This window comes from Fistularia commersonii, chromosome 26, assembly GCF_037954325.1.
Source record: "Fistularia commersonii isolate RoL2024-O1a breed Wild chromosome 26, RoL_Fcom_v1.0, whole genome shotgun sequence".
Classification (NCBI taxonomy): Eukaryota; Metazoa; Chordata; class Actinopteri; order Syngnathiformes; family Fistulariidae; genus Fistularia; species Fistularia commersonii.
In genome coordinates this window covers 9,151,234-9,223,322 of record NC_141309.1, presented here as the reverse complement: position 1 = coordinate 9,223,322, position 72,089 = coordinate 9,151,234, and positions in this window count along the sequence as shown.

The window sequence follows — 72,089 nt, the reverse complement described above, 5'->3', positions numbered from 1 at the left end:
CAGGGTCAGGAAATGGTCACTGTGTACCCTCTAAACATTTTTGTCAAAATAACAATGGTCTTTATGATCCTAATTAATGTGATTAACACATTTTTGGAAGCTGGAGTTTAAATAGGAGCTCTTGGTGAAACACACTATGGGTTGAGAGTTTACACTGTGGCATTCCCATCACTTTAGCCACACACAACCTGACTTTGAAAAATAAAGTCCAACTATGGCACAGAGAAAAAATACCTATTGTTGTCCTGTGTGGTTCTGGCATTCTTGCATCACCTGTGGTTACAAATTAGTTATGCAAAGTATATTGCACTTGAATATAGATACAACTCTATTGATGTTTCTCGGAATGCATAAAAGCCAATTGATTCATTGTGGAACTTCCAACATTCATTGGTAATTCATTATTTTAATGGCAGAAAATTTAAAGTGAAAGAAAACAAAAAAAAAAAAAGAGGTTTTAAATCAAAACCCACCAACGCATATTGAGAAAAGCAATTTAATTATGACAAAAACCCCATCCAAATCCAGAACAACATAGACAAAATAAGCCAGACATTTTAACTATAGAGATTTTTTTTAATGCAGGCAAGTAATTGTAGATTTTAAAGGGTTACCTATTGATTTTCAAAATACATGGCTTGTTAGAAGTACAATCGTTTTGGAAAAATAAAAAATAAAAAAATGTATGGCTGTTAATAGTATTCTGTTTTTCAAAACTTTGCATGTTCAATGTTTCATAAAAATAAATATGTATTAGGTCCGTCATATTCTTAATCTATTGAAGTAGGTTTTTTGTAACTTACTGACTGGTAACTATTCTTTTCAAATTTTAAGGATAAATCAACCCAGAGTACATTTCTGTGTACTGCAGTCCAGCAACACTAAATATTTCACAAGTCCACATGTAAAATAGTCAGAGCTGGATCTACTGCTTCTAAGATCAGCTAAACATAAAAGGAAAGGAAACAAATTATTATGGAAAACCACAAAAAAGGAGTCACCGTTTCATGTAAAAAACTGTTTTATAATCTGCCTGCACAACTTTAAATTGTTAGAATTTAAATTCAATTCAATTCAAATTCTAATTTTAAATTCAATTTCAAATCTCAATTCCATTCATTTAAATAGCTGACTATATGAGTTCCTCTGGCATGTCTCATCACCGCCATGTAGTGTAAATGGATCTGACATTGTATTTATTTCTTTTGTTATTATTTATTTTATTCTTTTTCTTTAAGAGAGGCGCCATTAGCTTGTTTCAATGTTAACATAGTTGCCAACATTTGGACACAAGGAAGCAGGATAGTTGACCGAAACATCCTATAATCCTTATGCCAAAGTCTCTCCAGATAGCATCTTCATGTCCGCTGTGGACAGCTCTCACCTATTACCTGGGCTATAATCATCTCGCATCTCTTTTGCCTCTCCCTCTGGCTACACACAGGAGCATCTGTCAATCAAAGTGGTCACTAATGCGCTCCATATGAGACCCAACGAGGAGGGAATTCTGGAAATCCCATATTCTGCCCTTTTATTTACCCTCCTGATAGGTAGACAAATTCCTTTATTGACATGAGTAATGTGGTGATCGCAGCCAGAGGAAGCATACTTTTCTCTTTTTTTTTTCAGACTATATATTGCTTATTTTTAGAAGCAGTGATTCAGCCGTAGATAGGGAAACATGATGTCATAGATCTGTGAGGTCTGGTTAAGATCTTTTGTTTTGAAATAATTAAATGTGATCTCTTGTGCCCTTGATCTTGGGGGGTAACGGAACACAAGCAGGTGAAATGAACCACATAATTGAAAAATCCAGAGTGCAATCCAAAACTAAGTGGTCTTCTGAAACCATACCACAATGGGCACAACAAATTTAATAAATATCTGCTGGACACGCCGGGGGGGTGGGGGTCGAGGAGTGTCGGGGGGGTCTCTGCTGTCCTATCAATGGGGCCCAATGTTTGCAGGGGTCGCAGAGCGTCCACCGGGAGAGGAGGTGACACCAAGTGTGTTGTCATGCGTAAATCCCGATGCAGAAGGGCCTTGCAAGATGGGTGTCCATATATCAAAGGTCTCACTGACTTGCTCTGCCATTTGATCTCTGCTCAGGAAATTCAAAATTCCAGGCAGATGAGGGGTGAAACTGAGAGGCCCTTAAGCCCAGCTTGTGCTAGTGATTAGGGGCAGCTGTTTCGATTCACATTTCGAAGGACTTGAACTCTGCAACCAGCCACATTTGTACATGGTTGGTTAGGGGCTTGGGCAGACCAATGAGGAAAGTGATGACCATGGCTCTGGTCAGAGAGGTGAATGGAGGAAAACAATAGACTAGAAGTGTGATAACAACTTGTGAATGACATTTCCCCCAGATGCAATTAAACATAGTATTTCCTTTTCATGACCCATCATTTCTAATCATTAATAAGTTGCTTTAATGTTAAGAATTGCTTAATTATGTAGATTATTCAAAAACAGAAAAACAGACATTCTTGCCCTTTATTATAACTGCCAAAAACATGAAGTCCTCAAATGTCTATCTGTTGCTCACTGAGTAACAAGTACCAGTAATGACTTTGGAGCCATCATTTGCGAAAGGACACAGACATTGAAGGTGAAATTTGCAAAGGAGAAATGGAGGAAAACATAGATATACAAAGATCAGATAGTTAGTTAAAAAGGTGTAAGAGGTGTGTGAAGGCCAGAGAGTGAGGGTGTGGGTGTTTAGTGGTGCAGGCACATAAACGATTAGTCCCAAACATGAGCTGACAGCTGGATGCCTGACCTTGGCTGGATTTAAGTACAACAACCCCCAGTGTTCATTTACATCTTTTCCATGCCAAGTCATTCAGATACAATTCTCATTTCAGAGAAAAGGAGGGGGAAGAGAAGCGAATCTCAGGTTGACCATTTCTAAAAATTATTTGCCAAGTTTAGAGGTGGGGCTGAAATTAGGTGCCACTGGCATTAAAGACAACCTTCACACCACTTCACGTCCTTTTGGAGAGACTAACACATTCACATTCAGCATCATATTACTAAGTGTCAATGATGGGGTGCTTAAAGGAGTTAGTGTGAAGACTCTAGGCCCCCTATTTTTACTGCTTTGTAAGTTGGGGACATGCTCTGCTTATTAGACAATGATCCATCTGCTCTTAAACAGGTTTTGAGGTCATTGGAGTTGTTGTGATCCTGGTCGTAGGGTTAGAGGCTGTGTGTCAAATGTTGGATGCCCAAACTAAGTGACAAAGGTATAACATCAATACTGAAGACCTCTCAACATTCACATGGTCACAGTTTCTTTTCATTACTATGGATAATAAAGCCAATGCTAGAAGCATCACATCATTTTGTTCTTGGGTTATCCATCCATCCATCCATCCATCCATCCATCCATCCATCCATCCATCCATCCATCCATCCATCCATCCATCCATCCACCCACTATGGCTTGTAAAATTATTCATACCCCTTGAACTTTTTCACATTTTGGCATATTATGACCAACAACATAAATATTTGTATTTGAAATTTTATGTGAAATACCAACACATTGTGGTACACAAGTGTGAAGGGGAAAAAAGAAGTAATATATGATTTTATTATTATTTTTTTTTTATAAATAAAAAAGTGAAAAGTGCATTGTGCAAGAGTATTCAGGTTTCCTTTTTCCCTAAGTACAACTGATAGCCTTCAGAGGTTGCCTGATGATTCCTGAATGATCAAACATTGATCTGATGACTAAGTAGAGTCCACCTGTATGAAATGTAATCTCAGTACAAATAGAGCTGTCCTGTCATGCCCCAGAAGTTTGTTAGGAGAATGTTAGGGTGCAAACAGCATCATTAAGTCCAAGGACACACCAGACAGGTCAGGGATAAAGTTGTTGGGAAGTTTCTAGCAGGGTTAAGCTATAAAAAGATTTCCCAAGCTTTGAACAGGCCATGGAGTACTGTTCAATCCATCATCCGGAAACGGAAAGAGCATGGCACAATTGCAAACCTGCCAAGACACAGCCGTCCACCTAAACTTACAGGCTGAACAAAGAGAGCACTCATCAGAGATGCAGCCAAGATGCCCACGGTGACTCTGGATGACTTGCAGAGATCCACAGCTCAGCCCCAAATCTGGCCTTTCTGGAAGAGTAGCAAGAAGAAAGCCATAAATTGTTGAAAGAAAACCATCAGAAATCTGCTCTGCAGTTTGCTGGAATACATGTGGGAAATACAGCATTCATGTGGAAGGAGGTGCTCCAATCAGATTGCACCAATATTGAGCTTTTCGCCGTAAATGCAAAATGCTACGTGTGGTGGAAAACCAACACTGCATATCAACCTAAACACACCATCCCAAGTGTAAAATGTAGTGGTGTCAGCATCATGCTCTGGGGTGTTTCTCCTCAGCAGGAACAGGGAAGATGACCATTGTTGATGGAAAGATGAACAGAACCAAATACAAGGTGGTTTTGGAAGAAAACTGGTTGGAGGCTGCAAAAGACTTCAGACTGCAGCATAGGTTCACCTTCCAGCAGGACAAAACCCCTCAACATAAAGCTAGGGGTAGAATGGAATTGTTTAAAACAAATTTGTGTGTTAGAATGTCCAAGTCCAGACCTACATCAAATCTAGAATCTGTGGCAAGATCTGAAAACTATCATTCACAAATGCTCTCCATCTAATCTAACTGATCTTAGGGTGTATTGCAAAGAGGAACAAAAATTTCAGTTTCTAGATATGCAAAGCTATTAGAGACATACCCCAGAGACTTGCAGCTATAATTGCATCAAAAGGAATGTTCCACAAAGTAGTGATTCAGGGGGGCTGATCTCTTTTGGACACCACACTTTTCAGTTTTTCATTTGTAAAAAAAGAAATAAAATCCTTTATAATTTTTTTTGTACTTCATGATTGTGTGCCACTCAATTCGATTTAATTCAGTTCAAAAGGTATGATCACTTTTGCAAGCCACTGTATCTATCGATCGATCGATCTATCTATCTATCTATCTATCTATCTATCTATCTATCTATCTATCTATCTATCTATCTATCTATCTATCTATCTATCTATCTATCTATCTATCTATCTATCTATCTATCTATCTATCTATCTATCGTTAAGCAAGAGACATTTCCCACATTTTGAGGTTTTCAGTATAGATAAATCTACACTTCTGATTTTAATGATTAAAATCAATAACAGGGACCAGTGACTCCTGAGCTGCCCAAGATACCGAGTACATGTTTGTGTGTGGACACTTGTCTCAGAATACATAAATGGACTGAACAGTCATCACCCACATCAGATGACACTGGGGCATACCAGTTGGAGTCAGATGATATTGTGTTTGCAGCACCTAAAAGTTACTACATTCTGCAATGACCGACCTGTGATACTCTAAATCTATGGCACCTTTCTCACTAACCCAAAGTGCCGAGAGCCAGTGATATGGGCCTACCACTGGGGCATTAATTGGTCAAGCACTGGGTGGGCGTGGGGGATACATACCACTGATCAGCACATAAGAGATTATTTAGGTACTATCACTGCCATATATCAATCATTTAAGCTAAATTAGGCTCAAATCAAAGATGCAAGCAATCAACAGTGTGTTGGTCAGCCTGTTGGTCAGCACCTTTGCTCCACATGGAGATGCACATGTATTGAACATGTTTGTCTGCAGAAAGGAAAATAGAATGTTGTTTTTAAAGGTCAACAGTGAGGGGATGAGTTTGTCAGAGCATAAAGAGAGGTACATAGTGAAACAATATTTCGTTCACTCAGGAGTTACATACACTGTAATAAACAGCGACTTGTTTCTGGAAAGTTGCTTTCCCCTCGCCACTATTTCTTTGCCTCTGCTGTGTCCATGTGTGTCATATTAAAATTGACATAGAACATTTCTTACTGCAGTGAAGGAAAATTGGTCTCACCACTGATTTAATCTTACTTACTTATTGCCCGGATAACAAGTGTGTGAGTAGGCAGAACACACTAACCCAGAATCACTTAATTACATTTATAAATCCTCTTCCAGTTAAACATTGGTAATGGGCTTTATTGTCCAATAGTACCTTAACTCTGGCCATTGGGGCTCCACAATACTTATAACCTGGACCTCTAGCAGTATGGTGTCAGTACTGGCTCCTTTCATGCTGGCAATGAGCTAAGCTGAGAATTTTAGTACAAGCTCAACTTGCTTGCAACTTTTCCTCAGCTGACACAGCAAATCCTAGCAACAGCAGCTGCTACACTTCACTAAGCTTATACCTTGCATGAAAAAAATACCTTTATTTCAAAAAATGGTTCCTTTAAAAATCTCTTACATTTTACTACATCAGGTCTTATCATATCTGTATATAATGATGGATGCCGTGCTATTTTGTTAACTAACATTCCAGAATCATTCCTAAATGTTGTCAGCTCTCTGTTTTGAGCAGTTTTTTAGGGGGAGGTGCTTTTGAGGGAGGGAGGTCCACATGTGAATGTGGATTTGCAAATGAGCAGAGGACCTGAGGTGGGTTACCTCTGAAGATGGTTATCACAAAACATATTACAAACAAAAATGAAAAATCAGTTTTATAATGAAAACAATGTCATGTGTGCAACTCTGTCAGTCTACTGAATGTAGATGCATGGAAGTGTTGGTGCGGAGTTGTGTGTGTGTGTGTGGTGTGTGTGTGTGTGTGTGTGTGTGTGTGTGTGTGTGTGTGTGCATTTTTGGAGTGTACTGAGAAACAGGATAACCCAAAAGTGAATCTAAAAATGTATCCTTTGTCTCATTTTGGCAGGCTTGCTGCTTCTCCATTGACACCAGTGTAGTGGTGACAAAAAGAGCCATTGATATAATCTTCGACCATGACAGGCATTAAAGGGCCTAATTCTGCCCGCTTCTGTATTAAGCAACTCTAAAGCTGATTTCAATTGCCAGCTCCTCAGTGGGGGGGCACTGAGGAAGCAGACAGACAAGGGAGGAAGGAAAGAAGCAAGCAGATTCTGGCTGGCAGGCAGAGTAGAGCATCAACCCTCAGTCCATACCCTGTAAACTCAGATTAGGGGGTGGATCAAAGCCTGGATTTAATCTGGGCCACTGGGCAAGGGCGGGGATTATGGCACTGTGGCACTGCGTGGTACTGAGGTTTGCCCTCACCACACACGCTGGATGTGTGCGCACATTGAACCAATTCGTGGGAAAGTAACCTAAATGTTTGCACAGCAACACATCTAAGACCCTTTCACACATCCACTACAACCTCAAATTATCTAGGTATTACCCACATGGGGTAAATGTGTAAAAGTAAATGGAAGAATAAGTCAGATTGGACATTAAATGGTCTATCACAAACCCGCTCCCAGGTTAAACACCATGTAATGTACATCATGGCATGGCTGGGCTCTCCAGTGTGGTTACATAGGGCATTTATATTGAAACCTGGACAGGAAAAATGAATTACTTAGGAAACAATTTTCTTCTTTGTTAGTGTACACTTGTGCCTGAACAAACACTGTGATTTAGGAACTTTGGGGGCATTTGTTGTAAAAAAGGAACAACCCCCATAAAAAACAAATGTGTAGAAATATCCCTTTGCTGATATTCATATCATGTCCTCCGTCCATGCGACAGTATGTCCAACTCTCTTGTGGTTAAATTTGTCATTTAAAAAAAAATATAATAGTATAATATATATATAAAAAATTTAAATATATGATATATATATATATATATATATATATATATATATATATATATATAATATACATACTACTCAAAAAAATAAAGGGAACACTTGAACAACATAATATAACTCCAAGTCAATCACACTTCTGTGAAATCAAACTGTCCACTTGGGAAGCAACACTGATTCATTTTGACTTGTTTTAAGGACACTATATTAAAGTTGGATCAGCTTGTACTATGTTTCCACTTTAATTTTGAGTGTGACTCCTAATCCAGACCTCCATGGGTTAATACATTTGATTTCTGTTGATAATTTTTGTTTGATTTTGTTGTCAGCACATTCAATTATGTAAAGAACAAAGTATTTACTAAGAATATTTCATTTGTTCAGATCTAGGATGTATTATTTTAGTGTTCCCTTTATTTTTTTGAGCAGTGTATATTTTTCAAATATCATAGTACACTGTGAAAAAAAAAAAATTCTTCAAGTTGGTATCTGGAGCAAATTTGTGTGCATTAATATGACATAAAAATCCAGACCTCACTTTGTTTGAGGTGAACCCCACAAGTTGTTTTGATCACTTAGTCAGTTTGTAATGTGCCTTTAGGGTGCCTGAATTCAGCCTTTCCCAAATTTCTACCCACGTACCCCCAAGGCAAAGCTCTGAATGCCTTTTAAGTAATAGGGAGATGTGCCAGAATAATGTAGAGTGCTGACTTTTCTTCTGTTCTCCCTGAACCCCGATCTCTTGTCTCTCTATGTCTCTTTTAACATGCACAATACTTACATAGTGCATATAAACACATTCACACATTCCCACATGTTTGCACGTGCATGCATACACATAGTGATTGACTCACACATTAGAATGGACCCTGGCTTTGCTGGCCCAGGCAAAGTATTTGAGTCTTGGCTATGCTCTTTCTTGGATAAAGAACAATATTTGAGGGGTCCGCTCTCACTCAAAGACTCTCTTGTCAGTGGAGGCCTAGAGAGAGTGTTAGGGGAGCATGGACCAGCTAAAGGCCAGGCCATTTATCATAGTCTACGAAATGAATGAACCCAAACATCTCTTTCTTCTTCTGATCTCTTCCCATCTTTTTTTTGGCCTACTCTTTTTACCCCATTCTCCTTCTCCTCATCGTCTTTCCTCCTCTTTGTGCAGTTCCAGTGGGAGTAGGGTAAGAGAAATTTTGCTTGCGTTCCTTGCAGCAGCATAGAGATTCAAGGATCTGTTTGGAACTGGGCCCCTGTCACACTGGGGCCCTGGCGCTTTTTTGTGTCTTGTGGGGTGATTTGTCAGGCTGAGGTGGCAGAAGTCGAGCCCCTGAGGTTGAAAGGCTATGACCCCAGGAGTGCTGGATGTGTGTTTGTGTGTGAGTGCTTGCATGGGGTGCAAGAGACCCGCCCCTTGCTGTGGCCATAATAGACCTGAGCCCAAAAGAATGGACATCCATGGGACAGGAACCACAAAGGCCTCATCTGAATACTTCAGGTAGACACACTGTGATAGGAACTGACAGGGGCACATTAGGGCCACTCTCAATAGTGGTGGGGAACTCTGAAGGGTAAAAAAAAAGTGTGTGTGTGTGTGTGTGTGTGTGTGTGTGTGTGTGTGTGTGTGTGTGTATGTTTTTCTGACCAAGTTTGCAATGTGGGTATCACAATACTTAATGGAACATTGGGTTTTTAAAAACAAAAAAAAACCCAAATCAAAAAATAACGACAAGAGTAAAAACAATAACGAACATTTCTGAACAAAATGTAGATAAAAACTGTAAAAGGTGGCTTTATTTATACATCTATATGGCAGCTTCCTCTGTATTTTTGTGCGGGTGGCTTGCCTGCATATGAACAGGGCAGAGGGGTGGCGTGCGCAAAAACCTACCCCCATACACAACCATACAAACACATGCACACACACACATGCACGCACGCATGCACACACGCATGCACGCAAGCCCCCCCCCAACACACACACAGAAAGGCTGACAGCTGACACATTAGGCCACTTCTGAGCTGTGCCTCCCTCCAACCCTGCCTTTCTCCCTGTCTCTCCCTTTGTCATTAAAGTCAGAAACACTTTCTCACTTGGTTTGTTTTTTTTTCCGGGTTGCCACCTTTCTTTTGGGAGTTAAGAGCAGAAGCAGAATTCGTTCTCAGCTGGCCGTCTGCCTTGTCCCTGAACACATCCCAGTTCTACTTCTGCCTCTCCTCCTCTGTCTCTCAGCCTCTTCCCAGCATGGATGACTAGATTACATATGCTTCCTTTCTGAATGAGTTCACTTGTAAATAGTGGATTGATTTATTGTGTTTGTATAACTCTCAAGAATATTTTTGCTTTGTCAGAGAGTAGCGGGGGATTATAGTTTGTCTCATATTGACAGCTAAGGTGAGGATGGGTGAACAGACAGGCAACGGAAAACACAGGAGAAAGGTGTTTGAACGGCTTCAGCTGTGTGCTGTTGCAACAACAGCCCATATCGTGACGAAACCTGAAACAAGTTGATTCATAGATTCTTGCTCACAAAGTATAATAATTTAACCATCATGTAAATGGCTGGTTGAGTTGTTAAAGTGGTTTCTCCATATCCCAAAAATCAGACGCATTGGAAGCAGATGCTGCTTTCAAATACGACAGGAGGGTGAAGGCCTCCCTGCGCTGTCCTTCAGAACGCTATCTGGAAACATTTATGATCCACTAAAACAAGATATAAAGCAGTGAGAGAGGAAAAATCAAGATGAAATGAAATGGCAGTGAGCAGAATGAGAAAATTAGAGGAAAATATGAAAACCAGGAAGCTGCAAGTTGCGTTAAACAGAGGTAGAAATGGAGACAGTATTTTTTTTTCTACAATATGGAACTGGAGTTTGGCTGCAGAGTTAGTCAAAGGGGAAATGACACTAACCCTCCCAAGTACTGCTCTCGAGTCAGATACTACTGTGCTGCACAGAATGTGCGACAAGCTTAGATGTACCCGAAGAATGGGCTGCAGCCAAGGCTTAAGTCGATGCAATTATGAGGCTATTACTGTAATGATGTTCAATGAAACCTGCTTTGTCATTGTTAAGGTAGGAACAAAAGGATGGGCACATTCAATTGTTCAACAAAATGTTCCTCTTTTAGATAACACATGAAAAGAACAGAAGGGCAAAAGGAAGAGAAGATGAAGTGTGTTTGTATGTGTGTGTATGTGCCTGTGTGTGTTGGAAAGAATGTGCCATCGTGCTAGCGTAAGTGCACAGGACGGAACTGTGACCTGTTCCTTAATGTCGTCCATCGTAGCCATCGTGTAACTAGGCAGAGGACGACTTCAATACAGTGAGATTGAAGGACACAAAGATCTAAAAAAGAGGAGGCGTTGTCGGGGTTATTGGAAGATGAATGGCCACTGAGATAAATGTATGCAGGCCATAGCAAGCCGACCCCCACTCTATATCCCCCCACTACCATGACATCAGAACAGAAGGGGAAAACATCTCCCCTTTGTGGAAGAGCCTAATTTAATTTGTACCTTCCAAAGAGGGTAAATATGTTTGAACTGTCTCACTGAGCCCACGGTGGCCCGATCAGGTTCTCACGGGAAACTGCTCTGAGCAGGATATCAAGCCTGCTGCATCACAACTTCACTTTCAAAACTAATCTAATTTCTGGGCTCTTCTTTTCTTTCACTCCCCTCCCTTGCTCCATCTGTTCCTACGCTCCCTTCCTCTCGCGAGGCTGTCACTCCCTGCTGTCCATGCTTCGTGTCATTCCAGCTCCTGGTGTTCCCCGGGGATGATCCCTGTGACCTTCTCCCTGTCTTACTGGAATTTGACGTCAAAGGTCTTGTAGCTAAGAATGGAGTTTTGTTTAGTAACAAGAATGACCCTTTTCCTTTGCTCATATCAGTATCTCACTCAATCTTTCTCCAACTCTGACTTTATAACTTGCTTTTTCAGTCTCGCATTCCTTTCCTTCCCTTTTTCTCCCTCCCTCCCTTTCTTTTCTCTATCCATCACTTTCTATCTGTTCTTCCTTCGCATCATTGGATCTTCCTTTTCTCTGCCTTTCTGCCCCTTGGTCTCGCCTCTCGTTTCTCCCTGGCTATCTCATGTATTATTTCAGTCTACAGGGTCTCAGGGTGGAAATGAAATATGGCAGCAAAGCCTCAATGGGCATGCTCATATTCTGTGTAATTACCTTGGGCCGAGGACCGGGGCTCAGCTCAGTATCTATAAATCTGTGCCTCTCACTGGCCCCAGCCGCCTTTTGAAACTCTACCCTGCCGATGCATCGTGGTGAGACTCTGACCCATGACCTTTCACACCAACAGGGCTGCTGGGAGTGACCTATGACCCTGAGTTGGGCTCTCTCAGAGTCTGCTCAGTCTGACCCCTCTGAGCCTCGTGACCTCCTAAGTCACAGCTGTGCCTGATCTGTCCTTAGGGGGTAGAAAGGAACATGTCAGATGGGGGTTTCTTTGGTGTTCATGAGTGGGGTGTGCATGTGTGTTGATGTGTGTGTAAAGGAGTGGTGCGTGTGTGTTTGACTATGCTAGTGTCCATGTATATCTTCTCATATCTTTGGCTCTTTCCTCTGAACACACTCACAGGGGAGCCTATACATAGATAGGTGTGTCGCTTAAACACGTCTCTTATAGCTACAACTTGTGACATATAGACAAGGTCAGACAATCTATCAATCATGCACATAAAGGTCATGGACCCCTAATGATAGTGTGTCTGCAAGCAATGCTAATGTCATCTGTTAAAAACCATATATAGATGATTTATTAAAATATATTGATCTTTAAGATACACTCAGCTCTCAAATTTGGTAAGTTTATGGAAATGTAGATGTCTGATTATATGGAAATTTAACAAGACGCAAGGGCACATGGAGTCTGTTGTTCTTAAATTTGGAATGATTGAATTTGGACATCTACATTGCAGAACGCTTCATAATGTTTTCTGCTTTCCTGCTGGCCCTTTGTACCTGGCAATTTCCAAATTTCTACTCACTTTCTCACTGCCAATTCTTTCTAACTTTCTTTCTTCTGATGTCCTCATTTGTTCCGGTTCCATTTGTAAATTTGCATTTTGATCTCGTTTTTGTAACCAGGGGCGAAACATAACTGTACATTTTGCCCCCTTTCCCTTTACAAGAGGAAAAAACCATGACAGGCACCAAAGGGAATATCCTCTCTTTTGTAACCTGTTTACCTCTGCCTGGACAAAAACAATTTTCTTTCTTATTCTACTTTCCTTTTTCTGTATTCATTCTCTCTGTATGATCCCTGTACTCTCCCCCATTGGCCTCCAGATCCCCATGTCCGACCAGAGCGAGGCCCCTGTGACCTGCAGCTGTGTTTACTGTCAACACAGACTAGTGTTAGGACAGCTGGGAGAACAAGAGAAGGCCAGACAGTAGAAAGCATGAATGCAGTAGAAAGCATGAGTGGGCAACACATACCAAATATGAACTTGCACATGCGAAAAAAAAACAACAACAAAAAACAAAAACAAGAACAGATATAAACATGTCCCCACAAAATTAATTAACACACATACTAAATAAATAAGCGGTGACAATTTTATGACCACTCAATGTCACCCAAAGGTGAAAAGGGTGTATGTCCTCATGACAGGGTAAGACGTCAGTGGCACCTTTTCCTGTTTCTGTTTTGGAGTAGTGTTGAAGGCATTGAGGCTCTAGTGACACACCTTAGGAAGGTTATGGCCTGCTCCATTACACCCAACTCAGCAGAATGAAGGTGGGCTGCTTCTCATATAAGTTTGTATGGGGACAGCCAATAGGTTTGTGAAGAAAAGTGATTACCTGTCATCGGTCATTTATGCCCACATAAAGCACATACATACAAAGAAAAAAAAATAAGATTCACAGAACATTATCAAAATGCATCCTGAAATTTCCTCTCATACTATTATGCCCCCCCCCCCCCCCCTCTTCCGGCACTGCAGCTAACTCAGTGAGACAGGCCCTGGTTCACATACTCAGCATCTTGTTCTGCGATGACACACACACACTCACTTCATACCAGTACTTTAATACGATTCCTTGGGATTTGAGCTTTCATGGGAGCCTGCAAAACCCACCATAGTTGTGGTATGACTCTCTCCATGTGTCATGTCAGGCCTGTGAGAGAGGAAGCCCCACTGGTTTCCATCATAGGGGAAATTCCCCTTCGCCACTGAATGCCATATTACTGCTATTATTGCAAAACATCTAAACATCTTTCCACATTGTTACTAACTTTCAAGGAGCCTACTACTGCTAGAAGAAGACAGAAACAAAGCAAATTATCAATAGGTTATTGCTTTCTTTCCCAATATATATTGAATCAGTCATATTGTCTTTTAAGCCATAAAACTCAATATCTATATAGATAATGAACATGCAGACACACAGGGACAGTGGACCGCCACTGTGGGGCGCCCCACAGAACATTTGGGCTTTAGCTGCTTTGCTTACGCTCACCTTAGCTGTGAATGCCAAGAAGAAATCAGTGTTCCTTTACTACCCCCGCTGACAATTTGCTATAGGCCACAGCTGTCTAGTATTACTGAGTTAAAGAATTTCTCCTGACAGTATTGAGACCATTCATCCATGTAACCAACTCTATCAAGCAAGATCTGTCACTTCACAAAAGGTATTGACACTTCCTCATTGCTACTGACACAACTTATCATGCATCTGTGAAAACATAGTGGGAGGATATTGACATCCTGTTTTTCAGTCCAACTGATGCATATATGAATATATGCTGACAACACCTCTGCTCTTTTTCTTGTGGAAAGTATATGAACAGAACTATTATTTTTTGTAATAGCATGGGCATTCTAAATTTGAAAGGTCTTCAAGTGAAAAAATTCAAGTCCGGTTGCCAAGACAAGAAGATTTTGACAGGAATTCACCATGACCTGGATAAATGAGAACCCCCACACCATTCTAAATTTGGTGTCTGCATTATCTTCCAGAAACTTGGGGGAAAAGGTATGTTTACCACCGTTAAATCACACTTTTCCTAAAGGACATAAATTGTTGGCAGGCCAGTCTTGTACATTTCTTTCATTCTTTTATTATTATTGTATTATAAATCATAAATAAATGGCTGGCATTGTCTCTTTGGAATAAACAGGGGGGATCCAAAAAACAGACACTACCCTGACTACTGGAAAGACCATTCCAAATCTATATTTACTTTTCAGAATTAATGGTGCTTTCAAATACCTGCCACTTGCCCCAAGTACTGACATCCACCAAAAACCAAAACAAAACAGAAGCTATATTTAGACTCTGGAGTGCGGGCAACTACATTACAAGACTCAGCTGTACAATTGCGAAGACCTCATTTAGATAAAAATAATCAAATCATTTGCAGTTTCAGGTCAGAAACCACAAATAGTAATTCAGTATGTGGCCTCAGTCAAACTGAAATCTCCATGAATGGAAGACGTGTAGAGACAATTAAAAGTTAAAGTTGTTTTCAATGTATTACCAATGAAGAAAGAGCTGCTCACTCGCTCTTCAAACATCAGACATGCAATCTGTACCTGCTTTAAGGGCGCACAGACTTTTTTCCCTCATAAAACTGATATGCTTTCAATTTTCCTACATAGTTTTCCAACACAGTATAGTGGAATACCTAATGAGTTTCTCTTTGCATATCCCCTCCCTTGCTTAGTCCAGGAACTTTCAATTTTCCCTCAAACTATCAAGGATAGATATGCATGATCGAAGAGAGCAGAGCTGTACTCTGTAAACTGCATCCTGCCCATTTCACCCCTCGTTTTAGGTTTATATTGCCAGGAAATCAAACTTACGATGGGTACTAATTAATGACTATCTGCCAGTGTCTCGATTGATGAAACTTTTTGACAATACTGACAATGCAATGAAATAGAGTCCAAAAGTGTCCTTCCCCCCCCCCGCCCCTCCTTAAAACACACACAGACACAAATCACTAACTGAGACGGGTAAACTTCATGCCTCTTCATTACCTGTGAGGTAAGATTTTATATTCTGTACGGTTCCAAATAATTTCTATGCATACTCTTTCCATCATCTTCCCTATGGTATGGTTTCCATAGAAACTGAGCTTGTGAAATAACATACTGTAACAAAGTGAGTTACTCGTTTTCTTCAAATATCTCTCTCCCGCTATGGGTTTCTGTTTCTCTCCCTCCCTCCTTTACTGAAAGTCAAGCAGTGTGTGAAGCAATCAATATCATTAATCAACACAACTCAACAACACTCAGCTCTGCGGGGAGAGATGAAGAGGCGCGGGGGAATGTCAACATGCCGACCTGGAGTAGTCTTAACCAATGATACATATCACACATCACATGGATGAGAGCCGGGGCGAAGAATGAGAGACAGAGGGAGAGTGGAGAGGGAGACAGAAAAAGACAGATAACTGAGGGATAGAAGTATGTTTTCTGGGTAGAGGTGGAAGGGAGCGCACAAGAGAGTGCAAAAAAGAGAGGTGGAGAGATAGAGGAGTTATTACTTGGTTGTCACCTACAGTCTAAAATCCCATAAGACATAAACTGTGAAGTAGTGATGGAGATGGAACATTCATTTATCTGACTGACTCTGAGTGTAGTCAATAGATAGAGTCAGTGTTACACCATCTACTGGAGTTACCTCAAGCTGCCCCAAACAGAGTTGTTTTATCAATATCCACTGATCAACCCACATGCATAATAGTTGTAGGAAAACAAAGTGATGTGGCCTCACTGAATCGCAGCACCGCAGTGAGGTCATGACAAATCTATTAAAAATCACGAAAGCTTGACATCTAATCAAAATATGCACTTTGTTTGATTGCTGTGGGATATTTTTCAGAGTTTACAGTGACTGGTAAGAGCGGCAGTTAAATAATCAACTTGACTGCAGCCTTGCTGTCAAAATAGGCCTTCTCACATATAAACCACTAATATCCAACTCTACTTACTAATGGCTTGGTCTACAAAACTCTCATTATAAGAGGAAAGAAAATTCAATATGACTCTTAACTTAATTTTTAAGAGTGACAGGACTTTTTTTTGTGTGTGATTTTGGATAATAATGGGATTTTTTGATTATTTATTGTTTCACCCTCATCAAATGTTGCTGAAGGTTTAAAGCATGGGTGATAAAATTGTTTGAATATGTACATACCAGAGACTGTCACAAATATCCTTTCCAGTTACTGAGGTTGAATTCAAGTTGAACTTGAATTGTCTGAATCCTCTTCCTCTAAAAAGGTTGAAGACAAAATGTGAAAACTTGTGTTTATTTCCATCACTGTATGCAAATGAATATTCCATAATGTGCTGGGTTCTTAACTGAGTTTCACAGCCGGGACTTGTTACATCATGATTCGGTAAACTTAATTTGGAGACTATGCTGCTACTTTGAATGCATTTGATGAGGTGTTTTGGGTTCAAGGACGTTTACATTTTGTTTTAAGCAGATATTGTAACAATTGGCTGAGTATTTTTAAATTTCTAACACAAGGACAAATTATTGGTAATAGCAGACTCTTCTGTCATACATATATATTTTTTGTCAGTTCTTATAAAAAAAGGGGAAAACACAATGTTTTACTACATATCTTCAAAGCTTGATACAGTTATAGCATTTTTCTTTAATTTATTCTTACTTTAAAATACCAAACAGATTAAAGGAATATGAAAATTGTTGCAGCTGTCGTACACAACACTACTTACACTCTAAGGTTTCTCATCCCAACGACTTGACAAAAGCAGCACCTGAAAAGACACAAAGATAACAATTTTGCATAAGACCAAAACATGACAGAAGACAAATGGACAGATTTTACTGGATGTGATTCAATCAGAGGGGACTATGAATGCTTTCATACAGTCAATCTTACCCAACCCCCCAACTTCACTGGCAAGTTTCAAGAATAAACCCACTGAGAAGGAAGGAAGCAATATGAGCAAAATTGGTTGACTAAAACAGGATAAAGTAGCAAATGGACACATTCACCGGTATGCAAGCCATTTCCATTCATAAAATACAAAAATAGAACACACTCTTTATTGTTATTATCTCTCTGTAATCCATTTCCCTTCTACAATGCTGTACATCATTTCTAAATAAATCCCCTTATTTTGCATCACTACGTCTCAAAATGTTGAGAAGAAATCTACTAGAAAGTTGACAATGGTAGTAGTCCTGTGCTGTGGACCTGTGGTGGGAGGCGAGTGGGAGGCTCAGTTTAGCATGTCAGCCAAACTGTTGGCAGCAGGACACAAAGCTTAAGTTAGTGCTGCCCCAAGTTCTTTCTTAACAAGTCAAACAACTTTGAGGTAAAAGTTGATTTCCTCTCCTCAGTTGTGTAATAGCTCCAAGCTATAAATGACCCCATGTAGTTTCACTTTTTCTTATTGTGGTTTACAGTTTTATATTTGCATTATTCAAAATAGCTGATTGAATGTACTGTGAATTATTTCTAATAAAAGCAGAAGCACTCTTCTTCTAAATGAAAAAAAATGGTGGAAGCTACTGTTCAAATATGTTCAGCAAATAATTTAAAATAATTATTTTTAAATAGTTTACTTGCATTTGTTTGTAACCTCTCAGAGGCAAGGCTCACTAACAATATGACGGCTCTTTAGTTCAAATCCAAGCACTCAGATCAGTAGGATTGAGTTGTACACAGTACATATGCTCTTAGGGAGCACAGCACACCCAGGCAGCTTTAGAGACTTGTTTGTTTATTTCCTCTAACTGTGCAAGACAGAATGCTTTCCTGCATTAATATTCAGCATCAGCTCATACACAACAAGGGGAGAAAGCGATAGAGAGCAGAAGAGTGAGAGAGAGAGACAGTGAAGAGACATATATAGAGAGAGAGAGATGGAGGTGTAGAGACAGACCTCCTTGCACTGCTGCTCCACGAGGAGGCAGATTATTTAAAGACTGATTGAGATGCCAACGTCAGACGGATTGGGAGCGTGAAGGCAATCAGTGAAAAGATAAGGAGCTGTTACCTGAAGACGCAGCACTGTGCTGGCTGTTTGGGTAGTCCTCCCTGCACTGTCTGATAACAGCTTACTTTTAATGACCAGTGAAAGCTGGCAGGAGATGGACACTAAACAGATCAACCTCTCCTCCCCTCCGGCTGCGCCTGCCTCTGCTCACTAGATATACTAACCCCCCGTCTCTGACTCTATCCATCCATTTCTCTTGTAGTCTATCCATTTTGCCATTCCACTATCCACCTATCCTTCAAGCAAGGCTATAAGCAATATGGTGGGCATACACCGCAGCCAAGTGCCATAGCGCATGTAAATACACGCAACAAGGCATGATATCATGCACATACTTCATTTCCAGAAGCAGGATTAATTCAAATTCAAATGAAAACAATACTATTTTCCCCAATGCTGCTTCTTGTTCAGTCATTCACCATTAGACACATAGTCAAAGTCAAGAAACAAGAAAGGCACATACATACTTAATACGCACTATAATTCACACAAAAGCATTCTCTTAAACCTCTTCACTTTAAAAGGTAGGTACTTATTGCACTCGCCTCGTCTTGGTGGATTACAATTATACAAGGATTCTCCTGCGGGGCATAAATGTGTTGCTTTCAGATACTGGGATCCATTTGACTCTAATGTAATTATTGTGTGGAGGCTCCTGGTGCCCTCGTCAGCCACAGATTAAGGGCGCTCTCGCCCACCACTTGCTCTCACCTTTGGCTTCTTGGCAAAAACAATGCAAAACAGTCTTACTCATTTTCAAATCTCTCTCATTCCATTATTTACCATCCCTTCCAATACCGCAACCCACCCTGACGCCTCTGCCTTTGTCCATTTGCTCTCAGGCTCCAGGCCAAGTAAGCTGATAGGCTGTTAGGGGTCAGCTGGCTGTGAGTGATTGGCGTAATGGGTGAGGCCAGACCCTCTATCTGAGAGCCAATGAGGAAAAGCAGCCTTGCCTGTACCCCCTTGTTGACCTCTGCTAGTCCACAGCATTGGTGACACGCCTCTGCAAACACCAGCTGGTTTAGGAGGACTGTGTAACCTCCAACAGATTTTGCCCCCCTACCAAACACACATGCATACTCACTCTCTCTCTATCTCGCTCTCTCTCTCACACACACACACACACACACACACACACACACACACACACACACACACACACACAACGAATTGCATGCAAAATTACAAACACACATCATAAGATTATACATCTGGCTGCCAAGTGAGGATCCCTCATATCTCTGCCACCATTTCAGTTTCCTTTTCTCTGTCTTTATCCCTTTCTTTTTTCATTCATTCTGTCTTATTCTTTCCATCGCCCCCTCATCCTAACTCTGCCTTTGTGAAACACAGTTCTGACATCAAAGTGGCAGAAATATTAATCCTACAAGAGGTATCTGCTCCCAGTGTAGGGATCAAGAACCAGGTCGCAGATAGGTGGAGGGAGGAAAGCCAAGGGGGAGGAAAACAGGCAGAAAAAAGAGGGAAATGGATGGGGGGATGTAAAGTAGAACACTTTGCAGCCTGAGTAGGAAGCCCCTGCGGTTCACTAATCTCTAACTATAAACCAGGTCTCATGCACTATGGCCCTCTGCCGTACAGTTAGCATAATTGTACTTAGTTCCACCATAGAGATGTGTTTGAGACAAACCAATTCAAGGAGCAGATCCAGACAGAGGAAAAGACATCATTTACATCTCAAGATACTGGTACTACTGTAGTCTTTGAAAAACAGTATAAATTTCACTGTTGTTCGCCATAATGAGAAAGAAAGACAGCTGGATAATGACAGTGGGAGCACCTCTGTATTGAACTCTACAATCACATACTGTAGAGGTTAGCCAATGACTATTTTCTTCTAACATGACATACTCTGTCAACCATTCCATATGCAAAGACAAGGTGTAGGTGTTAATTAGCACATGAACATATGGAATGACATAGAGACCCATTCAAGGAAGCATCTTGATGTTGTGCAGGATATTATCTCTGCATCGGGCCTGTAGTTTCATGAGCCATTCCTAGTTTATGTCAAATACAAAACCATACTCAAACCAACTCCCCCCCATGTGTAACTTACAATAACTGTTTGCTTGCGCTGGCAAACATCAACGGTAGTATGCCACTTCCATGCTAAACTGATTCTATAGCAAAACCATTGTAGTAAATGTGTCAATAACACCTGAACCTTCCACTGTGTTCTGTTGAGAATAAATGGTTACAAACACAAAGGTTAAAGGTTCAATTGAAGTCTAATTGCAGTCTTTGTTGCAATGTCTGCTAATCTCCTTCCTTGTTGAGTTGATAATCATATACATTCTAGATTGTATGATTCTCTGCGATTCCTAAAATCATTTGATTGAAATGAACAATAAAGTGTGGAATGTCACCTCTGATGGGGAAGAAGCCCAAGCTGGTGCGCGAGGCTGAGAGACTCCCACTAGTTATCGTCAAACTCAACTTGAAGCACAGCATGGGGTCTGGAACCAGAGGGGCTGGACTCTTTTTTTAATCTGGAGTTGCCCCCGGTGAGGGTTGCTGGGCAGCTGTGGGCATATTGATTGTGCCCTGGCTTGGTGCCTGCACATTAGGGTTCAACTCGGTGGACAAGAGGGTAGACTCCCTCCGCTTTAAGGTGGGAGGACGGGTTCTGACTGTTGTTTGTGGCTATGCACCCAACAACAGTTCAGTTTACCCACTCTTCATTAGGTCACTTGAGGGGCTGCTAAAGAGTGCTCATACTGGGGACTCCCTCTGGGACAGTACGACTTGGAAGGGCGTGATTGAAAAGAATGGTCCCCCTGATCTGAAACAGAGCAGCGTTTTGTTATTGGACTTCTGTGCTTGTCACAGATTGTCCATTACAAACACCATGTTCAGGCATAAAGGGTGGGGATCGGATGGTGTGCGCCAATTACAGGGGGATCACACTCCTCAGCCTCCTTGGTAAGGTCTATTCAGCAGTGCTGGAGAAGAGGGTCTGCCAGGTCATTGAACTCGGATCCAGGAGGAGCAGTTTGTTTTCGCTCTGGCCGTGGAACAGTGGAATAGCTCTAAACACTCAGCAGGGTTGTTGAGGGGGCATGGGAGTTTTCCCCACCAGTCTACAGTACATGTGTTTTGTGGTTATAGAGAGGGTATTTGACTGTGTACCGTAGGCAATCCTGTGGGGGTGCTCCAGGAGTCTGCAACGATGTGGACTCTGTACCGGTCTGTCTTGGTGAAGAGGGTGATGAGCCAAAAGAACGAGATTGCGGATGCAAGTGGCCAAAATGAGTTTCTTCCGCAGAGTGGCCGGACTCTCCCTTAGAGATAGGGTGAAAAGTTCGATCATCTTGAGGAGCTCGGAGTAGAGCCACTGGTCCTCTGCATTGAGAGGAGTCAGATGAGGTGGCTTAGGCATCTGGTCAGGATGCCGACTGGACGAGGAGGTATGGGCATGTCCACCTAGGTGGAGACCATGGGGACAATTCAGGACATACTGAAGGGACTATGTCTCCAGGCTGGCCTGAGAACGCCTTCGTGTCACGCCAGAGGAGCTGGACTGTGTGGCGGAGGAGAGGGAGGTCTGGGCCTCACTGCTCCAGCTGCTGCCCCAACAACCCGACTCCGGATAAGCGTGGGAAGATGGATGGATGAATGGATGAATGGATGGAACGATGGATGGATGGATGAAATGTAGTATGATCTTTAAAATTGTAGTATAAATAACATGAAATATATAAAGATGCAGGGTACAGAGCAAGAGATTTCAAGTTGATGAGGATATTCATCAGATATTCGATAAATTGCTTCTATTATGATATCAGTACAGTGCCCTTGAGACTAGTCAAATATTTTAACTAGACCTAACTGTCTGCTAATTGGAATAGACCACCATGTCTTTTGCAAAGTTTCCTTTTTGTTTGATCAGACTATCTTCCTACCCGACCACTCATCACTGATTTTTTTCCTTTTTCTTATTAGCTGTTGGTACATCTTTAGATTTACACCCCTTTTTATTGACAATAATCACTTGAGGGCAGGTATACAACAAAATACAGTGGGAGGTGTGCAGCCTCTGTCTTGGCCCTAAATCTGAACAAAACTTCAGACACCAAAAGCTCACCATGGTGAATTTGACAAAATTGATTCATCTGTTCTTATTCTGATCTGTAAACTGTTCATTGTTACTGGTGGTTAACAGTGGTGGTTGAAAGTCTCTCAGGAACATTACCGCCAACACAGAAACAAATTGCAATACTTCAATGGTAAGTTAGCCACTTGACAGGGGGCACTTGAGTGCTTGGCCCCCTGTGTGTTTTTGGCCTTCACAGTGATGGAGAAACCATCAACTATGACTTATATATTTCACAAATAACCTGTGGAGCCCTTAATGATTTCTGCATGTAAGTTGCTATCAATAGCAGGATGTGTCATCTCAACTCTAAACAACAACATGTGTGTGTGATGGATATCTAAAGCTTAAAGGAGTTCATGTGGAAGGCTGAAAGTAACTAACAAAATAATATTTTATGTTTTCAGTACATCTCAGAGCAGTACTTTTTTGTTTAATTTTGGTACATATTTCCCACACTGATGTACGACCATGATTCATCTCACCCTCCAATCCAAACAGGACCTCTCATCAACATAAGCATACTTAATAAAACAGAGGCAGCTCAGTCAGAGTCTAAACACAATTAACTGTTTGTGTTGAAATTGCTGCACGAAATTAGTCTGATCTAGAACAGGGTTATACCTCATCGTGCCAGGGAAGGCACCATGCATTTAGACAGAAAAACAAAGTCAAAAGAGCAAATAAATCCTGAATGTGATAACAAACAGTCTAAATACTGAACAGTTCATACAATGATTAAGGATGTTTGAGGAAGATTTACATGTTTTATTGTGATGTACGTTTTTGTTAATTTAGTTTTTAATATGATTTTGATGTTGATGATCTGGAGTAAGGCTAAATCTTTCTGTGAACAACAGGACATTTGTTTATTATTGTCTAGTCTCTGTGTTCTGGAATTTGTGTCTTTGTTTTTCTTGCTCTACATATACACAGCATATATGCCGTATGTTGTACAAATACACTACACATACACAAACCCCTTTGTGGTCTCTTGTCTTTCCTGCCGATTGTATCCATGTCTGACAGATTATTCATTTGGCCCTAGATATTTTAACCCAAAAAATACAGTATAATGACATCCTTGATGTCATTCGGACAGATCTCGGTTGCTGATTGGGCTGTTTGTTCATATAAATATCAAAGTGTGCTTGAAAAGACAATAATTCATCCTTTATTAATCCCCATGGGGAAATTCGTTCTCTGCAATTAACCCATCATGGATGAACCATGAGCAGTAGGCTGCCGTCGACCAGCACCAGGGGAGCAGTTAGGGGTTCAGTATCTTGCTCAACAACATTTCAACACACTAGGAGGTGTTGGGAATCAAACCAGGAATGTTCGGTTCCAGAAACGATTGCTCTACGTCCTGAGCCACGTGCCCTCAATAATTCTGGATCAAGGAGGTAGATTGTTGCAATAAGGGAAAAACACAGTTCAAGGTCAATGGGGAACAGTAGATCTGTAGAGACAGAGGGGTCAGCTAAAAAAAGGAATATAGTGAACTGTGACCAGATAAGGACAAGGACAATATGTTTAATGCTTCCTATGAGTCTAACCAGGCATCACAACCAATCTTACTGGAAACACACACCAAACAATTTCTACCACAACTCATCTTCATCATTCCTAACACACATCTCAAATCTCAAAGTATTTTCACTTTGATCAGATTTTGTTTCTGAGACATACTTTACCAGTCATAAAAAAATCAGAGAAAGCATAGATATTTTATTAATTGACTGTACAAAGAAGCCAGTCCACAAACAACATAAGGGCCATTTCTTTACGGTTCATTTTAAAGTGTAAGAAAATCACTGAGGCTTGTATAATACACAAGTACCTTGAAATGTAACTATTCTATATAAATATATTGTATACAGTAAAGTTAAGGATTGGGCTCACAAGTCCAGAGCTACATGTTGGCATATCAAACACATGGGAACTCCCACCAAGAAATGTGACACAATAGAAAATGCCCTGACAATTTTTTCTTGGGGGCTAGAGGGGCCAATAAATGTCACTTTAGTTTAGGCCCACAGATTCTCACCTCCTAGTGTATGGCCCCTATGAAGAGGTGGACCTCTGCATGAAGTACTCTCCCAAGCCCCGGTCTCCCACTCAAATTGCCTGTCTACAAACTAAGCACAAGGTCTCTGGGAATGGTGAAGAGTTGAGAAGTGTGCAAAGTTGTGACTATGAGGTATCACAGAAATTGCTCTAAATATATTTGTTGGTCTGTAGTTGGCTGAAAATCTTTTGAGCTCTCTTTAGTGATTTTAGCATTTGTGTTATTTTATGCTTTGCACTTGGTCTTTAACGAGCTTCCAGAACACTCTGATCCAGACTGAATACCAGCCCATGAAAGCAAAATATTAGCCCCCTGCTCTTCAGTGTGACTACTTAATATTCGTTTACTTAGTGAAAGTAAAAAGATAAATATCGGGGTACAATAACATCCTGAAAATATATTAATCACATTCAATGAGGAAAAAAAATACAACAATTTCAAAAAATGTCTTTCACCTTTACTCGCAATATACAAGTGCACTACTTCCCACTCATAGCACTGTACTTGGTTTCGAAATTGAAACCCAAGAATGAGTGGGAAAATTAAAAGATAAGCTTATTAAAAGACAAGCTTATCCATTAAAGAATAAGCATGGAAATGTTCTTGCACAGTTTTAGGACTCCTAAACAAATGTTATAATATGTAACCGAGTCACTCTACCCTTGATTTGTAACCAGTTCATAAAGTACATAATGTATTTTGTAATAGCATTATTGAATCTCACAATCATTCTCATTTTGTTTCCATTTTATCATAAACTCATCCACAAATGTGTACAAAAAAAAAAGCCATGATATGAAACAAAAGTAAAGTGAAACAAAAACAAACATTGGGAATGAGATGCAGGCGGAAGCCTGTAAAGCTTGGTGACCTGGGTCAACTCTCTCAGATACACATCACTAAGAGGAGCTATAAAAGTTCAAGAGGAGGTGTCTATGTCAGTCAGAGAAAATAAACCCAAGCTTTACTATACAAGGACATCAGCATGGAACACACGGAGGCCCAGCCAGAGTAACAACAACAAGCAACAAGGTCAAAATCTACATCAATCATTCAAGGGATGGTGCAGTACATCTTACGTGGAGGAACAAAATTTGTTCATATAGGTGATGCATTCGTACACACCTTGAAGCACATACACAACATCTTTCACTCATTCAATCTCACTCACTAGAAAAATAGCGTTTGCACTGGTTGTTCAGGGCATGATGTATTTGGATCCTGCCGCATGTTTGTGAGATCTGAACCATAATGAGAGGTTAACCAAACGTTATCTACCTTTAGTTTATAACACATCACATTTCACACTGTATACACCAAAATTCATATCTAAAAGCACAAGCCCAAAAAAATACACATACACAGGGACATTTTAAGTAGACCATTTTTTTTTGGAAACCTCTGGAAATCCCCCATAAAACCAGCATAAATAACCAACAACACAGGCTGTTCATCATCACTTATTGGTGTATGTACATACCAAGGATTTGCAGGAACATGATTGGTCGGCGCATTCATCAATCTGATAGAGATCAGTCCCTTATAGGGGAGATTAATCATTAGCTCTACAGGGGCAAATGCATGGCACAGCAGATAGTGATTATTGATGGGTTAATCCAAACTCCATGGCTTTGCATTCAGGCAACAGCCTTAGGGTCTATAATGCAAAATTATATTATTATTTTTCCGTATTAAGACATTAGTCTATGTTGGTGATATGCAAGCCAGTAATGTTGCTTGGGGAAAATTATGCACATTATTGTTAATGCACTGTATGCATATCAATAAACGGTATTATTATAGTTACCTAAAGCAGATTACAAATCTGCAATTTCTAACAATACATTAGAGGAATAAACACGTTTCCTACAGCATATTATGACAGTGTCACTCCTGGAACCATATCGCAATCCTCAGAGTTTTTCAATTTAGACTCCCCCCATCCCTATTCCCTCTGTCTCCCTGTCCTGGATGTGATGTTTTGCAGAAGTGCTTTTAAAAGCCCCAGAGGGTAAATAGTGCTCAAAAAGTAAACAGAAATGAGCTGACCTTGCCAGAGTTTTGGCTCTTGACAGCAGAGCTGCTTTGAGACTTCAAGCAGCAAGGGTCACATCTATAAACAAAATCCATTCCAATGCCAGCAATACATAGACACAGAATAAGCAAACAAGTTCCTGGCAAAGGAGCATAATTAATGAAACCCCAAGAGAGAATATGAAAGATTAAAAAAAAGAAGAAAGAATACAGACAGAAAAAAGAAAAGACATAGTTAAGGGGGTGGGCTTCTCATGGCCAAGAAGTGTGACTGTTGGAAAAAAAAAACACAGGAAGAGGAGATGAGGCATTAACACTGTGGAAAAAAAAGGGTGAAAAATTCCTCACTGGTCCACTGAATGGCGGATGTGACTCAACTCACCTGGCATCTGTTTTCGTTTTAACCTCAAGGTTAAAGTTCATGACTCTTGGGTTATGAGCAGCCATAGTTGGAGCACCAGAGAAAAATAGACCCTTTAGCTTTATACAGTAAAATATTGACCCCCTCCCCAATATTAGTTTAAATTTCTATCGGCTCCTGACTTTCACAATATTACATTCAATCCAAGGCTGTGCTTAAATGTCTTTCTTTCAATGCCACCATAGTTGTAGTTCTTTTTTGCACATGCGCAAACAAAATTACATCATGGCGGACAACATGAAGAAACAGTCTGAACCAATACTTATTGTGACTCATCTTCTAAGGGGGATTTGGAACTGTAATACTATTTTGTTAATGCGCACACACACACACACACACACACACACACACACACACACACACACACACACACACACACACACACACACACACACACCTGATAATGATACATGACACTTATCACTTATGTATTTATTTATTGGCATGCATGCTACCTGGCATCACACTTTCCAAACAAGTACAATAGCGCATGCAGCAGCTTTACACTGAAATGCAACTCCACATGAGATTTTTCTGTGAACATTTTCATCTTTAGTCCTGCCTGGCCTGGTTTGAGGCCACTGTTTGAGCTGCCACTCCTGAGGGCTGTGTTTGTCATGTTAGAGAATCTTGTTATATACTCCATGTTCCTCAGCTGTGTGATAAGTCATTGTTACAGCCCGCTAACCTGGCAACCCAGCGATAAGGGAGCAATGTTCAATCACTACACCGGCTAATATTTCAGGTTTCATATTGTTTGCCTGCAGTCAAACTTCCCTCCCTCCAGCCTTGCAGACATACGGACACACATCACACAAACACAAGCAAATGCTTACTTTCTCTATTTCTATTACTCTCTGTCTTTGCCTGTTATCTGTCTCTCTGCCTGTCCCGTGAGTGTAAGGATCATTCTTGTAACCCTGTTAGAAAAGAACAAAGTAATGTTAATCTAGTGGAGTGCATCTGTCATGTCAGCTGTGTATAATGTCCATTATCAAGAACTCTGAGGAGGGGCAATGAACAGTTTGCTCAAGCTTCATTTTATTAATATCATGTAGATGATGCATCGCGGTGACTATTACGTAATTTTATGGAACTAAATTAAGGCTTTAAAAATTGCCCATACCCAATTAACCAGAATGGAGTCACATAACAGTGAACGACACAAAAAGGTGAGCGAGCCCTATAAGGTGAATATAAACATTGAAGATATGTGTGTTGATGGGAAGTGGTGGTTTTAGCCCCTCTACACATAAAATACTAAGACCGATAGGCACAAAGTGGATTCCAACCAACAACCAACTGTACAGCAAAGGACACCGAACACCAACCCGTCACTACAGTGTCCTCTAAACTTCGCATGAGCGCTCTCACTCTCCTTTACTCATAAAAAAGCTGATTGTTTCGTCTTGGGAAGGAAGCAGCTCCTGCGGCTGTGTTTATACAGCTTTAAGAGAAGGCAGTTTAGCAGGTGCATGGCGCTGTAAGTACAACCGCAATCCACCACTAAGAGGATTAAAAGCGAGGATGATATCTTTCGAGTAAATAACGTTTCTCTGGAAAGAAAATACAGCAATAATGGAGCTCTTCTCATTCCCTTGGCTTCATCCTCTTTGCATTGGAAGACAAAAAGTAAGTGAGAGGGAGGGAGAGAATGAGTTTATAGGAGATGGTGAAAAAACACAGGTGTTAAGCCTCTCTAAACTGGCCTGTGTAATGCGGTTCTGTTTGGAGGGTGTGGAGCCAGCGGATAAACAGCATGCTGGTCGACATATTTGCCTCTTTCCACTCTATAATCCCAACAGCGTTACCAAAAGAGTATGCATTAAAAGCATCGGAAGCATCTCAAACATATACTAACTTCTCATAGAGCTCCATTCAAGGACAAGCTAAGCTCCATTGCTGTATCGCTTTCCAAACTGGCAGGGATAGGATAGTCGTAGCTAAGTAAGTGGAGATGAATCATTGCGGGCTGAATTTCCATCATCTCAATAGGCCCAAGACCCACAACAGGAGCTTTGCTATGCTGGCAACAGATGCTAATGCCAGAAAATGACATTATTTATCTGTACTTGAGCAAGAAGACACAGCTCTGTCATACATCAACTACCCAGCAACAGGAAAAGGATATCAGACAATATCACAATGTTTCCTTCTATCCCTATCTTTTGCACCATATGAGACAGGCAGAACTTTATAGTCAGGCAATTGCATCCTCTTTGTCTAACTAAACATCAAATTGAAAGTTAAACATTTAGATAAACAAGCATTTTGTATTCTGTTCCTCTTTTAAAGAGATACAAGTAATTTTATCGCTATTAAATTAAATGTTATTGTGATGTCAGCTGAAGTCAACATTGGTACGTGTAATAGTTGTAAAACTACAATCCTTATTAGCAAAACTGTGTGTGTCTTTACTGTGTCTCTACAGTGATCCAGTATAGCAGGGAGACCTTGATGCTGTTGCATTGATCTGTGAGATTTTTATGGACCAAAAATACAATACTGGAAGCTTTTAAACATGTATTTTTCTACCTCCACAACAATATGCACAAGTTCATTCTTAACTGAAAGAAATGTACATTTCAGATGACTGACACATTGTTGAGCAACAAAAACCACAGTTTGAGAGAAGTATCAGTAGCATTCAAGAGGGAGTTCAGCATTTGTATAGCATATGGTACAAAGTTTGGCTTTGCAAAATTATTATTATTTTTTGTTAGAATTGACAGTGTCAAAGAATGATGTGGAGTGTGTGTGTGTGTGCACGCTTCTGTATCTCTTTTACAAAGAAAGTCAGATAGATTAGATAAAGAGAGAGAGAGAGAGAGTTGTGCATGGAAAGATATACTGTAGATTTAGCGATGTGAGGTGGTGAAGGCAGCATCTTTGGCCAGAATCGCTAAAAAATAATAAACAAATGCAAACCTCTCTGTGATTGCTTTTACAAATCATATGCTAAAACTGTATCAATTTGAAAAAATAATTTCTGGTCAACCTTCACTTAACTTCTACCAGTTCTATTTGAAGCTGTTGGTCGGCCAGACAGAACGATAGAAGAAATTATGCAATACACCTGTCTATTTAACTAAGGTTATCTGCCTCCTTTACTGACTGATAGTCCACAGATCATCTGACAATATTTTAACTTTTGATACCTCTTATGTATAATTTTCTTCACTCTTCACTTTTAACTTAGTAATCCCTTTACGGTGGTGCAATATGACTAATCTACCCTGGGGTATATCTCCCCCTGCTTATTGATTAACACAGTTTGCTGGATGTTTACACCTGCTTGGCAACTCTGAAAGCCTGGGGGTGGAGTTACTGACTTGCCTAGACTTTTCCCACTGCTCCTCCCTCTCTTAAAGGAAACAACTGGTGTGTTAAGACCACATCAATGGCTCTCCCAGCTGGAAGTGTATGAGTGTATGAGCACAACCAGTGTTGTGATGAGCACTGCTCAAAACACACTCCAAGACCCAAGTGGAGGGGTGGGGCAGTGGATGCTTTTCCACCTCATATCACACAATGTAAGCAATTCTGTTGCTTGCTGAAGTGGAGCAAGGAGGGTAAAGTCCAGGCCTTGAGTGGGTATAAAACCTGAGATCAGTGACCTGGTGGGACAATAGGCCCTCTCACAAGCAGGCCCCTCTACTAACTCTCCAACACGGCTAAGTTAATCCCCTGAGCCGGCAGTCATACCCTTAAATCTGAAGCACTGGTTTAGCCTAATTATGTACAAAGAAGAAACATGTTAAAGTAGTGGGCACACTTAAAACATCATGTTTTTATTTCTGTAATTTATTGTTTCTTGCTACAAATACATTTATCATGGGAAAAACATGACATATATTTTAAAATAATATAGAGTCTTTATCATTTCTGTCTAAAATTGATGAATGCTTGCATGAAACAATAACCCTTGTTTCGTATGTCAGGAAACAACTGGAAATGAATTTTTATAGTTGAAGGCGGATGATTTACTGTCAAAAAAGTTTGCCACCAACAGATCAATCATGTCTTGATATGAGCTGATCGTTGTTTCAAAAAAATGCATTCCTTTACAGAGTGTGAGGAGCTTAACAAGCAGTGACGAATAACTTCAGAATGGTGAGGCTGCATTTTTTTTCCTTTTTCCATTTCTAAAGTCAATTGTTAATAAATATCCTAAAATCTGTGTCTTTACTTTACTTGCTCTGTGAGGTAGTTTCCCTGTCAAAATCCATAAAAAGCTACCATCTGTGCGTCAACAAAACTTTGGTTAAGGGATAGTAATTCCTTGTTATTACAATCTCCTGCTGAAATGCATGAAGCTCAACATCAAGAATACAGAGAGCAAAGTCATGTCTTTACATAGATAATGTATAAGCAATGCAATGAACATTCCTTTAGAGATCCTTTGTGAAAAAATAAACAATTTCAAAATAAAAACATACAAATGCTTTTTTGAAATATCAATTCCTATGCTAGTAGGCTAAGTTTAAATAATCGACAAATGGTTTTAATTTTTTCCTCTATCATTGGACAGCATAATATCAAGTGTTAATGTCAATTCAAAGGTCATTAGTGGTATTACGTTTTGCTTATCCTCACTAATGGTTGCAATTATTTTTTCCCCATAGAGGTAAGTGCTTATTTTAGATTAGAGTTGTGAAATGGCACAATAAAGATTATATTTTTTTCCTTCCTCTGCAACCTCTTAGCCCTCCTCCCTCCATCTCCTTTACCTTTCAGACTGACACTGTGCAGCTCTTTTATCCCAAAGGTTTCAAAGGTTCTGTTCTCCCTGCATACAAAACATTATTGCCTCCTGAACTTTTGATGGTGGCTGAAGAGCAAAAGAAAGTCAAAAAACCCTTCTATAAAGACATCACAGACAGAGTTCAGGTGTAGTTCACCTGAACTCCATCCATATTCAAAGAGTTTGATATTTCTCTTTCTGCCCCTAGCTAACTTTCTCCTGTCTGTCTATTACTAGCAAGGAGAGAAAGTGTTATTCAAAGGAAGACCTCACAAACACATCTACTGTTCAAGGTCCTAGCTGCCTGGAAGATATGTAGTCTGGGGCGGGACAATAGGCATGCTTGCCAAAGGCCTTAAGTTTCTGCAAATGACTTCAAGGATCACCTTGTCTCCTTTCATTTTTAACTAACAAATCATGAGATAAAATATGGATGGACTCTACCCACAGGATCCTTCCATTTGTCGAAGCTTACAATCCTGAAAGAAAGAAAAAAAAAGCTTACAAAGAAAGAATGGTGTTCACAAGCCTTTGGATTGGTCATTGATTACTTTCCCACATGTTTTAATCAACCTGTTCTGACACTAGTGCTACCAGAAAGAGACACCCCATTGTCTTGGAGATAGAAAACACCAAATTTGGGAGAATAAGGGTGGGGGGGCATATGCTAGGCTAATTGTTTATTGACTGTTCACAGCAAGGAGGAGGATAATTAGGGTCATTAACTAGTGTAACTAAGCAGACACAAGTTGTCAATTCCAGATCCCACCAGGCTCATTCACTCGATTGTAACAAGCTGCGAAAGAAAACTAGTGCTTTTCCATGAGAAAACAGCTGGAGAAAGAATGGGCATGCTTCTTTGCTGTTTTTATAATTCTTTATTCTCAATTCTTCCTCCTGTTTCCACTATTGTTTATTTTTTCTCCAATACTATGGCCATATCTCCTCCCTTCTGGTATTCATTTGGATGTTGACACGAGTTCAAGCATAAGTGCATACACAATGAAGGACCATGTGAAATGTGAATAAGATAGCGGAACAGAGAAATGGTTCCGGAAGATTAAATAATTCACCAATTTTTAACAGTTTGATGGGGTTTACCAATACCTCAAGGATTGCTTTCAGAGAGCCATGCAATAAAACAGACACGAAAATGTTATATGTTCTTCCCTATCTCCTCTCTTACCACAACTCTCTCAACAGCAACATATGTAAATATCCTGCCGAGGAGTTTGCAGTGAATTTGGAGGAAAGAACACCATATCAGCCTTAGATAAACACATTCTCTGCTTAGTTTAATGTCATCTCTCTGGATCCCGTGACAGGCGTCTCTGATGCCTTGATAACCTTGAGTCATTTGGAGGTCATTGCAGCCATGAACCAGCACAAGAGCAACTGTTTCTCAACAATACTTCATTGAAACTCTCCTTTCAGCTCAGGAATTTCTAACGGTTTTAACCATAACGACAATTATGAAAATATGTAAAACAATAATGAAAATTAGAGTCCCCAAATTATATCTTCAAACCAAAGTAAAGTTATTTAAATATGGGAACTTTTCCCATCTTACTCATTCACTGTTTGCATGTACTTTGATGATCGATTACGCAGATAAAACCCCATATTAAACGGGGATGATTTTTAGACTCACTTTTTCACCCCTCTCATATAGGGACATTAACATCCCACTTCAAAAATCATGGGAAATTGTCCCACAGGCTTAGATTTTAATAAAACGCTGAGGATGTTTGGATTTTCACTTGTGGAATTTGTATTAAGCAGGTGTCGAGGAGGTGTTGAAAGGGTCCGAGAAAGACAGGCATTTGTAAGGACGCCTGTGGGGTCCTGAAGCTCTGGAGCATGTGGGTAAAACCATCACTTACTCCCAGATGTTATCAGGTCAGTACAGCAGCTATGCCTGGACTCCCAAGAGACACACAAACACATAGCTGGGGAATACATTAGGGCGAAGAATATGAACCATAACCAGGGGGAATAGGCTATAGGGGATGTGTTTTTTTCTGCGCTAAGAGAGTACCATTGGCCACTGTGCTTCATTGGAGCAGCTTGTTAGTTGAGGAAATAATTCCAGATATGTCCACTGCCATCTTCCTAATGTAATTCAGGAGCCATTCTGCAAAAGTGATATCTTATTCACTTCCGCCTGGTAGTGTTGCTTGCCATCTTCTTAGAGTAACATAATGACACAGGTTTAGAACTTTTATATTTAGCTCTTTTGCAGTGAACTCTGCTCTGATGAATTTCATGAGAAATGGACAATGGAAGGCGCTATCCCCATATTCAAATGAGACCCACCAACCCCAATGCTGTGGAAAGACTGTTTTCCATGGATATATGCCACATTTTGGAAACTGTCTTCTTGACAGATGATTTGTTGGTAAATTAAAACCAACAATATTTAGAAAATTATAATTTTGAGTATGAGGCCGTTTGGACCAAATTAACATTTTAATTATCATCACAGCAGCTTTACCTTGGTTACATTTGACATTGGTGTCTTCTGTAACCTCAGCTGTGTTATGGTGATTCTTTATAAGAAATGGTTCTTGTAGTATCTAGACTGGGAAAAAATATTGCATGCCAAAAAGACTTCATTTTACTTTTCTCCCCTGACATCGTAGAAACTGGCACTTTCCTGGCCTTCATCAGCAAACCAGCAACAAGTTGGTGGCAGCAGGTGAATACCACAGACAGAAAGGAGAAGGAATCTGACAGCTCTTTGAAAGAGATAGCAAAGAACCTCAATGTGAGAGCTTAGTCAGCAAGGCAGACGTTTGATGGACCCATATACAAGGGTATCATCCAGTCATAAATCTGTGATTATTTATCAGTTTAATTTGACGCAGATATTTTAGGGTCGAAGTTAGGGCATGAAAGAGTAGATACATCTGGTCACGCAGTAGGACGTTGGCATTTGTTGAGTTTCTTGTAGGATACATGGAGTACAAATAAGGGGTACGCAAAAAATACAAGAGGAAAGGAGCAAGAGGCTGCATAGACAGGGTCAAGTAAACACTGAAGATGTTGTAGCTGCTGGTATATGCATTTAGAGAGACACACTGTGCCATCGATTATTTTCAAGGGGAGATGTTTTAATTACTAGTTTATAAATGTGACATCTTTGGATATTTTGTTTCTTAAAGTATTTTGTTTCTTCAAGTATCGATCAAGGGTTTAAATCAGCTCACCTTTTGAATATTAGCATAAGTTTGAAGGCTCAACTGCATATTTATTATAATATTTTTTCAAGGTAACAAGTGAACTTCTGCATGCACATGCTGATGTGTATGTAAATCAATTCATGTCACGTTATCTTTTCGTACAGAGTTGGCTCGCTTTACTTTTTTTTCCCATTGAAACAGTAGCAGGACAGGGGGAACAGTCTTGGAAAGTTCAGCCGAAAGACTAAATAAAAATGATAGGACTTTGTATAAGTGAAAAACCGCAGGCTTCTGACAGACAGGTTTTCTATTCTCTGAAATACAAAGACCTGCCTTCATTGGTTGAGCAACAATGTCACTCTTGAATTTGCATAACAGCAATGGGCAATCAATGGAAGGGGGGCCCTTTGGTCCTAGAGGTTGCAAGCCAAGAGCTCCCGTGTCAAAAGTGTTTATTCGGGGTGCCACTTGGACATGACAGGGCCTCAAGGACAGGGGCGATGGGTTAAATTGCAAACATTTAATGTCAATTAAGCCATGTTCTACTGTGGAAAAGACGAGGCTAAAAATTAACTATTAAATACTGTATTGCAAAGGGTGTATTTCAATCCAAACAATTTCATTTTAACTGCCAAAACTGTTACTGTTTCAATAGAACACATACAATAGATCAATATTTGTTATGATATTTTGATTATGAAAGAAACTCATAAATAATTACACTGAAAAATGACATAGTTATGTAGCTTAAACCAGGCTTGTGTGTCACTGAAGATGCTAACAAAAGTTGGTGTTTACTAACAATGTGTCTCCTTGCTTAGCTTCTTCCCACTCCTAATTCTTTAATAATGCTACTCATTTAAAGTTGGCTTTTTCATCCATTATGGATCAATACCATATTTGATTTTGTTTGTTCTGTGCCAAGTGTCAATGTGCACAAGTCAAAGGGAAGCAGCCCTTTGTTTCATCCTGTTAATAAACACTAACCCGTTGAATATTTCATCTTCTCTACCACAAGCCCTCAGAGACGTCATTGTGTTTAACACACGGTAGTGGAGAAACTCTAACACTTTCTCTCTCTCTAGATCAGTTTCCTCCTCTCCCCGTTCTGTCTTTTGTTTGCTGCTCAGATGTCTGTGCAGGACTGTGTTCTGTAACTTATTTAACAAGAGTTCATTCTCTTGAAAGCAGTTCTACCCGCAGGACCGACAGAGGCTTTGACTCGACTTTGTGTACGTCTATAAATAAATTAACTATTCTGTCACAATCTGAAGGAAAGATTCAATTATTCACAAATTGCAATGCATAATTCCATCCACCATGTTTTAAGCAGGGCTATAAATAATTTTTGCCATTTTACTTTGGTTAATTAAAGCAGTAAATCTCTTAGTAAGGCATGTACCGGCCTTTACTGACTCTGTAGTTCATGTTACAATGAAAAAAACACCAATACATATTTTTTGTTTAGGTGAAGCCAGCATTAATCAGCAATATCAAGTATGAATATGCATAAAGCAGTTTTGGTGAACATCTCTTATAGGATTAGAAATCACTCATCTATTGGCAAACTGTCAGCTATGGTGAATGGAGAAGTGAGGCAAAAATAAAAAATATAGTGAAACATACTGAAAGAACTAGAAATGAAGTAGTGGAAAGGATTGCAGAGAGTAAAAAAGACAAAGGGTGTTGAGTGTCTGTGTGCATGTATGTATATGTGTGTGTGTGTGTGTGTGTGTGTGTGTGTGTGTGTGTGTGTGTATGTGTGTGTGTGTGTGTGTGTGTGCAAACATTCACAGCAAATGTATCCTCTGGCTCTTATTCACTTGATTTGAGGATACTGCATTAATTTAAGGAATCATGAATCTCTGTCTGCCTTTCCCTCTCACACACACCCTCTTCATTTGCTCCCTCCAGATGAAGACTCTCTGCTCACAGCTTCTTTGCCATATGTCTCAGCTGAGACAAAAGTGCCTCATAGGGTTTTTCTCATAGTGTTTTTCTGCTCTCACACAGTTTGCCCCTGGTCGCTGAGCTAACCCAATTAACAGGAAGCCAATGCCTCCCCCAGGTCAGATAAAGGCAAACCCCCTCACACACACACACACACACACACACACACACACACACACACACACACACACAGGGGTGGGTGTAGGGGGCACCTAAGACTGAATATGAACTGAACGTAAAGAAGATATCAAGTCACCATCCACTTAAAATGGACATCAGCGGTAGTCAGTGGCTTTTATGTGTACAAACCTCCCATAATATTGTATTCAACATCACTATTTTTTCTAATGTCTAAATTCTGCCAAGAGCTGAAAAACAGAAATCACACCAACACACATTCGTTTACAAGGGTCAAGTATAATCAAAGCCCCCCCAGTGTCCCTGATGTCAAACAGTCAGGTAATGTGCAGCCAGTACATGGTGTAGCAACTGACCCTTAGACAGAGAGAGAGAGAGAGACAGAGAGAGAGGGGGAGAGAGAGAGAGCACAGAGGCCAAGAAAACAGGATGACTTTTGGAACCACAAACACATCAATCAACTCGATGCCCATCCTCCCTCCTGTTTTTGACCACTCTGCTCCCTCTCTCTCTCACTCACTCTCTCGGTCTCTCTCTCTCAGTTACACACACACACACACACACACACATACATACACACACACACACCACAAAAACCGGCTGTCTCAATTAACCCATGGTTAATCTTGGACCTCCCGTAGCAACTTCTAAAAGGGATCCGGGTAGAACGGGAGATGGTATCTGCCAGGAAGATTACAGTGCGACAGGCAGATCAAAGAGGGCCGGACTTTGGGCCCCAGCGATTAGCGGTAATTAAATAAAGTATGTCTGTTTAAACTTCATTAGCAGCTGGGCGTTTGCTCCACCAGAGTGGGCACAACTCAACCGTCCTTAATTAAAAGATAATCCACAGGATCGCCCCTTAATCTCCTTCCAAAATATGCCCCTCCCTCCCCCCACGAAAGAGGTTTTCAGTCCACTGCTACTAACAGAACAGGCCAGTGGGTGGAGGTGAGTAGTAAAGCCGCCAACAGTTTGAATAGCAGCCAGGCGAGTGGGTCACTCCCCTCTCCCCTTTCCTAACCAGACCTGGAGAGGAGTACAGAGGAAAAAAACCTGCCCCCGATAACATCAATTTAGCATGCCATTATCTCCAATGGTGGAAAACTACACTCCGGCAAAGTCTGACATAAATCTTGGAGAGCTGGGGGGACATTGAATATGCATGAGCTGAAACAGATATGACACTGCTGGCACATTAATATTCTTGTCACTGGAGGTTTTCAAACTTTCAAGTCGATGACTTGAGCGAATCCAGTCTGGAGTTTCCATAAAACAGGGCAAAAGACTATTATACATAATTAAAGACCTACAAGCTTCTGAACTCTGAGGGGCAAAAAAAAAGAGAGAAAAATAAAAAAAGAAAAATATTTCTGTAGATTCCATAGAATTTAGATGAATCCACAGTTTGAATAAGGGTGAAGGCACACAACTATATGGATCAAATAAATTCGCTATCAAAGTCAGAGTTTTGGTATTCAAGGGGCAAGGAGCACATGCTCAGCACTTAAGTATTTCGTAAAAATAATGTGTGCGTGGGAGACCTCAATATGCCACCACAAGAGAGAAGGAAAGACAAGCTATTTTAAATACTGGGCACACATAGAGTTCACTTGTCAAACTCACTCAGTCACTTGAGAGAAAAGGAAGCAGTTAGGATTGATAGAGAGATTGCAGCTTTGTTCTACAAATGAGTTTATATTGATCCAAAAATAGGGAATTATACAGTCATAGCTCTTGGGTTTGATATTTCTAAAGGCTTTATTTGTGTCACAAAATGCACATCAACAACTAGATCTTTCATGATCTGTTTTTTTGGATTTCTTTGGATTCCCTTTTCAAACTGCCGTGAGCACTTGCAAACACTTTAATCAGGGGTCAAAATAGAGTAATTTATTAATATGACATTTGCTTGTGTCCATGTCTTCCCACTTTTTGTTTGCCCCATTCCTTGTTTGTCCCTGATTACTTTCAGTTCAAATAAGATATGACAAACAATGAGACCAGTCTCCACCAAAAAAGCCTTATTAAACTCAGATGTGTAACCGCTTTCCAAACAACATATTCTTATCCTATTTCACTCTGGTTGAACCACAGGGTAAAAAGGGATCCATTCAAACACTATGGTTTCATCAGATTGATCAGACATGCTTTGGGGGTTGAACTGAGCTGTGTGAAGGCTTCCCAAATGGAGAATGGAGAGATGCACAGAGATATACATGGCCAACATCCCCCTCTGGTTTGCTGACCAAAGAAAGGCTACAAGGCCCAGCGGCGTAGCAGTGATCCAGGCCACAATCTACCTCACCTACCAAAGAATTAGAATTAGATGAGACAGAGTAACACTTACAAGATTCATAGGCACCGTCTATGTAAAACAGGCAACATATGACACACACAATACATTGATGAGTATTTTTGTTTTTAACTTTGAAGTCGATTTAAGCACAAATCAGGATGCAGAACATAAACAGTGTTTGGTTGGTCACTTCTGACTATAAAGTGATATAAATTATCAGAGGAACTATTCAAATGAAAATAAAGAAATAAAAAAATGTTTCTGTATAGATGTTTTACAGTATATACAGTACTGTATAGATACAGTGATGATCCGCAGTCTGTCTTTGTAGATGGAAAATACAATAAATCAAATCACAAGGAGCTTTTGTTCTTTTCAACCGCTTGGTCTATCATGTTATGCGACTTTGAATCCAAACCAATGACTTGACATACTAAAAGCAAAGACACAAATAAGTGCCACATAAATTATGTGAACTATTCAATATGCATATTGTGTAAATACAATGCACGGTGGTGTACACACGGTAACACATTAGATTAAAAGGTGGTTATCAATCACAACACATGCTCCAGTGAAGCAATACAGAATAAAATAATGACTAAAGCTATGATGTACTATTGAAATGTACACTGCTTTCAATTGACTTACAAAAGATGTCAACTCTGTTTGTGCCGTTAAACAATAAATAACCTTCAAATGTGCGGACAGAAACCCTCAAACGCTTATACTCGCCAACAGAGCTTGCTTAAAGAGAATTACATTTGTCACATTTACTTCTTCAAAGGGTTAATGTAGAGACCTTGTTATCCTATAACTGTGTTGCAACAAAAGCAACAGAGATGGGGTTACCATGGTCACTGCACAGGTACCGAAGGAAGAAGATGATTACATCCTCAGAACTGTTAACAAAGATATTTCATAAAATGATCCCAATCATATAACAAAGCTGGGAAGCAGACACATCTCTTGACCTTCAGCAACTTCTAAGCAGACCACCTTAAAATAAATAATAATGTGTTGTTTTCACAACCACTGTCCATGAGCCTGATCGAGAAATAGCCACCCCCAACCCACTTTTGCTTCCATCACCTCACCCCACTTTTCTCTTCATCATTTCTGTGGAGTATCTGTGGACCCTTGGGTTATTCATCATTCGATGTAATATATACCTTCTATGCTCTCTTTCCCTCTTTCCCCTCCACCTTTCTACCTCCAACAAATTCATTTTGCCCTTGACAGAGTCCAGTCTGTGTTGTGACACTGGACACCCCATATGTAGCTGCTTCAGTGACATTGGGCAACAGACATTTAAAGCCTGCCCTTTCCAAACTTGACAGCGCCTTAGATGGAGTACCCAGTTTGGTAGAGAGCAAGGGCATAAAGAGTAGGAATAGTAGAGTAGGAGAGAGGGAGGGAAGTCAAGAGGTGTGCAAGGACACTTCAGCCTTGTCAAACCATTACAACTCACTGCGGCCATATCATTGTTTTCTTCCTGAAGGTGTTTTTTAGCCTCAGCTGATAAAAAGCCCCCGGGCAAGGTGCTTAGGTTAGGTCTTTAAATACAGAAGGAAATCTATCCCACCTCTCAAGGTTCTCCTTGCTGATGCCACCACTCTTATTTCGCCACTCGTTACCGTAATTTGGCAACACGGCCAGATCCTGTTGGTGTCAGCGAGCCTGGTGAATGGGCAAATGTCATGGTGTCATAACAGCACGGGAATTAAAAAGCACCCTGTATCATACATAGCAGCTGCTCTGGGAGATAATAGATTTATTTCATAAGTGTCTGAGCCCCACAGGACAATATTGCTTTTTTATTCACCCGTCCCATTCTTGCAAGATTGTCATCTTATACCCACACTGTACGCACATTTGTTGTACATAAAAAACACATTTTCCTGTAGACACATGCCCGCATGCTCACTTGCTTTCTGGGAATTTATTTGTCCACATTTCTCAAACTAAGATTCTACAATGTGCTGGAGGCAAAAAGGGGTAAGGCAGGAAGCAGAAAGAAAGTCCAGGGATATATCTGAGTGGCTTCAAAATGGTCCAGTTCAGTGTGGACTATTGTTGCATGCCACCATGAAAACATCTCAAGCAATTTTCAGTATTATCGCACACTACTTTGAACAAGAGAGATGTCTGTCATTTGTACTCCTGCAGGCCACCAAAGGTTTAACTGCAGAGAATGAATACAGATGAAAAAAAAAAGAAGTACGACGAAACTGGGAGTAATGAGAAGTAACACTGAAATGGGTATTTGAGTTAAACACTATAGTAGTCTCACTATGCGCCATACTGACAGAGAAATGCGTCTTGTGGGCATTGAGATGTATGAGAAGACGGACTAGGAGGCAATAACTTATGCTTTGCAAGAACATATGCATCCAACAAGAATTACCAGAGCAGAGCATATCTTCTCTGGTATATGTGTACAGAGTAGACAGCAATTAGGTAGACTGACAGCCCTGCTGACTACAATCCATGCATTTAAGAAGAAGTGTGAGGAGAATGAAAATGCACAGATGTTATATTTCACATAAATGTAATCTTGCCTGCAGAAACATGGACAGATGATTTCAGGGAATCCACATTGACTATTCTTTTACTTACTAAAAGAGGGCTAACACTCGAATCAACATCATGGTTAGAACTGTTCTATTTGACAGAAGTTAAAATGAGCCCAACACATGTCTTCATGTGAAAGTACATGTCAAAGTGTTGTCTATGTTGTCATCTTTTCTGCATCTCTCTGGGTTGCTATGACACTGCATAGCTCAATTAACAACAGTGCTGGAATGATGTTGCCCAGCCAGGGCATTTTTGGGAACACTAATTTTTTGGCCTGGCTCCACAACAGCAGGCAGCACACACTCAATCTGAGCTTCAATGAAATCTTTTCATGCCATTAGAAAATAAATGCAATCTAAAGTCTTTTTTCCTGACTGCATCACAAAGGAGTGCAGGAACAATGGAGGCATTGGGTTGTTGCAGCGCTCAATTGAGACGTACTGCTCAACTGCACAACATTATTATGCAGGCCTACTGGCGGTGGCTCAATCTTCTCACAATGATCCACATAGTTAGCATTACTGATGCTGCCCGTCCCCAATAGGAGTAAATGTCTCGAATTCCAGGCCGCCTACAAAGAGATGCCATGTTAGCCAGCATATATTAGTATTTGTGATGTCACAATAGTGCACATGGGGAGGCACGGTGGCTGAATATCCATAGGAATCCTTTGCATGTCAGTAATGTTGCCACATACTAATTATGCTCAGGATATATACGTGTGCGTGACAGAGTAAAAAAATGATTAAACCAAATGCTAACATCTTGCACAAACATTATATTTGTTAGTGACATAAAAACTGTGCTGGGCTGGTGAAGGCTTTCCTATTTTCTGTGGCCCGAGAAGTCTCAATAATTGTTTTATCGATCATGAGATTAGTGGTAGCTAGAATATTTAAGAGACCAAAAGTACAAAACAAATAACCGTCAATGAAACTGAAACCTTGGACCACAAAAAATGTATTACATGTCTTCTATTATTGTTCAAGAGCCAAAAAATTGCAGTCTCTCTTATTACTTTCCATTTTTTCCATCACTAAAATGCTGAGCAGTGCCAGGACTGTCATAGTGTTTGATACTGCGCTCACTCCTGTCCACTATTATTGATTTGAGCAACTTAAAAGTACAATTGCCAACAGAAAAGAGCAGTCTTAAAGATTCTGATGAAGCAAGGTCAAAACATTTTTGCCTAATGAAACCTTGTTAAAATATAATCATACAAAACTAAATGATCAACACTATCTCCCTCTCTCCCCACAAACTGAACTTCCATAATGGTGAACTCATGAGTGAGTCTCCAGTCTGTCAAGTTTTGGATTTAATTTCAGGCTGCAGTTATCACAATATATTGGAACAGAGCTTGCAATCACAACTGATCTATGTCATTGTTCTCAATCAAGTCTGAAGTACTGCGATACAGGTATTTGCTGAAAGAGATCAGGATCAAATGTCGCTGAATCCTGTCCTTCAGCCACCACATGCCAGATGGCAGTTTCTTCTTCATTCTGCGCATTCTCGCTTTCTCGTTCATTCCTTTACTGCTGACCACTCCACTCCCTCCACTCATGTTGCCACTCGATCTTCTTCTCCGTCACAATCTAAAGGCCTCTACATACAGTACACCACAAGTTGCTTGCTCTTGCTTGCAGGGCTGCGAGAACAAAATTATATCATTTTTGTTCTCGCAGCCCTGGTTTGGGAGTTCTAGCAGCTTGTTCTTGTCACATCATACTGACAGAACTTTTTTTTTTTTCCCATGAGGCATTTGAGATCTTCTATGTGACTGGGGACATGAAGTGGACGTGGTTCATGCAAAAATGCAGAAGTGTTGTCATTCATTATTTTTCCGCTGGCTCAAAGGGTTATACAGTAATGAATTGGTTTGAGAATCTGCTGGCTGAGGTGATGAGGAAGTATGAAAATCTATGTAACACATCTTTCCTTTTTCCACCACGTTGCAACTTTGGTGTTGTTTCTGTCAGATGCCTCCAATTCATGTGCTGTAATGGGTGGGCCCTATGAGAACTTCCCCGGAGTTCTGCATTTGTTTTTTGTTTTTTTTTTGTCAAGTATGAAATGTCATGGCCAGAAAGAACTGAGAACAAAATTTCTTGCTACTCATGGAGCCTTATGTGGGCTCAACACATTTTCTTTTCTCATCCTCTGGGTAAGGCCCAAAGCAGCAAGGCCTCCTACCCATTCTCTTCCCCATCATCTTTGAACTCATTCTCTTCACAAATATTCAATCTTTTTTTCCAGTCAGCATGATATTCAATTATAGGAATGATAGGAAAATACTGAACCTGAGTAGATGCTAGGAGATAACAGTAAAAGCTACACCTAAACAAAAACTAAATACCTACATTGTGAGTCTGGGAAACATAGCGTGAGGACATTTTTTTCACATATTCTTTTTTGTTTACCAAATAGCTTTTTGTAATTATCGTTTAGTTAATTTTCTGTGTCAAAAAGAATAAATTAGCTTCCTTTATTCTGGAATAAACCACTAATACACAAATGCCTGATAATTAATTTCCAGTATTTGTCCCACTCGAATTGGTGTCTCTTACACCCACTCCATGCAGATGTTATATTTTGGCTTGAATGATACCTCATCTGGATCTATGTGATTCCAGTAACATTTTCTGTATGGTGGTGTTATAATAGGAAGTGGTTCATATTTCAGAAAAATAAGGGAGCAACAAATATCAGCCATATTCTAAATGCTTAAATTAAGTCAATAAAACAGTATGGTACAACAGTGTGTTTTTGTATGCTATCAATTTCCATGAGCATATTTCTTGAACCTAAGCCTGAGCTTGAGCTTATGGTATGGCAATAACTCTCCCCAAAATACTTCTTTAGGTATAATACCCACAGCAGACTGTTTAACATTTCTAATTTGTCATTTCCAGAGGATGACCGAGAGAGCAGACTGAATTTTCGCTAAGCTTCTTATGTTCACATGTACATATTGAAGGATTTGAGCAAACTCAGTCGGCCCAGGTAAAGTAGCCTAACTAAAGTAGCTGGTTGTGTAAACAAAGGATATGAGGGAATCGCTGCCTTGTAGCCTCACTCAGCAAGACACTGCAGCCCCAGCTATATACTGAAAGACCTTGAGACAGCACATTAACATCAATCTCCATAGCAGCGTGATCAAGGAATCTCCTCCAACAGGTTATCCGTGTACCACTCCTGTTCGGTGGAAGAGCAAAGCTTTTTCTGTGGAATCAAGGGGGGTTGGAAGAATATTGGCTTGTAAGTGTGTCACCCTAGCTGTGGCTGGAGCACAGTGGCACAACGGGAGTATTTTTATTCCCCTCCTCCACTTTTCTTTCCCCCAACACTCTTGCCACAACAGCACACATGAAACCAGGGCATGCCCCAAGTGAACGGCAGAATAGGCAGCTGCCATCAGTGGGCCTAGAAGGGCTTGACTTAAAAAGAAATACTGAGAAACAGTTGTAACCCAAAAACAGCCTCAGTGAGCCACAAGCTTCCATTCGTGCCCCTATTTTCCTATTGGAGATGAAGTGATGATAACTGCAGCGAGAGAGGGCAGCGGTTATGGAGCTTGCCAAAAGACAGACAGATCCTTCCCCCAGGGTCAGGAACCGTAGGGAATGGGCAGGATACTGAATCATGTGGCTACTCAAGGTCCCATTGTAAGTCTTTTTGATGTCAAAAACACACACTTCCACACATGTTCTGTGTTTATACACATATTCTGCTTGCAATAGTTCTCTCACACAAACACGCACAGGGACACACGTGCATTTCCAGAGTAGAAATCTCAGATATCTGATGCTGCTGTTTATTAGCAGTCAGCTGATTTGTCGGCTTATTACCAGAAATAATCATTTACTCCTAAATAGCACATACAGATATATTCCCTATTTTCGGTGCTTGCTCAATAGAGATGGTCCTCAGAACACCATGCTGTTTATTGCCAGGCAAGAAAAGTTGCTGTCAAAACACGGACTGTGAACTAAACTGAACAACTTTTTGCCAGACTGTCAAGAAGAACGAACAGCAGTCCATTGGTGCTAACAAGTGATGCTTTTCATGTCGCATATTTTGATTGTCCTGTATTATGAAAAATTGATTATAGATCATTAAATAAAACAAATAGGTATGTCACACAATGAGACGCTCAGTTTGACAAGCTTAGATAAAATGCAGACATGAAAAGTACATTTCATCTAATTTCTTGATATTATCTAGCCTTAAAACAAGCATATAGCCATCTGATTGTTGACAGGAAAAGGACTGAGGAAAATGTTTCTGCATGAGAGGAAGGAAAATATTATAAACCAGAAATGCCATAATGCTAAGTAAAACCAGAATTTTCAGATAGAGAAAAATAGGGTGGTTGAAAACACAGCAATTTTAGAGAGATTGTTTTCTGGAGGGGAAAATGTCTGAATAACTGCTTTGTTTATATTTCATTCTCTCTCATGGTGATGTATTGATCACAGTAAGACTACACAATTGTGTTGTGCTGAACAAAGGAGGGTCGCGTCTTCAATTTCATACATGTCCATGAGAGCATGTGCTGTCTGCAAACACGGGAAAGGAGGAGTCAAGAGAATTGTACACATTAAAATCAGTGACTGAGATTGATGAGGATATTATCCAAGTAAGATGTGTTTTGTTGTAAGTCTACCTTAAGACACTCCATCAGGATTTGAAGTTAAGATATGAAATAAGGCCCAAAGTAAATCAATACATCGGCTGAAGACTGGTGTCCATCTGCCAAAAAGACTGCGATGTTGAATGTTTCTTCTTTACAGACATCAAGGATGAGAAAGTGCCACTTTTAAGCCAGGTTCATTGCTGTGCATGCATCCTCCACTTTACCAGTTCTTACTTGTCCTTTATTTATGTACATGTAACAGCAAAAGCAACACGAGAACAAGATGAAAACAACAAATACACTTATTCTTCTGTGTTACTTCCAGATGGAAAAATACATGATGCCACAAAATACCCCAATCCTACTGCACGCACCCACCCATATATGCACAAGTGCGCACACACACACACACACACACGCACACGCACACGCACGCACCCACACACACACGCACACACACACACACACACACACACACACACACACACACACACACACACACACAACTAGATTCTCTACATAAGGTTTAAAGGTCTCATTTATATTAGTTCTGAATGACCTCAGAAAAATCTTAGGAACTATCATGAATGTCTGAGAAAAATATATCCGGCATGGCGGAAATCAAGATAAGGAAAACAGAGAGCGATAGCAAGAGCAGGAGTGTGAGATCTGGAAGCCACATAAAAGGAGCAGGGTAGGGCATTGTCATGGCTGTGTATCTGAGAGGACTTCAGCCTTTGGTTCTCTGGGCATTTTAACACACCATAAATCACTCTCCCAGCTCAGCTTTGCATTACATGAATGATATATTTTATTTACACTACAGAGGAAAACACACATGGTCCTTATAAATCATCTCCCACCTTTAATAATGAGTCAACTTCCACTCATTCATCACCACTTCCAAGGCCGCGCCTGCAGAGAAATACAGAGGGGGAAGAAGAAAGAAAAACAAACATAGTTTGCTAACAAGGTGGCTGTTTGACACAGAATATGTAAAATGCTTCAAAATGCAATTGTCACATTTGTAACGCATTAGAAGCCAATACTGTCATGTGGTAGAGCAAGGAGATTTTTGCCCTGGGGGATTTTAGCTATTTAGTTTGTCACTCTTTGAGAATAAAATACCTAGATGACATGAGAACTTTTCTGCTCCTTGACATGTTTATACAAGCTAGCTTCAACACCATTACTCATTCTTACATGTCTTTCTAAGAAGTCTCCTCTAATGATCGAGCAGCGGCATAACCACAGCCCTATGACACGCGTGTCACAGAAATCTGCTACATTTGCCAATGTGGCTGCATTACTGTCAAAGCTCATCAAAATGAGGCACTCAAAATCCCAACCTTTCTCCACCCCCTCACCCAGTAGAAAAAGATGTTCACTCAATGATAGCTGATTTTTCGTCTTTGTGCTTAAAATAGCAATTGCCTCGCTATCATGGCCCGAGTGGGATACTGTGAAACATTTTAGAGTGATTCTTCATGTTTCAAATGACTTAGAAAGCAATCCTTCTTAAAAGTAGTCTCGGAAAGTTGTACTATGTTCACAGTCTTTGGAACTATTCCAAATCACACAAGAGAGGGAGAAAGCTGTTGAACACATCTCCACTGGTCTCCACTGTGGGAAATATAATGTGACATATGGATAATAAGTGACAGTAGACAACTTTAACTTAAATCTTATATGAGAGAACATAAAAAGCTTGCTGAAGCTGAAGGAAAATTTGTAAAAGAAAGAGTTGAGTTTGCAGGATTGCTCATGTTGAGAAGCATTGGCATGAGCCTTCTTTATAAGTACCATTAGAAAAAGACAGCCATTGGCTTCAACCAATGTAGTTAACCTCTTGAATTTGGAAAAAAAGAAGTTTAGGTGTAAAATATATTACTGTGTTATATTGTATGTATGACAGTCACGAACAACTAATTCAAAAGTTCAAGACCATCTTCAGCCCCTTTCAACTAAAGTCTATGTTTAATCACTTTTATGCTTTTATCTGTTTTGCCATCTTTGTTTCCTTCATTAAAAAAATATAGCTCGCCATATTTGTGGATGGATCTAAGACTGAGTAATGTAAGTAACAGTATGTAAGAGAAAGAAAAAGTTGCCTTTGCCTTACAGTATTTGAGTCATATGTTAAATCTTCTCGACCCTATTTCTAGGCCTATGTCTAATGAACCATGAAAAAGTTTCATTACCAAATAGCAATATCATATTTAAGCAAGCTACAGCTATCGTTAAGGTAGCAAGAAAGCAATAGAAACAAAATTTAACACATGCTCCAGTTAAGGTCTGCAGAAGAGGTTAACTGCTGAATTTTGTGATAAGCAAATGTTGCTCCTCCCATTAAAGGTGGTGGCCTCCTTTATTGTCAAGTTGAATCATCACAGCTCTGCACTGATGTTATAGTGTCACTAAATGTAATTTTATGAAGAACCATATAATTTAGAATGTTTATCTATTTACAACATTTTGTCTATACCCCTCTAATATAAAACCACGATGAGAATAAAACTCTTCTGAAAAGAAAACCATCACAGTTTATTAACGATGATGAAATATCATACTTAATTATGTGCTTTGATTATCATGTGCTCTTTCAATTAAATGCTCAAGACAAACAAATTCTGTCATTGGAAAAACATTTTCTGGCCTGATCATCCTCTGACCTCATCATTATATACATTGGATATATAAGTGTTAACATAGTTTTGTTCTCTCCCTTTATTCTGTATTCCCAGACACTTTTACTCCCTTTTCAAAAGAATGATATGTTGAAATCTATGAGCCTCTAATCCTATTAATAATGTTCTCTTGTCCATGTTACATTTATTTCCCCCTTATCTCCTTCTCTTCTTCTTTCCTCTGCTCTGTCTCTTTCTCTGTCTCTCACACTCTGAATCTCTCTTTATGTCCCTTGGCTGACCCCTATAAAGATTTTCCCCTTCAAGGGTTGAGGGAAATTCTGATTGATACCAAATATAATGTCCATGGTGGATTTAAAACACCAAAAAAGGTGGCATTACCAAGGATGGGTCAGGTTGGCTGGCCAAGACAGCCAATCTTATCTTGTGGGGGAGGTGTCAAAGATATACTGTGGAGCCACATATTATTAAAACAGTTATGTAGAAATTATGTTTAAAAATTGTATTGAATTATACATTGTCTTAAAATGTCAGCCAAGTTGTGTGTCTGAAGTGTGTCTGGAAAAGTTGTATGGCAACTGTACGTATATGGCACATACACAAATATGCATGTGCTTTTTTGAGCCATAACACAGAATCACATACAAGAAAAAGATCCAGGTGTAGTTGAAAATACTTTTTTTTGGGGGGGGAGGCCAATAACGCATGCTATCACAGAAACAGAGGCATAGTGAACATTCAAAGTTTCCCAAAGAAATAAACAAAGAATGGCAAAGTCATAACACACATAACTAAGACTGGAAAAAAAATCAAAGCTGGAGGCATTTCAACAGATAAGTTGAAATGCCAATCAATGACAATCTGGTGACAGGAAGTGGCAACACTAGAAGATAGACGAGTCTAATTACCAGTTTGAACACAGTTGAGAACAGACAGAACAGAGACCAGAGGTTAAGTAAATGCAACATAAGGAGAAAGGCAGCAAAATAAAATACAAAGCAAACACAACTGAATTTAACTACAGAGGTGGGCTGAACTGTAGACTTACAGTAGATACTCTGCATCCAGATGAAACCATCCACACATACACAGTATTTCCTTGGAGATCTTAATTCCCAACACAAACTGAACTTGAAACTGACATGTTATATCAGAATTTACACTACTGCTTATGAGCCTTTGATCAAATAAAACCTTAAAGTTGTTTGTTACATCACTTTTCAAACTGCCAAGTTCAAAAAAGTGACCTCTCTTTTAAAGCTATTTAAAATACTGTTAATTACAGAATGAAAAAGTTGATTTTTGATCACGATCAAGTGTTCAGGTGCTAATAAATGGATGAAAATGGATGAGCCCGGAACAAAACATTTTCATGTTCAAAACCAGACAGTCTCTAAGTAGAGAATATATTTATATACATACTGTATATATCTTACTGAAATTGATAATTATCAGTGTAAAATATACTCAGTAAATCACAGGTGTCTGAATGCACAAATCAAAGTGAGTGTTGATATGTTAAGTATAAGGAAGCATTGTTTTTTTCTCAATTAAGTCAGAATGAGAATCAGTATCTCTTTAATCACCAAATGTACAAAATACACAGGAATTTGATATGGTATGACAGCACACTGAAGGAACAGCATCTTACAAGTAGAATACCCTGCTGCTGTACATTTCTGGATTCAACAGACAAGCTACATGAATTTTCAAAGATTTACATTATTGAAGAAAACATTGAGTTTTTGGTACTGTCCTGTGGACACATTGCTGGATTTCCTAGAAAGCTCTTAGAATAAAAGGGTAAAAAATATTATTAATATAAAATTAAAAACTTAGTGAAAAGCTAATTTAAGTTCTAACTTGCCAAACCTTCTGTGTAATGTGTTGCAACATTGTAATCTAAATTTCACCAGATCACAAAACTTTCTGTCATCACTGATTTCAAAGCCCTGATCAAAACCTAGATCTAGCCTTAACTGGTGCCTCGCTCTGACAATTTAGTCAAACCACAAAGATGAATAAGGAGAAAAAAAACAGAAAAGACATAAAAAGGTTTTCGCTTTTTCAAAATCCTTGATAAAACACATCATACAGAACTATTGATTCATTGATATCTCACATGTGACATACACATGGTTTGGTTTTCGAGATTTCCTTATGCTGAGTCAAATGTCAGGGGGAATGTAACCCCCAACACACACTAAACACTGATTGACCCAAGCTTCTAATACAATTCCTTGTAAATATCTTCTATGGAAAACACAGAAAATTTCATTGTTCTACTTCAATGCAATGATTTGCTCTACTTCATGACATATCAGGATCAAAACAGGCAGTGGACCCAGTGGACGACAGAGTAGACTCCCTCTGCCTCTGGGTTGGGTAAATGGGTTCTGACTGTTGTGTCTGCCTATGCACCCAACAGCAGACTACCCATCCTTTTTGGGGTCCTAAAGGGGTTGCTAGAGAGTTACTGAGAGTTCCCTCATCTTACTGGTGGACCTCAATGCTCACAGGGGCAAAAACAGTGAGACTTGGAAGGTGTGATTGGGAGGAACAGTCCCCCCAATCTGAAGCTGATCTGTTTTCTAATAGTGGAAAGGGGCTTATCATGGACTCTCCATAACAAACACCATGTTCATATATAAAAGTGTGCAAATATGCACTTGGCACCCACACACCCTAAGCTACAGTTCAATGGTTGACTTACAGTTCTATTATCGGACTTGATGCCGTAAGGTCAATTGAGCACCACTTGGTGGTGATCAGGCAAGGAAGGTGGGGGGCAGTGCCTCTGGATTGGCAGACTGGGGTGGCGATCTTCCTCTTTAAAAAGGGTTGTGCTCCAAATACAGGGGGGTAACACTGTACTCAGGAGTACAGGAGAGGAGAGTCCAACGGTTGTTGAACCTGAGCTCCATGAAGGGCAATGTGGTTTTCATCCTGGTAGTGGAACAGTGGACCAGCTGTACACCCACGGCTTGGTCCTTGAGAGTCCGTGGGAGTTTGCCCAACCAGTCTACATGTGTCTTGTGGACCTAGAGAGGGCATTCAACTGTGTCCCAGGAGGAATCCTATTGGGGTAAATATGGGCTACCGAAGGCTGTAATATGGGCTGTATGGTCCTTTTATGATTGGTGCCAGAGCATGGTCTGCATTTGAGGAGCTCAGACCTGAGTTGCTACTCCTCCAATGAGTCAGATGAGGTGGCTCACGCATCTGGTCAGGATGCCTCCTAGATGCCTTTTCGGGGGAGGTATTCTGGACATGTCCATCTGGGAGGAAAACCCAGGACATGCTAGAGAGACTATGTCTGGGCTGGCCTGGGAACGCCTCTGGATCCCCCAAGAAGAGCTGGACCATGTGGTTGGGGAGAGGGAAGTCTGGGTCTCTCTGCTCTAACTGCTGATCCTGTGACCCGACTTCGGATAAGCGGCAGAAGATGGATGGATGGATGGATGGAATTATTTATTTATTTACAAGCACAAATGAAAAATAAATACAAACCAACACATACAATGTGCTATGATAACAAAATGATAAATGAATCGATTATTTCATTTCATTTGAATTCAATTGAGTCAATAAATAAATACATTTAAACAAATCTACTAACTATTTGTACCTGTTTGGTACAAATAGTTAATAGGCACAAAGTGTTACTGATGGATGTTTTACTTTTCCCATTCAGTGCGACTTATTAGTTCCTAAGCATTGAGAAGTTTTAAATGACATTATTTCAAAGGATGCGATTACCAAAGTACAAACAATTATATTGTATTGCTAGCTAGAATGTTTTTCTTTCTTCAACTCGAATACCTCAATAATTGCTGAATCGTAGAAAGCAGATGGTTAAGCTTTTATTCATGACTCAAGGATAAGTTGTTTTTTATTGTATGGTTCATGCATTTTATTTGTATCGGCCTCTATAATCTTAATCCGGCAACACTTAATTAGGTTTCAACAGAGACCAATGCTTCACCACTTCAAGAGATTTTGTAAAATACTGTAAGTTTTGCTATACTTCTGATGTACACTAACAGACAGGTAAAGTGGGTGATGGTTAAAAAACCTAACATCCTTGGCAGAGGTAATAAGAGGCTTAACACTGAGAACACTTTGAAATACAAGAGCTGCTCTTATATTTAAATTTAAATAAATTCAAGAATAGCTTCAATAGTGAATCTTTACTAATGTTCTGGACATTTTATGACATAAATGCAGCTTATATGGCAAACTTTTATGTTCGGCACTATCCACCTGGTTCAATAGATCGTAAATGAAAAAAAACTAATTTAAGGAAATGAGTATGGTGGTGCCATTGCAAATAATTGACTTATTGTTATATTCATGAGAAGTGAGTCATCATCCGACCACACTTACAAAGGAGGATAAAGATGCTTTACATAAAAATCTAATAGGCAATTTACATTTAAATTTCTACTGTCTCAGTTATGGGCCTTAAAAGAGCATGGGCCTGCTTTTAATGCCTTCATGCAGTTTCCATACCTCCTCTTCATCTTCTCCTCCTCTGCATCACCCTGCTCAACCCCTTGTGGCTCCAGCAAGAGCTTTCATGCTTACCTTTGAGAGTGCCCAATCAGCCATACGCTCTTGCACAGCTCCTATGGCGATTGCTTGGAGGAGACCAGAACCCCAAACAAAGGCTTCTCATTAAAATGTATCCAGCAGTATGCTCATAGGTCTTTACTACTACATTAGCCTTTTTACTTACAAATCACAGGGATCAAACCATAGGTATGCAACAGAGACAGAGGAAGACACATGACTTTAAAGCTGCAAAACTGTCAAGGCACAAAGGGTCCAATATACAGTGGTCTGACCAACTCATCTCTTGGGTCAGAACACAAATGATGATATTAGTAGATTAAGAGGGGATTGGAATATGGAGAATCAGTAGGTGATCAGTCTATTCAAGCAATCCCCAATTTCTCTTAGCAATGTGACTCCTAATAATTACTCACTACAAATACTACAGTGGTACTATAGAATTAACATTATTTGAAAATGCAGGTTAGGACTGCCTAATTGTGTTTTATGAGTATTTAATCATATCTGGATATCAGTAAAACATTTGTAGCTGTCACTCCCTTTTAAATCTATATTCATATCAAGGAACTGAATGTGACATTATTCCTCACTACCAACTAATGGTCTGTTTTTTAGTTCTTGCAGCATGTGAATTTGACTTTTCAATTTTGAATACTTGTGATACTTGTGCACTTTGTATATACATTCAAATTGCAATTTAGTTCCAATAAAATTGCTAAACTCTTTAAATGGTTAGAAATGTTGACACATTTACAAATGCTATTGTACAGACGCTGTATCTACAAACATATCACTGAATCTTACTATGTACTCAAACATGCATTCATAAAATTTTGAGTATTGGCAGTTATAAAAAAAAAACTGTCTTGTTTGCTTTTTTTTTCTTCTCATTTTTGCAACCTGGGCTGCAAAAATGTACTTTCTTGGTCTGATATTTGAGTTTTAAAGGACTAGTCTGCAGTGTAAAGACAGTACTGTCAAAGTCTCACTTGTTTTTTTATTAGATTAAATGCCAGAGTGTCACTAGGTGCTCTGGCCATGCATTTGAATTTGTTCAATAGACATCTGGTAATGAAGAATAGTTTTCTTTGTGTGTGGTGAGAATATATCTATTTCAGTATCTTTACCTGTGCAATGGTGTCTAGAAGTGGGAAAAGAAGACCTATAGTAGAGTGTGTGTAAACATGGCATTTATAATATATATTTATTTAAATAACTATTTTCAAGGTTATTTAATCATGAAAAGTTATCAGAAATGAAAAAAAGAAAATAACTGTTTAAGAATGCAAGTGCTGAAGAGAGCTTAAATTATGAATATAGCAAGATGCGATATGTCTTATTTATCCATGGACTCATTTCTTCTTTTGTGGGTTGCGGCAAGTGAAGATGAGCAGATAGTGAAATGCTACAGCGTCATAAAAATCCAACTTTACTGCAAATAGAATTATACACCTAATGTGGATCATAAATGGTAGGTAATTCATCTATGGATGTAATAAACTAAGGAATGTGGACAGCATAGATTCTGCCTAACTATATATTCCTCAATTGCTAAAATGTAAATATCAAGGAGTGATTTACTAAGAACACTGATAAATTATGGGAACATTTAATTTGTTAACAGTGGCACAGATTGATGCCATGAAGCAGTGGTCCACTCTAGTTGCCATTTGAAAGGATAATACTGACTATGGTGTCGAATTATGAACAATGCATTATAGACATGTTCTACCACAAAAAGACATTATGCACTGTATCATCCTAGTTCTTAACAAAAGCCGAAGGTACCTTCAAAGCACACGGAAAGTTATGGAAAATATCTTTCATCCAAGGACACAGTGCCAGATGTGCTAAAACTTATGGGAGCAATCATAGGTGGCCAAGGCTCTGGTGTGGGTCTTATTAAGTTCGGCTGCAACCCTGCACCTTCAACTTATTAAGCTGTCAAGAGTTGCAATGATTAAAACCAAATAAAAGGTCAGTCACAGACCTTCAGCATTGTACAGACCCTGATATTTGCTTTTAAGCCCCAGACCTAATGAAGATGTTTTACTTGATACATGCAAGAGGGGACTAAAAGAAATAGTTCCTCTGTGGCAGTTTTCCCACCCCAAGATCCCATATTCATTCTAAATGGCTTGTATTTTTTCTTTCCCCACAACTCTATTGTTCATTTTTTGTTCCTCCGTTTCTATTCTCCCAGGCTCATTTGAAATCAATTTAATCCATGACAAAGAAACAGATAAATAGGAAGAGATAATTTGAAAAAGAAGAAGAGAATAAGTGAGGAAATCAGAATCATGGATAACTGTGTGCTGTTTTGCACCATCCTAGTCTCTCTATTCAGCAGTTTTGCATAATATCAGCTTGTGTGGGGATCAAAAGGAGTAGGTTAATGGGAAAGGGGCAAGGGGATAATTACAGGGAGGGGACAGGTCTAGAAGTGTTGGGTCCAGGTGTGTCCAGCCCTGCTAATATGCTTCAGTTATGCTGACAGCAGGATCCCAATGTCTCCTGTTGAAGATTAAAAAAGGAAGGAGAAAGAAAACAATCTTTGAGAGTTTATTGAGAGCTGTCATGGATGCCACTTAGATGCTAGATGACGGCCACTGCTCAGAGATTTATTCTCTTGTCATAGCAGATGAGTCTATTCAGAGAGAGAAAAACGGGCAGATGCAGGGGGAAGGTATGGGAGCAAGACCAAAAAAAGGAAAGTAGACACAAGGTTAGCAAAGAGTAAGGGTTCAGGCTTTACAGCCTCTGGGCAGAGAATCAATCATGCTGGGCGAAGGAAGGTTGATTTGGGATGTACTGTATGATGGAGATGGCAGAGTGAGCCACCCACAACAGATACTATTCATTTAAATTTTTTCAGTTTTTTTCTGTTATGGAGTGTTTGTGTGTCATTTTCATTTCCGAACTGCCTGGAAATTTCCTTTTTCTCAAGATTTATACTTATGTGTGTGAGCCGTATCTTCTTGCCCAAGTGAAAATAAACATGATCGTGCCAGCTGCCGTAATATTAGAATTTTGGCATTTTGGACATGCAGTAAAATCATTTATTAGTAAATGGTAATGATGTGTGTATTAATTAATATATATGAATAAATAAAAAAAATTATAAAGATGGCACAGTAGTCTGTGATTCTGCCTCACAGCTAAAAGGTTCCTGATTTGAATCCAACTGGGGGCCTATCTGCGTGGAGTTTGTATGACCCTCTTGTGTATGACCCTCTTGAGAGAGTTTCCTTTGGGTTCCCCCATTTCCTCCCACATTCCAAAAACCAAGCAGTAGGTTCATTGGAAAATATAAATTATCAAGAGGTGAATTAGAGGGTAAATGGTTGTAGCCCTGTAACTGACTAGTGACCAGTCCAAGGTGAAGCCCACCTCTCACCCAATGACAACTGGGGTAGCCCCAATCTTGACCCTGAGTGCAGGATAATGAATGAATTCATGATTGATACATATATATCAATAGAAAACATTTCATTAAAGTGCTGTAAAAAGAAGCGGAACAGTCGGACACAATGAAAATTAAAAACATAAAATGTCACTCATTCATTTTCTATTCTGCTTATGCTGTAGTCATGGATGCGGTTTCCAATTCCCTTACTTCATGTATTTAGACAGTGGGAGGAATCCGGAGGTCCCAGAGGAAACCAACACAACATGAGGAGAACATGTAAATGCCAAAAAGAAGAGGCCCACACAGAAATCAAACCAGGAATCTTCTTGCTGTTAGGTGCAAACTCTATAACATTATAAGACACAACAACAACACTCAAAAACACAGCTTAAGCTCAGCTTATAAACTGTCAACAGGATATGCCTCCCTGACGAGGCACACTGGTCCACAGTGCTAGTGCACCGAAAGAAAAAGCCCTCTCACTTAGTCATTTTTTTTGAACCAGCACATACAACCTCACCAAGTCAGTTAAATTTGATGGTGCAAAGAGAGAACAGAAATAAATGATTCCTTGAGTTCCAAGATGGATGTTCAAAGTTAGTAATCAGTTACATAAGGATTGATTTAGGCAGTTAAATGGTTGTACTACATTTGTAAATAAAATTGAGGGACTATTTATATTTGTCTTCAGTCTATAAAATTTGAATGCTTGGTGCCTTCCTTTATTGGTGCACATTAATCCGTAATTCTACCATTTACGCCATTACTATTCCCAGTAAAGTCATTTTCATGCTCCTACGCTGTGACACTCATCGTTAGCCACCTCTTGAATCACCCATCACCCTAAAGTGGGCTTACACTTAAAGAGGAGGTTCCAACTTAGATGAAGATGTGACAAAATACTTGTACTTCTGATCCAAACACATGGGGTTAACTTAATGTCCACCACTATTTCTCATAATCTCCCCTTCCTCCACTCTCTACACTGAAAAATCACCATCCTAAAATGTAAAATCTGACACATAGAGTTGAGTAGTTAGGTATCGAGGCAAATGTAATTGTTTTATTTATTTATTAGATTTATACACTTAATAAATAGAATTTAATTATCCATACTACTGTAGAAAGTGGCGCGGTGGTACAATGGCACAGTGGTTAGCGATTCCGACAAGGGGACCTTTCTGTGTGGTGTTTGCATGTCCTCCCCATGTCTATCTGGTTCTCCAGTTTCCTGGTCCTCCGGTTTTCCCCCCACAGTCAAAAAACTTAATTGGAAAAAAAAAAGGTTGATTGGAAAAAATTGGGAAAATTGCCCTGAATGAGTGACTGAATGATTGTTTGTCTATATATGTGGCCCTGCGATTGACTGGCAACCAGTCCAGGGTGTACCCTGCCTCTCTGGGATAGGCTCCAGCATCCCCTGTGACCCTTAGTTCAAGATAAGTGGCAGAAGACAGATGAAAACTACTTTAGATCGTTATATAATTCTAAGAGGTTTGAAAAGAGGTTTAGAAAAACCCTATTTAATCCATCTTAACACATAACTGCAAGGTACAATTGCGTTATATTATAATGATTTCTTCAACATTACTGAATAATCTTCGCCCATTTTCAGTTTCATTTATTTGTCAATTTCATTCAAACAAAGATTTATAATTTGGAGCTTTTTAATATCATAAGTGGTAGATCTTCATCTGTGTCTCAACCATCTTCTAAAATTATATGAGGCAAGCTTTCATACAGCAAGAGTCACTAATTTAGTGTCCATTTGTCAACCACAAGTCAGATGTGCACTCTCTTTTAGCTTTTATATGTCCACTAAGTCCTAAGGAAATTTGATTTCACCATAAATCTTAATCTCCTAATTAAATCCATTTGTAATAAAGTTCACCAGCAGAGTGTCTTTCCCTGATGTACATTTCAATATTCAGAGTACATCTTTTGAGTTTATGCTTTGGTGGTATTTTTTCATTTCTCTTTATACTGTTAGTTTTGTGTGAATTTGCACTTCCCACAGGTCTTGGTTTTAAGAGCTGAGTGCCTTCTGTGATCATACGGTCTATGGGGCAACACTGCCAAACTAAAATGAATATAGTTGCAGAAACAACATAGTTAAATGTTCTCCTCTGTCCAAAATTAATTCTGCAATATAGTTCGAGGCATGGGTCCATAAAAAGTTACATATCGTCTGTATCTTTCAGTCTTCAACATTCATGACCTGCCTCTTGCATTAGGCAGTTAATATGAACATTTGAGGCTCATTCAGTGTTGCTGCAACAACACTAGCCTGGCCTTGCTACCCGACTACTTCCTACTTCAGATATTTAAGTCTCTCAGCTCTTCGCCCACCTCCTCTATCAGCACATTTCCTTTTACTGTTGTGCATGCCAGGCTCCAAGGTGCCCTGACGTTCAGGGACAGTTTGTATAAAACTTGCATTTTCCAGAACGTCAAATAAGCAGAGCCTCCCTGCCAACCTTAAGTGAACAAAGCTGCTGTAGATGGTTGATGATTATAGCCTTCTTAACTTGACTACAATTTCCCATTGTGAAAAAGCTTCAAGGACACCCTCGGTGACACAAGGTTTGGTCTCAGATCAGACGTCCTTACAGAAACCATAACCATGGCATAATTACCTCAATGACAGACCTAGCCTCAGATCAGCTCCAGGGACTAACATCCTGATATATTCCTACCATGACTCCTGGCATAGTCTGTTTTAAACCTGCCCTCCTGTCCGAGCTGTAGTTGCCCGAATGGTTTTAGTCACATGTCAGTCAGCCTAAACTCATTACCATATGTCCTCTAAACCTGAGACATCAGTGCGTGATGACTTTCTCATTCGAACAGAAGACTGGAGGCTAAATGATAGCTGTCTGCATTAGAAACACCTGTTCCAAGCTCTTATCTCTTTGATGCCCTCTATGGAATCCATGCCCTAAATAGCAATTTTATACCTCGGGCCTCCTTCTTCTTGTTCAACTCATATCCCAAAAATTAAACAGAAAGTGTTCAAAATGACTAGGTGATGGGAGTAGTCATGAAGCATTTTCTAATGAGCTGAAATCATCATAGGCAAATTAAACAACCCTACATTACATATGTATGCATTGACAGAAACTTGTCAACACAGATTAAAATCGCTTCTGACAAAATTGAATGTTTAACTGTTCTCACTCTGCTCCGACAGTATGCTGACTTTGCACTGATTCAATTCAAAGATTTCTGACAGAAAAAAAATGACTTAAACAGCCTGGAGCTATCCCAAAAGGAACAGTTAAGTGAGTAAGAATTTGCTACTCAGAGCCTCATAAGCATCGCATCTCTGCTGCTGTCGAGCACTGTGTTTGACTCCTTTCAATTCTACGCCACAGTACACTGCTCCGATAAAGAAAAAAAAAGGCCTTATCTGTCTATCTTTGTGATCAGTTACATGCTCATTATGTTGGATCCATCAACATTTTGAAAAGCTCGAACACTCTTTTTTTTCCCTAATAGTTCCCAGGATACACTCAACTGCAGTTGAAAGCTCCAGTTACCTGAAACAAATTGCCTCAAGAAATCTGAACTGCTGCTAGTCTGCAAACGCAAAGAGAGAGACAGACACAAGCTTCAAAACATTAAAGCACACAATACTCTTGTGTTTCCAGGTTGTTTTTTTTTTTGAATTGTCCGCTTAAAAAAAAGAAATAAATAAAGAATAAAAAAGAAACCTTGTAGTCTGTGTGTGCATTCACATAGAGTTTGTGCTTTGGGCAAAACGATGTGTCTCACCACATCCCCCCCACATTCCCGCAGTATAAAAGAGCTTTGACACAGCGGTAAGATAGAGTTTCACAGTGTGTTTTAGTGAATATAATATGTTAAGATGTTACCAACATGGTTTCCATTACAGTAGAATAACAGATTCACATTTTGTGGAGATAAGCACTGAGGGGGCGTTCAGATCATAGCCTGCTGTGACATACCGAGTGTTGACTGATGATGGGGACACACACACACACAAAAAAAAAAAAAAATCAACGTAGATAAGCTAGGCCTAGTGTATGATAGATGAGGGGGGGCAGAACTGAAGTTCTTTAGGATATTTTTTGGGGGGCATTAACACAAAGAAACTCTTAATCGACTAAATCCAAAGCACACAAACACAAGTGGACCCTAATGTGCTACGCTAAAGTGACATTTAATATCTTAACCTCTAACACACACAAAGTCCCTGTGTGTTTTTGTCTCTTTTTTCTCTCTGGCCCTTTGGCTTATACCATTTGAGGTGCTTATCAAAGGCTGTGAAGTGCACGTTGGGTATGGCTGGAGCCTGCTTCCCACTGGGATAAGAAGATGGTGGGCTTTTGCCAAAACCGCTGCATACATCTACACATGGAGGCTGTGCACATAAAGATGTCTCAATCAAAGAGAGGCCAGGACAAACAGATAAGTACTCTTATTTTTATGAATGGAGATGATGAGTGGCAATGAGAAAAAAAAATGTTAAGCAGAAGTTGACAATATACGATAAAATCATATATTTAGCATATGGGGTTTATTTAGGTAACAATGTCAATATCTGACTGACTTGAGAGAAAACTGGTAATGTCCACCTCTATGGCATGATACCTTTACATGTGCATCCGATTCAGGTGATCATAGAGGTGACCAAACTCTCTAACATTGTGTAGAACCATATTTTGAGTTTTCTGTGACAAAGTTTTTTTTTTTTTGCTGTTATTACAGCCTTAGCACCAGCTGAATAAAAGACAACTATATAAAAGAAAAAACCTATCAAGCTGATAAAGGTGAAGTTATGGCTTCCATTTCTAATTGGTGAATATTTTCATCCTCATCAACAATACTTTGTTTGATTTGACGTCTACATAAATATTTAGCATGACACATAAGTATTACAAAGTGGTTGATCTGTTGAACCTCAATATTATCATTCATAAAACATTCCAAAATATCAGACATCCAAATCGATAACAAAAATGGCACTGTGCGAATACTGACCTGTATTAAAGTTCTGAAAATCAAATAAATTGAACTTCTGAGTTCATGAGAAGTTCAGCAGAAAGACAACCAAGAGGTTAAAAAAAAACGATTAATCTCTTTTTGTCTCCCTTGTTACTTTCCCTGCACTGTCTTTCCTATCTGACTCCTCTCGTTCTCCTATTCACCTTTCTGAACTTACTGCTAGGTTGCTAAAATGATTAGCTGCCAGCAATCAGCCTTTGGCCAAATCAGCTTTGAACTGGTCAGGGCAGACTTATCACATGATGGCCAGTCCCACTGCTGGCCTTACGCTGTGTGTTGGCAGGTGAGACCTGCATTAAAGCTTGCATAATTCCCCAGATGGGTGCGATGAGTTCACAGCAGCTATAGCAGGAACCAAATTGTGGGGATTGCTGACATATAATCGTTTTAGAGGGGTGAGCGTGTGTTTAAGTGTGTATGTGTGCAAGAGAGGGGAAAAAGAGAGTAGACAGCCTCAATATAAACTGTTCTGCTCTTAGAATTCATTCTCACACACACATCATGTATTCTGTACACCATCATAAGGTGAGTGATCTTGGGTCACACATGCACACACAACAATCACACTTGGCGATGCACAAACAGACTCACAGATACACAAAGGTGAGGAAGACAGAGTGAGGTCACTCAAAGAGGCAATAAAAGCTGTGGTGTCTGACTGTTGATCTCATCCCGGGTTCATCACTTTAAACAGGCTGAAGCAGCAGGAGAGGGATCTGCTGCTGGGCAGAGACCTTCCCAATTAGGATGAGTCATGCACAATGGCTTGGGAATACACACACACACACACACACACACACACACACACACACACACACACACACACACACACACACACACACACACACACACACACACACACACACACACACACACACACACACACACACACACACTTGCACTACCCCTCACTTTGAGAGACATACTGTCCTGGAAGGCCCAGCCAGGATCAAGCATGATACTAAGGGAAGGTGTTGGAATCAGGGTGAACTGAAGAAAGAAGATGACAGAAGATGTTGCTATGTATGTTCCCCTCCCCACCCACACTGTTTTCCCACCTTTATTTTAGCAAAGCTCTGTTTCTGTGGCCTAACACGAGACTTTGACCGCAGTAACCCACTCCCAGTGGGACTGCTGAACTGAGCACCAACCTCACAGCCTGGTCTGATGTGTCAGTAAGCAAAATCCACGTAAACGACGAACACTGTTGCTCTCCATTCTCTGTTTCTAACCACTAAGCTATTTCAGTTGGATGTACCATCTTCTTGTATTTCTACATTCTCTTCTGTTGGATACAAAAATCTGAGAGCTGAGAGGTACAATAAAACAGTGGGGAATATCCGAATCGAGTTTGAAGAGTAATATTGTGTTGTCCTGTATAAAAAAACAAAACAAACAAAGGCTGAGATAAAAATCAGCTGGTAACTGTTGAAGTATTTCCCTTTTGTGTCCAAACCTGTGATCAACCAGCCCCTATCAAGTTCTGCAAAGTATCTTAACCCATAATGTGTGAAGGAAACGCTTGAAACTCCATCTCCTTTCAGCTTGAATACTGCGATTCCAGTTCCTAATGCCCTCCGTCACATCAACCAGTGGATATGTGAGTCTTGTTTTGGCCTGCTGTCAGAATGAGTCTCTCACTGAATAAACATATTCAGAGTGGCATGCTGTTGGGCCTAGGGGGTGTTGAAGAGGAGGAAGTCCCTTTCAGTATTTAACCACTATTTTCACATCCAATGTGCCCTCTGCCCTCCTCCTCCCTTTCTCCTCTCTCTCTCTCTCTTTCACCCATGCACATTGTGTGTATAAGCATGCAGAACACACACATCCACACATGTAGAAATGCATACACACCGGATCCTGACAATCATCATGCCACTACTGATCTGAACTTGGTTGATGTCATGGCAGAATGACAGCTGTCACTTAGTCTCCATTACCTCCACACAGCACAGAATTAAAGACAAACAAACCTGTAGCCACAGAGAGAAGAAGTGAAATTGTGTCTGTCCTTCTGTCCCACTACAAGAAATGCAGTGTGAGATGTGAAGGGTGCAATTATTTTCCTGTGTTTGAGGGATGTAATAAGATTGGAACTGCAGTTTTCCCATTTCCTCTCGTCCTTCTCAGCTTGCAGGATCAGTATAGTAAAAATAATCCCATGAGGTTCCATGGGCCTTTTTGTGTGAGCAGAATTCAAAGCTAAGAATGAGGGCAAGTGATGATATGTCAAAGGCTAAAATCATTCTGTCGATCATATTAATACATTTTATTGAGCAATTTAAGGTTCAGTTTTAAGTCCAACAGTACATAATAATTGAAAACCATTTGCTTCAGGCCATTGTCCATTGTCCAGGAGATTTTTTTGCATGGTGCAGCCACCAGTTATCATAAAAAGCCCTTTCTTACTCTTCATCACATGAATCTTAAGCTCACTTTATTTCTCTGTTAAGCTAGGAGTGTAAAACAAGGCTCATTCTTTCCTTTGTGGCTGTCTTCTGTTTAATTCTCATTGTCAAGCCACTCTGTAGTTTACATGTGTTCCACATCATTTAGCATGCCGCCCAGGCACAGTACCACTCTGGCTTTTAACCCCTGCTGGGGGTTGGGTTTGTCGGCAGGTCCCTCAAGGGAGACCATCACTTTAATGGTGATTTAAGTGTAAAATTTGGTCCCAGGGAAAAAGGTCACTGAATCTGCATAAGCCCCTTGAGCCAGGCAAAGACCCTTTTGGCCTTCAAGAGCGCTGAGGAAAATAGAGGGTTTTTCTCCAAATTTGGGTGTAAACCCCGAAATAAAATAAAATAAAACAAGATAAAATAAAATAAAATAAAAAATTCCAACATGTGACCACTGCTACGAAACAGCTTATGCTCTTCAGTTCCTCTTGCTTCTTGATCTGGGTCCCTGCACACTACTTATGTTCTTCCTTGACTGCCCAATGCATCTCAAGTAAAGACTCAGTGTTTGCAAGATCAATACTACTGTCATGTCTGTCTAAAACCATGACAGACCCCACTTCCATGTTCACCATATAGATTCAAAACTAATGCATACACAGTCACATGCATGCTGCCTGCTCTCTTCACATCCTTATGAAAGGAATCCAGCGCATTTAGTGGCAGATGGTAAAAGTGCTCCTGAAACAAAACAATGGCAGTCATCTGTGAACCACACATTAGTAGAGCACAATTAGATGTTGTCTTTTTAATTAAGTTAGATTACGTTCACTGTGTTGCTATACTTACTGAGAAAAAATGCTTATTACTGAGAAAATGGGTAAGGGAGTATTTTTGCTAACCAAAGGCAAAATTAATCATTGACAACAGTGGCTCTTATCTACAAGAAAATCCATATGCATGTGAAATTAATGTAACCTGAACCGTAACCTGCCATTGAAACAGAATGTATAAAGGCACAACAGTACGTAAAGTCATATCTTTGTTGTAGAAAAATCACAGATCAAAGAAATATGGATATATACATGTTTCCACACTAATAGTTAAAAACAAAATGTGAGTATGTATTGAACTTCTTGGTAAGAACCAACAAGCGAACAACGCATGAAGAATTTGAGAAAGTGAATAGAGTACAGGGAGGGCCGTAACAGGAGGAAAGCAGTTAAGCTGAACCTTGAGTACGAACTGTTGTCTGTCACATCCCGGTTTCCTTCCATGCTTGCAACACTTATAAGAACTATGATAAACGTGAGGGCAGGGCAAGTCCGGATAGTGTTTTCAGAATCAAAATAGTGTCAGGCTTCATTTCCTCCTCCGTTGCCACTTAACAAAGGGGTATTTTGAAGCCATACAGGAGGTAGTCATGACAGTCCATCCCTGGAGCATTTTCCCCATATTTGAAAACATATGGGAATGCTTTCTCTCAAATACATAAAAGGATCAAGGCTCTATATTCTAAAGGGAAACAGAGCTGCTTTGGCACAGTGTTAATTTTAACAACTTCTCCTTTTATTTGAAACAGCATTAACCTTGAGGCCGCATGACCTCTTTTGAAGTGTTCTCTGCTTAGCATGAGAGTATCCAGAGTGAGGTCAGTAAGTCTGTAATTAAGAGTTATTAATGAATTGTGGGCTCTGACTTTGAGTTATGGCCATTTTTTTAACCCCAAACCTGTATAGCCAAGTATGATGGAGTTATAAACGATAAAGTCTGTTAAATGTTAACCCCCCACCCAAAAAAAAAGTTGTTGGACAAAATTAGAAAAAAAATATATAAAGGGGTGGAAAGGCGGGGTGGGCAGAATGACAAACAAAGCACTCAGTGATTTGATATTGGCTTAAACTATGGGGGACAATTTCAAAATAAAAAATTAAAATGTACAGTGTATCCTGTACAAACCAAACCAACAAAGATAAAACATACAGGCAAATCATATTCCAGCCTTGCCCACTCCAGAGGGGAAAACAGTTCCCTTCTGGAGTGCACAGAGGGGAAGCATTTGATGGTTTCCTCCTGAAGATTCTTTCTGAGAGAGGAAAAAAAATGGAAAACTACTATTAGTTTCTTTGTGATGGTATTCACCCATATTTTTCCATTATTTTTAAATTTAATTTTAACCATTACTTTTTTAATTTCATCTAATCTATTTTTTCCCTGGTAATTGTGCAGTTGAATAGTGGGGGATAATCAAAATATGCAGTACTGACAAACTAGCTGGGTGGTATGCAGGGCATGTATTCTGCAATTGTAAAACAATTCACCATAGATCCACAATTTTCTTCTCTCACTATTTCAGTTAGGTAAATCAAAACCAACAATTTTATTTTTATTGACAGAATCTAACCTCCTTTATTTAGCTTTATTATTATATATTATTTAACTATTATTTATTTATCACAATTGAAAACATAAGGTACTGTAAATTTCTAGGACAACAATCATTTTTAAGATTAAGTTAATATAATAATCCGGATGTCAAAATAGTAAGAAAAGTTTACAAGCAGGGTTAGCTAGAAAACATTAATTTTTCAAGTTAAGAAGTTCAAGTGAAGTTGCCAAGACATGAAGATTTCAACAAGAATATTCGATTGAGTTTATAGGAAAAGCTTCTCATTATTATTCTCCTTTCGGCTTTTCCCTTCAGGGGTTGCCATAGCAAATTAACCTTCTCCAGCTAACCCTATTCTCCGCATCCTGCTCTCTCACACCAACTAACTTTATATCCTCACTCACTACGTCCATAAATCTTGTCTTAGGTCTTCCTCTAGACCTCCTGCCTGGCAGATCCAATTCCAGGATCTGTCTACCATATACTCTGTCTTGCTGTGACTAACCATCATTCCTCTCCTTTCCAGAGCATACCTCCACCTCTCAAAAATTTCATCAACTTGTTTCCTGCTCTCAATTCAAATCACAATGTCATCTGCAAACAGCATGCTCCATAAAGATTCCTGTATAACTTCATCTGTCAGCCTGTCTATCACCACTGTAAGCAAGAAGGGGCTCAGAGCTGATCCCTGATTAAGTCCCACCTCCACCTTGAACTTCTCTGTTACACCTACAGCACCCCTCACCACTGTCTCACAGCTAGCATACATGTCCTGCACCAGTTAACACATACTTCTCTGCCACTCCAGTATTCTTCATACGATTCCAGAGTTCCCCTCATTGCACTCTGTTGTATGCTTTTCTAGGTCAACAAAAGCGCAATGCAGTTCCCTCTGATATTTTCTGTACGTCTCTGACAGCATTCTCAAGGCAAATATGCATTTGCATTTGCATGAAGCCATACTGCTTCTCACAAATGCTGACTTCTGCTCTCTGTCTACTTTCCATTACTCTTTCTCATAACTTCATTGTATGGCTCATCAACGATATTCTTTAAATGGGCACCATCAAACTTCTCCATTCCTCAAGCATCTTCTCACTCTCGAAGAGCCTGTTGAATAATCTAGCCAGAAACTCAAATGCTCCTAGACACTTCCATACATCTACAGGTATATCATCATCAAGTGTCTTTCCACTCTTCACTTTTACAAATCTGTGCTACTTTGTGGTCTACAATAGTCACCTCTTCTACCCTTGCCTCTCTTTCATTTTCCTCATTCATCAGCTCTTCAGAGTCCTCTTTCCATCTTCCCATCACTCTTCTAGTATCTGCCAATACATTTCCCTCTCTATCCTTAATTACCCAGAGCTGCTGTACATGTTTTCCATCTCTATCTCTCTGTTTCGCCAACCTGTATAGATTATGCTCTCCCTCTTTACTGTCAAACCATGCATACAAGTCATCATATGCCCTGTTTTGCCTTTGCTACCTCTATCTTTACCTTACGCTGTATCTCTCTGTCTGTTCTATTCAGTCCCCTCAATGTCCCACTTCTTTGCTAATCACTTTCTCTGTATATACTCCAGTACTTCCCCTTTCCACCACCAAGTCTCCTTACAGTATCTACTTTCTTTTCAGATGATACACCAAGTACTCTCCTACATGTCTCCCTGACCACATTAGCTGTGGTTGGCCAGTCATCTGGAAGCTCTCCCTGACCACCCAGAGCCTTTCTCAACTCCTCCCTGAAAACCATACAACACTCCTCCTTTTTCAGTTTCCACCACATTGCCCTCTGCTCTGCCTTTGTCCTCCTGATCTTCCTTGTTACCAGAGCCATCCTACAAGCCACCATCCCATGTTGTCTGGCTACACTCTCACCTACCACTACTTTGCAGTAATTGATCTCCTTCAGATTACCTCATCTATACAAGATGTAGTTACCTGCATGTTTCTACCCCCACTCTTATAAGTTACCCTATGTTCCTGTCTTTTCTGGAAAAAAAGTATTCATTTCTAGCCTTACAACCTTTACAACTGCTCTCCTGGACACACATTTTATTTACCTTTCTTCTCTGCATCATGTCAACCAACTCTCTACCTTTTCCTGTCATAGTCCTGATATTCAAAGTCCCTTCTTTCAGTCCCAGACTCTTGCCTTTCCTCGTCTCTCCCTGCATCAGATCAGGCCTTCCTCCTCTCCTCCTTTGACCCACAGTGGCCCAATTTCCAAATGTACCCTGTGGGTCATCTGCACCAATGGCAGTCATTGTTAAACCGGGCTTCAACCGATCTGGCATGCATTATTGGGTTTGATTAGCATGTTTGGTTTTGGCAAAAGTTTTATGCTGGATGCCCTTTCTGACGCAACCTTTTGCATTTATCTGGACTTGGGACTGGCTCAGGGAGACACTGGCCAATGCCCCCGTAAGGTTGCATTAAGTTTATAGGAAAAGCAAAAAATGGCTAAAAGGAACAATGGTATATTATCAATGACCCTTATCATGATACAATGGTAGAGTTATGAATATTGATGGGTCAAAGTACCAGGGTTGGTTTAAATGAACATCTCTATCATTAAAAGGAAATTACTGTGTGTGCTGTTCATAAAACAGGCACCTCATCGCACAAAGGGCCTGGTTTGCAGGTAATTATCTGGTTAACCAGCACCCTGAGCTGCAGGAAAAAGCAACTAGATTATGACTAAATCCGTGTCCCTAACATACTGGGAATAAATAAATGTTAACTTGCAATCTTTTTCTCAAAGAACAATGCCAACATTTGTCCTCTCTCTCTCTCTCCCTCCCTCTCTGGTCCAACCTTGCCATTGATTAAAGCTTAATTGAATGCTTGAAAACTATTGATTCCTCCCAATCAAATGAATCCTTTCATATGGACATATTGCTCTTGGACCCACCAATTTACAGGACAAATAAAAGATGCTACTGCACAATGTGGAAATATTAGAAAATTGAACAAAACTCAACTATTCCCCAATAAAGCAGGAATTAATCAAGCCCTTTTGCATCTTCCCCTCTTTGCATCTAGATCTCAATCTCCTATCTGCCATCTTTCTGTGCTGTTGTTGAATTGACCTCTGCACTCAACCTTTAACCTTTGACCCTGAGACATCTGACCAGTCACCACTCTGGGGGAACCAAATTAATAGAAGTGTTGCTTGTTAATTGCATAAGGGGCCAGCTAAGAGATTCATCACCTAAGTCATTGCCATTGCTTTGCTTTGACCCCTCCTTCTATGGTTTCCCAGAGGCCGCTTGGGGCAGGCCCAGCTGTGCTTTCCCTATAACCCTTTCTGTGTTTGCTGTGTAATTATTCAGCATCAGCCCTTATTAATCGAGTCGATACCCTCATGTTTTAAATGGAAATTGCTGGGATTAATACAAGCATTCATTTTGTCAAGGAAATCTTGATGGCTTTAGTCCACTAATCGAATTGGAATAAAGAGGCCATTGCAATGGGAGGAATTAGATTGAGTTAAGGGAGAGGTAAAAGCATACATTAAACAGAGTCTGCCAGCATCGCAGTGATCATAATGCTAGCATCTCCTTCTCCTTTTGACTTCTCCATCTAACCCTATTCTCTGTATGCTCCTCTATCACACCAACTAACTTTATCTTCTCTCATTACATCCATAAATCTTCTGTTTGGTCTTCTCTACGCTTCTACACCTTCACCTCCTCTAAATCTCCTGCCTGGCAGCTACAATTAAAGCATCTGTCTACCAATATATTCACTATTCCTCCTCTGTACATGACCAAACCATCTCAGTCTGGCTTCTCTGACCTTCTCTCCAAAACATCTAACATGTGCTGTTCCTCTGATGGACTCATTCCTGATCGGACCTATCCTCGTCACTCCCAGAAAGAACCTCAGTATCTTCATCTTGATACCCTCTAGCTCTGCCCCCTGTTTTTTTGTAATTGTTACTGTTTCTAGACCATACAGTATCACTGGTCTCACCACTGTTTTGTACACCCTTCCTTTCATTCAGGCTGATAGTCTTCTGTCACATAGTACCTCTGACACTTTTCTCCACCCATTCCAGCCTGCTTGAACCTGTTTCTTTACCTCTTTTCCACTCTCTTTGTTTCTCTGGATTGTTGGCCCTGAGTTTTAGAAATCCTCCAACCTCTTCATCTCCACTCCATGTAGCCTCACCATTCCACCCTATTCTCCTGGTTGAAACTCTACTGCTGCCTCTCCTAGACACTTCCATACCACAGGTATATCATCACCAACTGTCTCTCCACTCTTCATCCTCTTCAGCAGCTTCCTTGCTTCACTTTTACAAATCTGTGCTACTTTGTGGTCTACAATATTCACCTCTTCTACCCTTGCCTCTTCTTTCCACCACGTTGCCCTCTGCTCTGCCTTTGTCCTCCTGATCTTCCTTGATCTTCCTTGTTAGTCATCCTACAAACCACAATCCCATGTTGTCTGGCTATACTCTTACCTACCACTACTTTGCAGTAATTGATCTTACCTCATCTATACAAGATTTAGTCTAACTGCATGCTTCTACCTCCACTCTTATAAGTTATCCTATGTTCCTGTCTTTTCTGGGGAAAAAAGGTGTTCACTCCAGCCATTTCCATCCTTTTTGCAAAGTCTACCACAATCTGTCCCTCTCTTTTCTTATCCTGGATAAAAAAACCTGCCCATCACTTCTTCATCCCATCTATTGCCTGCACAAATTACCACTCTCTCACCTCTGGGGATATTCTGCAACACTTAACTCATTCCAGAACTTCTCCTTTTCCTCT